The sequence below is a fragment of the Vigna umbellata genome, chromosome 9, assembly GCF_029865625.1.
Source record: "Vigna umbellata cultivar VRB3 chromosome 9, Vumbellata_1.0, whole genome shotgun sequence".
Classification (NCBI taxonomy): Eukaryota; Viridiplantae; Streptophyta; class Magnoliopsida; order Fabales; family Fabaceae; genus Vigna; species Vigna umbellata.
The window spans coordinates 4,546,429-4,618,517 of NC_142173.1; the positions used below are offsets into that span (position 1 = coordinate 4,546,429).

The 72,089-nt window shown below is 34.9% G+C and overlaps 1 protein-coding gene, 1 long non-coding RNA gene and 1 pseudogene across 10 annotated transcripts; all 3 read left to right on the forward strand.

Moving 5' to 3' along the window:
* Window positions 1-19,699: 19,699 nt before the first annotated feature.
* Window positions 19,700-27,981, forward strand: LOC148192366 (uncharacterized). 9 transcript variants are annotated; one of them, XR_015782207.1, is made up of 5 exons: window positions 19,700-20,131; window positions 20,452-20,569; window positions 20,787-20,874; window positions 20,980-21,063; window positions 21,369-27,981. It is a non-coding gene; the product is annotated as an uncharacterized LOC148192366 (long non-coding RNA). The 9 variants fall into 9 exon arrangements; XR_015782214.1 differs by lacking the exon at window positions 20,980-21,063; XR_015782209.1 differs by having other exon boundaries at window positions 20,433-20,569; window positions 20,787-27,981.
* Window positions 27,982-39,394: 11,413 nt separating this feature from the next.
* LOC148192367 (uncharacterized) lies at window positions 39,395-45,631 on the forward strand (annotated as a pseudogene).
* A 7,462-nt stretch (window positions 45,632-53,093) lies between these two features.
* LOC124824350 (MLP-like protein 43) lies at window positions 53,094-54,070 on the forward strand. Its single transcript, XM_047297131.2, has 2 exons — window positions 53,094-53,351; window positions 53,589-54,070. The coding sequence occupies exons 1-2, from the start codon at window positions 53,165-53,167 to the stop codon at window positions 53,858-53,860; spliced, it is 459 nt and encodes a 152-aa protein (XP_047153087.1). The 5' UTR covers window positions 53,094-53,164; the 3' UTR covers window positions 53,861-54,070.
* The last annotated feature ends 18,019 nt before the right edge of the window (window positions 54,071-72,089 follow it).

Here is a 72,089-nt window from a genome sequence, read left to right on the forward strand (position 1 = left end):
ATGATCTATTGCAGATCCTACTGATTACACTTGTCAGTATGAGTTTTTGGTTGATGAGGATCCTCCGCGCGTAGTGACCGTGAGACGACAGATTGTAGAAGGCCAGACCCTTCATGGTGCTCCTTTATTGCCCACTCACGCATAGGTCACGATTGATGAAGTTAGAGACCCTAGGCTCGAGTGTCAGTGCCTACATTTGAAATCCAATTCGTGGGAGAGGCCATAGGCACATTTATAGCTTGGCCTAAGGCTATGATCATGCCATATTTTGGCCCACCAATGGTATTATATTCTTATTTTTGTTATTTTAAATCTTCGAGTTATAATTAAATGATTCCTAACTTTTGTAAATGTTACTTGCAGTTCTATCGTCCTAAGAAACAACAAATGGCTCAACCTGTGAATGAGGCTCATGAGGAAGCAGAAGACGATGATGATCCTCTATCCATATTGATGAAGAGATTACATAAGTTGAATAAAGGACCGATAGAGCTGGAGTGTGAGTTAAGAACATTTGGTGTCGAGTGCCATATTCCATTGTATATTGCTTTCAATGATGTAGTGGAGATCGTTGCTGGAGAAAGAATGTTGAACATTGCATGCATACAACTATGGTGCATGTAAGTTTTTTAATTGCTATTTAACAATTTGTTTTTTAGTATTATTACTTTTTAATAAATATATTTAACTTTATTATTATAGGTACATGCACACCATCATAGTGGATTAAGTTGGGCAACAATGTATGGATTTCTTGAACCTCAGACCATTCAACCATCTGGAAACACACTAGATTCCAGACAATCATATATGAAAACATGGATGAGTGAGTCTAAAAGAGAGTTGTATATCGCGCCATACATTGATGTGTATGTGTTTCTCAATATTGTCAACTTTTATCAAAATTTAATCAATAAACTCACTAATTGTTGGTACATGATAGGGGCCATTGGAAAATGATGGTGATCATTCCTAAAAAAACACAAGTTGTATAATTTTGTTCTCATAGGAAGATGAAATCGAAATTGAAGTCCTTGTTACAAACGTAAGTATTACATTCATTCATATCAATTCATTATGATATTAGTATATTAACTTATGTTTTTAATGTTTCAAATTTGTTTAGAGTTGTGGCTAGGACCAGAGGACAACAAATTGAAATTATATATCCTAAGGTTGGAATTTGTTGATCTTTAACTATTAATTTTCGTAGCCAAATTTAAACCATTACATTTGACTAAGTTCTTTCACATGTTTAGTGTAACAAGCAGAATGCTTGGGCATGTGGCTACTATATCATGTCATGGATGAAGACAATCATCCGAGCAGGAATCAAAGCTGATTGGACTGAGGTAGAAATTTACATTTGAAAATCTTACAAATATCAATAAACTTTTCACATTAAAATGAATATAATAGTAAAGTTTTCTTGATTTTGCAGTGGTTCAACACTACCTCTACATTGTCAGATGCCGTAACAAAGAAGATAAGAGAGTAATGGGCAGAATATTTGAATAAACATTTTAGTTAGCTATAGCTTTAGGTTTTTCCTTAAAGTTTTGCAGCGTTTTGACGATAGCATTTGCTTAGCTTTTAGTTTTACTTGTTCACCTTTTTGATAGGATGAATTGATGATAGCATCGTTTAAATTGTGAATAGATGAATACTGTGAATATATGAATTGGAAAACTGGGTTCTTTATGATTTGATGATAGCATTTGCTTTTAGTCTTTTAGTTTCACTTTTTAATTGGAATTCATGAATTGATGATAGCATGGTTTAAATTAATTAATTTGTGAATATATGAATTAGAAAACTGGTTTCTATATTTCAGGTTTGGTTAAATGAGCAAAAACTAAAAAAATTTAAAAAAACACTAAAAGTGACGTCGAACTATAAACTATTCAACGTTCATATATGTATGTTAACGTCCACCTGTACACTGATCGACGTTCATATAGTACAGTGGATTACCATAAAAATGCAATGCTGGGCGAGCTTCTCTCTAGCTCAGCGAAGGTAACGTCATGTATCTATAAATTCGATGTTAACCTTACGTCCAACCTCTTTCTATTAGACGTCAACTTTACGTGTACGCAAAATCTTTCCAGTGTACAACAAATCTTCCTTTAAATATAACTATTTATTAAGCTAGTAGACGTCGCTCTCTTTACTACTCGACGTGTATATAAAAGAGTAACGTCAACTTGTAGTATGCGACGTCAAATTTACGTCTCCTGATATGATGTCGTTATCGAATTCGACGTTAAAAGGCCAAAATATTCGACGTTGTATGATGATTTTGTACTAGTGACATTGTCAATATTCAGAATCCAATCACAAACAAACTTCTCCCTAACCTGTTGCAGTTCCTTCTTAAAACAAAATAATACACACAAAATGAATAAAATGCCCAATCTTGTATCAATGGTCCAAAACATCAAAGTTTTCATTAAATAATAGTTCACTTCAAATCTAATATTGGAAAATTGTTTTCAAAATTTCAAACAGGAGATTATTTTTATTTCAAGGACAACTCATACATTATTTCCATTAGATAAACTTTAAATATAATTTATCCATCCTAATTAAATAAATAAAAGATTATTACAACATATACTTTATCCCTATAAACTTCTAAAACATTACTATAAATTCCCATCGTAGATCCCATTTCTCGTCAATTAAAGTCTCCAAAATCATCTACATTCCTATCTAAGCTCCCGTATAACATACGTTATACGATCATCGCAAATGTATACACACAAATATACAAACACAAACAAATAGGGTGAGCTAATTCTTACAACATATACATAAATAGTATCTCACATACAACATCCAACAAAGCTTAATAATTAACGTATAATATATAACCTTTAATTAGTTGAGCATGCTTTAATACCACCTTAACAATGTCTTTAATCATTTTTCCACAATATAATCAAATTGAAAGATCATATTTTAAAATCAGTCTAAGAGAAGGAATGACACTTAGATCTCTAAATCAAGAGAGAAAGATAAACGTATAAAAAAAACATATTGTCAACTCTAACCTTTGCTAAATATTTTAAGTACAACTTTTTCCACAGACCTCCAAATGGAATGATTCTTTTCTATTAGAAAATAGACTCAAAAATATTTCCAATGACTACTAATTAGTAATTTTTGAACAACGGGACTAACTTCAGTAAAATTATTAAAATGAACGTTTTAATCACTTCACGCTCATGTATTTTTAGTTTTGACCTTTGCTGACTATTTTGCTCATAACTCTCTACCAAACTCTAAATGAGATGATTCTTGTTTTATTAGTACATAGACTCAAAGAGCTTTCTAAGGACTACTAATTCATAATTTTTAGTCCTCTATGCTAGTCGAAGATAATTTCTCAAGATCAACGTTTTATCTATATCTCCTAGATGGTTACTCTCAATCTCTCTAAGTTTTATGTTGTGCATGGATTAAAGGGTAAAGATTTAGACTGCAGCAAAGGAAATTGTTGAAAAAGAGATACACTAGTACAAAATACACTTTTTATAGCGATATTTTATACCTGCTGTAATCTATCAGGTGTAAAAAGTGATACGATGACATTATCGTAAATAATATAAGTTCTTTTATATCGATTATACATAAAATAGGTATTAAAAATAATAAGGTGGCAAAATTGTAATAAATGACAAAAAATTTTACACCGGTTATCTTCAAAAACAAGAATAAAAAGATATGTTTATACCTATTAAACTTATATCCGGTGTAAAAATAAAGCGGTGGCAAAAATGTAATATTAAACGCCAAAACCTCTTTTCCATTCGTAACCAAACCCCAACACCCATCGCTCTTTCCCTTCCTCTGGCCTCCGCCACCACCATGCCATTTACGCGGGTTGCCAACCTGGTTCAACTGCCGTAGGTCTCTGATGAGCGGGTCGCACCTCTCACAAAAGTTGTGCATAAAAGAATGCAGTATAGTACTAGGAAGTGACTCCTAGGTCGTCTCTCAAGGACCAAATGTGGTTCAGTCTCAGATCAAACACATAGTGGGGGGATTTTGAAAGATTGTTTTTGTGCGGATAAAATTAAATTAAACTGACTGGAAATTAAACACGACTGGATTAAAAACGGCGAAGCAAATTCTAAAACAGTAAAATGAAATTAACACAGTGAAAATGAAATTGGAACAGTAAAAATTCAAATAAAAAAAAATAGAATAGGAAATTGTTTCCCTCCTCCAAAACCGTAGCCTTCCTACATCCATACCACTTGATTTTACAAAGAAAACATTACTTCCACTTCAATTAATATTTCTTAATAAAAGCAAATTAATTTGTATGCACACCATTCTACCCACGGCAATCTTCTTCCAAAAGTACTAAAAGAGACAAATTCAAATGTAAGAAAAGGTCCCACATGTTGACTAAATGCTAATAGATTTTTAGAAGAAAGATGTTTGATTTTTACAAGGAGAAGAAAGCTTTTACGTAACACACACCTAATCTACTTCTTCATTCTCAAACAAAATAAATTTACTGCAGTATTCCAGCTGTGACACATGTCCATAAATCACCATTTACTTTGCTTCTTTTTCACTTCTAACAACATTAAAACACAAGCATGAAACAATACTTCATTATCTATCTCAAAACAGCCATTAACATTAGCATAAACAATAAAAGGATTCAATCAAAACTGGATGAAATAAAACTAAATGAAAGAAGGAGAATAGCTCTTTAAACAAACTGTAACCTTGCACCACAAATCAAAAGAAGAGAAAACACTTCAGGATTAAATTACAAAGCTCTCAAAACAACTTTCACAAACACAGAATTCAAATTACAGTTTATGGAGACAGAGATGAATGAAACAGAAAATGAACAAAAGCTTAAATGAAAAATTTTCAAAACCAGATGAGAAGACATCAAGAACTGAAGCAACATCATCCTCCATTCCAAGTGACAGCTTTCTTTCTTTCTCCAACCATCCCAAGCTCACGGCCCCCTCCTTACATCCCTTCTCCAAACTAATAAAAAAAATGAACTCCTACTCAAGTGGCGGTTGTAACCCTGTGAAGGAATGTTGGACCGTGCCAAGCTGCTGGAATGATGTGCACCCCTGTTTTTTTCTGGACCGTCACCCCCTACTGGATGCTTCTCATGGGCCGTGTTGAAGCTTGGATGGGAGCTGCCCCTTGGATGCTGGACCGCTTCTTTACTGGACCCATACGCTGCCTCTTGCTATTAAAATTAAAAACAAAGTATTCCTCTCCAAAAGGTGCTAGACGTGGCAGCTTTATGCTCTTCATTAATCACCGTATGCTTCCAAGTGGTGGTCCCAACTTTGATTCCAAAATATGTGAGGTTTTGGTGTGTGTGCCAACGTGAGTTGTCCATGGGGCCATGCTATTATTTTCCAATCAATTTTGAGACAGCCGTGAACACTCCACATGATACCAATTCCAATTTTAAAATCCAAAAGCTTTCCATGTGGGCCGTGATGTGCATGTGGCTGCTTTTTTTCTTTTTTTCTTTGCTATTCAATAAAGCCAAGCTGTTGTATGCCTTGTTTAAGAGTGTTGGGAGGTTTTAGCACTGTCCAATTATCAATTCCAGCCACCACAATTACTAAACAGCAAGCAAACAATGCAACAGATTAGAAATCACTCAAACAGCAGTAATCACTGGACTGACATATGAGAGTAAAATAAATACTGGGAACAGCACAGAATGAATTTGAACAAAGTAAAAACTATATGTTAAAATAGACATCCAGACGAAACTATGAAAAAAAATTGCATGGAAAACGGATAAGAATTGAACTCAAACGAAGACACACAAGTTGACACAACATTCACGCGGCAGCCAGCGAAAATAAAAATGGCTAAGATGCATTGGCTCAATTTCCATTTCTCATTTAGCTTTCTAATGTCCCAAAAAGTTATCCAAAATTTTCCCGTAATTAATAATGCAAAATAATAAGCTCAGATAATTCAAATTAGTTAAAATAGGAATTTCCGATCAAATTAAGCACAATTAGGAAAAACAGGAAAATACCGGACGTTTAAGCATAATTCCCCGACTAATTCTAGCACATTAAACTAAGTGAAGTGAGGAAAATATTGGTTCATCAAAATAGACCACACTTAGTCTTTTGCACTCCTGGGCAAAATCAAGACGCAAATCAGGGAATAGTTCAAAGGACTTTTAAGAAGGTGACACAACGTCGACACACAGAAAATAAAGACTCACAAGGAAACAAACAGAATTACACATTCCTCAAGAAATCTGGACAAAGAAAAGAGGTAGACAATATCCAACTCAGAATCAGAGAAAGCAGATACTCATGAAATTATCCAAGCAATTCAAATCATGACAAAATGATCAATCAACTCAAAAGGTGAATCAAAAGTAACAAAACCTCACAGATGCACTATCAGTGTTTCTCTCAAGTGTTTAAGGTAAATCAATGTCAGTCAATGCACTCAAGAAAGCAATCACAAATAGACTTGGCAAGCCTCTAATATCAACACTCAAGCACATACGCATGTTCAAATCAAAAGATCTTTTCATGGTTGTAATGGGGCCAAGGACATGGGAGGATAACATATGGATGAGAAGCTATAAACCAAAAGAAATAGAGGAGCAATGGGGAACAAGTGTAAACACAGTCAAATCACACCCAAAACCTCTAATTCAATCCTCTTCTTGACTCCATTATTCACAAATTTATTTTTTTTTTCTCATTTTTCTCATCATTTTTTCATCCTGTCTCTTTTTTTTTCTTTTCTCACTCTTTAGGACACAACTGGAAGAGACAAGATACACAACATATTTACAAACACAAAACAAAAAAAGGAACCAACCAGCCAATTCATCACAAACCCACAAGAGACCACACTTGTTCCCAAAACACTTCCAAAGCTCCAAAATTCCCTAAGGTTAAGGTAATCATGGTTTGTTCCACTTAGGGCTAGTGTATGAGCTTCAAAACAATGAAATGGGGAAAGTATAGGCTCAAAAGTGTTTATCAAAGGATTAGAACAAGGTGAGCTTATTTGGCTAAAGAGGCTCAAGAACAAAATTGCCTTCATCACTTCCAAACATGCATATCAATCAAGAATTATCAACAAAAGTCAAGCCAAGGCATATGTGCAAGCAATCAAGAGACATATCACACACAAGAAAGAGCATAAAGTGGCTCAAATTCTCACACAGGGCATTTGTGTCACAATCAATTCAACTCTCAAACATCATGATCATCTTCCAAGCAAAGAAAAGCAAGGATTTCAAACAAATCAGAGTATCAATGAAGTGAAAGACACATCTACAACCTAAACAAAGTCCAGAAATCAAGAGAAACATGTAAAACTGTACACAAGACACGACAAAAATAACCTAGAAAAGAAAAAATTTAACAAAGAAAACAAAAGCTATCAAAGTAAAATCAGAATCTCCCCCAATAAATAGACCACACTTAAACTACACAGTGTCCTCAATGTGTCATAAGCATAAGATCGAAAATCAAAACAGTGAACAGATCATGGACAAGTGCAATAAAAGTAGGGAAAGGGGGAGAAGAGAGAAAGGAAACTCCCCTGATCATGGTGGCAGTTGCCAATTTTGGACTTTCAGGGAGATGTCTTCCACCACAGGATCCAGCAAACGAGTTTTGAGGAGGACCAACTTCATCAGTACTGCCATATCATCCAAAATGAGATGTTTCTTCTTTCTTCTCCCAGCAAACTATTCCATCAGTAGCTTTCCTTCCACTGGCAGTTGTTCAGTGTGTGACATCGGAATGGAGATCTCTGGCTCAATCAAAGAAGTAGCAATACACTCTCCTTCATTGATCATGATTTCCTTAATGTCAGCACCTGTATTCTCATTTAATTTTGCAGCATGGTCATCAAACTCACAATTAGTAGCATCTGTTATACGCTTAGAATCTGTCTGTAACACATAATCAATTTCAATACAGATCAGGCAAGAACCAGATTCACAATCACATTCAAAGTTCTCAGAGAACTGTGTCAGATCAAAGTTCAGTCCTAACTCTATAGAGTTATCAGATTGCACAGTTTCCACCTCAAAATCAATATTGATATATGCATCATCAACAGAATCAAAGGTCAGTTCAAGGCTATTATCATTCAAAATTTCATCACGGCAATCATGTCCATTCAAAACAACCCTTAGACCAATGGGTTCAATGGCTGATACTGAATCAAAAATTTTAGAATGGTCAATCAAATCTGTATCAGTATCAGTCATGAATCCTATAGAATCAGTGTGCATCAAATCACAGGCATTTGAATGCATAAACAAATCAGCTAAAGTGTTTGGAATCTCAAGTTCAGAATAAACCTGTTTTTGCTCATTGAAAATTTTCTTACCAATCTCCAAGTCATCAGCTGCATCCTCAAGGCTATCATTTAAATCAAGGTCAGTGCAAGGATAGTGAACATTAGGTATGTCAATGTGCTCTACAGGGAATAATGAATCCACAACATGAGTGTGCACATGTGTATCAATATCAGAATCCAGAACAGGCTTAAATGGTTCAAGTTTTACCAATTCAAAAGCATTAAAATTTACTTGAACCTCAGATACATGAGTAGGGATTTCAAGTTTACAGTAAACCTGCTCAGGTTTTTCCTTTACTACCTCACTTGGATTTTGACCCGCCAACTTGCAGAGCATCTTCTTTGCCTCTATTGGAGTTCTGTCCATCAAAGATCCACCAGCAGCTACATCCACTAATATCCTTTCATTGTCCAGGAGCCCTTCATAAAAGTAAATCAAGAGCAAATGCTCTGAAATTTGGTGGTTTGGACAGGCTGTGCAGAGCCTGTTAAACCTCTCCCAATAATCTGCCAGGCTTTCTTCTTGAAATTGCTCAATGGTAGTGATCTCCCTCCTAATGTTGATTACCTTTGCTGCTGGAAAGAACTTGTTGAGGAATCTCTGTTGTGTTTCCTGCCAACTATCAAAAGGATACTGGTATAGGAACCAGTCTCTTGCTGCACCTTGAAGGGACATTGGAAACACTTTCATCAACACTGTCTCCTTTGAAACACCAGGAGGCCTCATCGACAAACACACCAAACAAAACTCCTTGAGGTGCCTGTATGGATCTTCATGTGCCAACCCATGGAATTTGGGAAGACTCTGGATCAGATCATATATCCAGTCTTGAGAATCTGTCATCTCCTCTATTGTAGTGCAAAACCTGTCTCCGACCTGGACTTCCACTTCAAACAAAGATTAAACCAAACATATAGAAACATAACATGGGGGAAAACCATTATTTACATAATTTGAAACTTCCAGAAACAACAACTAAATGCACAAAATACAAAAAAAATGATAAAAATCTAAAAACACAAAAATCGATAAAAGAAGTAAACCCAAACAAGACTAACTAAACATCCTAAAACACATCACACAACACAACACTAACACAACAAAAGACACTAACACAACAAAAGACACTAACACAACAAAAGACCTAAGACTGAACCGTTGGTCCCCGGCAAGGGCGCCATTTTGATGAGCGGGTCGCACCTCTCACAAAAGTTGTGCATAAAAGAATGCAGTATAGTACTAGGAAGTGACTCCTAGGTCATCTCTCAAGGACCAAATGTGGTTCAGTCTCAGATCAAACACATAGTGGGGGGATTTTGAAAGATTGTTTTTGTGCGGATAAAATTAAATTAAACTGACTGGAAATTAAACACGACTGGATTAAAAACGGCGAAGCAAATTCTAAAACAGTAAAATGAAATTAACACAGTGAAAATGAAATTGGAACAGTAAAAATTCAAATTAAAAAAAAATAGAATAGGAAATTGTTTCCCTCCTCCAAAACCGTAGCCTTCCTACATCCATACCACTTGATTTTACAAAGAAAACATTACTTCCACTTCAATTAATATTTCTTAATGAAAAGCAAATTAATTTGTATGCACACCATTCTACCCACGGCAATCTTCTTCCAAAAGTACTAAAAGAGACAAATTCAAATGTAAGAAAAGGTCCCACATGTTGACTAAATGCTAATAGATTTTTAGAAGAAAGATGTTTGATTTTTACAAGGAGAAGAAAGCTTTTACGTAACACACACCTAATCTACTTCTTCATTCTCAAACAAAATAAATTTACTGCAGTATTCCAGCCGTGACACATGTCCATAAATCACCATTTACTTTGCTTCTTTTTCACTTCTAACAACATTAAAACACAAGCATGAAACAATACTTCATTATCTATCTCAAAACAGCCATTAACATTAGCATAAACAATAAAAGGATTCAATCAAAACTGGATGAAATAAAACTAAATGAAAGAAGGAGAATAGCTCTTTAAACAAACCGTAACCTTGCACCACAAATCTAAAGAAGAGAAAACACCTCAGGATTAAATTACAAAGCTCTCAAAACAATTTTCACAAACACAGAATTCAAATTACAGTTTATGGAGACAGAGATGAATGAAACAGAAAATGAACAAAAGCTTAAATGAAAAATTTTCAAAACCAGATGAGAAGACATCAAGAACTGAAGCAACATCATCCTCCATTCCAAGTGACAGCTTTCTTTCTTTCTCCAACCATCCCAAGCTCACGGCACCCTCCTCACATCCCTTCTCCAAACTAATAAAAAAAATGAACTCCTACTCAAGTGGCGGCTGTAACCCTGTGAAGGAATGTTGGACCGTGCCAAGCTGCTAGAATGATGTGCACCCCTGTTTTTTTCTGGACCGTCACCCCCTGCTGGATGCTTCTCATGGGCCGTGTTGAAGCTTGGATGGGAGCTGCCCCTTGGATGCTAGACCGCTTCTTTGCTGGACCCATACGCTGCCTCTTGCTATTAAAATTAAAAACAAAGTATTCCTCTCCAAAAGGTGCTAGATGTGGCAGCTTTATGCTCTTCATTAATCACCGTATGCTTCCAAGTGGTGGTCCCAACTTTGATTCCAAAATATGTGAGGTTTTGGTGTGTGTGCCAACGTGAGTTGTCCATGGGGCCATGCTATTATTTTCCAATCAATTTTGAGACAGCCGTGAACACTCCACATGATACCAATTCCAATTTTAAAATCCAAAAGCTTTCCATGTGGGCCGTGATGTGCATGTGGCTGCTTTTTTCTTTTTTTCTTTGCTATTCAATAAAGCCAAGCTGTTGTATGCCTTGTTTAAGAGTGTTGGGAGGTTTTAGTACTGTCCAATTATCAATTCCAGCCACCACAATTACTAAACAGCAAGCAAACAATGCAACAGATTAGAAATCACTCAAACAACAGTAATCACTGGACTGACATATGAGAGTAAAATAAATACTGGGAACAACACAGAATGAATTTGAACAAAGTAAAAACTATATGTTAAAATAGACATCCAGACGAAACTATGAAAAAAAATTGCATGGAAAACGGATAAGAATTGAACTCAAACGAAGACACACAAGTTGACACAACATTCACGCGGCAGCCAGCGAAAATAAAAATGGCTAAGATGCATTGGCTCAATTTCCATTTCTCATTTAGCTTTCTAATGTCCCAAAAAGTTATCCAAAATTTTCCCGTAATTAATAATGCAAAATAATAAGCTCAGATAATTCAAATTAGTTAAAATAAGAATTTCCGATCAAATTAAGCACAATTAGGAAAAACAGGAAAATACTGGACGTTTAAGCATAATTCCCCGACTAATTCTAGCACATTAAACTAAGTGAAGTGAGGAAAATATTGGTTCATCAGTCTCTCCGGCCTCGATGGCCGCCTCCTCACCGCCCGTCCTAGCCCCAAGGTCGCCGATCTAGGCTTCGTTGGTGAGGTCACCATAGTCGACCCTACAATCCTTTGCTCGCTCATCGACACCAACCACATCCTGGTCGTCACCTCCGTCGCCGTTGCCGTTGAAGATTCTGGACAGCCCTACAGCATTAACGCCGATACTGTTGCTGGAGAACTGGCTGCAGCGCTTGGCGCGAGAAGCTAATTCTGCTGACAGACGTTGCGAGATCTGGAGGATCGGAACGGTTACAACAGCTTGGTGAAGAAGATTGACATAAATTTTACCTTTCATAACATTATGGATTATATTATACTTGCATTTATTTATGTTTCTAATTTTTAATGTTCTTTTCTGTTTATGTTGTTTCATGAAGATATGATCTGTCTAATATTCTTGCACGGTTCTTGATAGTTGGACATGATTATGCTTCTTGGAATAATTGAATTAATTTAATCAGACAATTAAAGTATTGTTTGTGAGTAACACCATGCTTTACAGGCTGCAGATACCTTGTGTTGCATTCATGCTGTGATATTTTTGAGATAAATGAATCAACAAGATGAAGTACTGTTCATATTGTGCAATGTGTGTTAAGTCCAGTAATGCAGCAAAATAGAATTCTCTTTCTAGTTCATTATTGAACAATTGGATGTGTTTTTTTTAAGAGATATCCTATGTTAATTCTCTCTCTCTCTCATCTGAGGTAGGGTGCTTAGATTTTGATCTTATAAATGTTAGTTCCACTTTTACTGATAGTTGATGTCATAATCAAATATGTGGTCTCTTTACAGGTTAAGGAAGAAGTTGAAGCAGTCTTAAAGAGACATTTAACCAGCATGAAACGGTAAGAACTAATCTCCAACTGATTATATAAATTCCCATGACTTGGACGTGGTATTGAGCTAAAGGAATGGACTGGAAAAATACGCTACAACTGAATGAGTTAAAATTGTTTAGCTTGACTGAAATTCATTCTTAGGCATCCTTTTTACTTCTTTTCAGGACTTGTGGAAAGGAATTGCATGCTACTGAATTAAGAAATTTGCACCATTAGTTTACTTGGTAGCTCTCTTTCCTTATTTTTATATCTTTATTTTTCATTCTCTTGCCAACTTCATTTTCAATTTTCTTTATATTATAAATGGTTCGTGGGAAATATAGTTGAGAATACTATTTTCGAAGTGAAAATGGCTGGTTGGAAATTTTGAGTGATGTCACAGGTCTTAAGGTATATGAAGCAATTTCCTGAGCTTGTGATGATACTCTGCCTCCTTTGAAATAGAAAAGAAAAAAAAATGTACTTAACATGTTAGCAACCACTTCAAGTCTTTTCTATTGTTCACTTTTAGTTTTAAATGCAAATATTCAGTTTGTCAAGTTTGCTTGCCATAAAAGATAAAAGGTTATATCCAGTTAAGTTACCGACCAATCTGTTGTCTGCAAAACATGATTTGCTTCCTAAGTTTGCTAAGTATGATGTTGATCTTTTGACCATAGTGGGAGAGATCTTGCTTGTTCCCTCTAAAATCAAGCAATTATGGGAATATCAATCAGGTTTGAAAATGTGATTAATAACAACTTCTACTCATAAAACAACGAACACATAGGAAATTTTGATATTACGCCATAGTTGTGCGGGTAGACAACAGATGAGTAAAGAACCCGATCAACCTAAGTTGTTCAGCTCTTTCGTTAGTGTGTTATTTATGCTTTAGTACAGACAGACAACAATGATAGATGATAATGCTACCCCATTAGAAGAAAGTCTTTCATCTTTTTCAAACACATCAAAGCATATGGAATGGAAGAAGGGGAATGAAAGTATGAAAATCGAAACCACACCTTTATAAGTCCACTTTTCTTGTCCAACTCATACTTGACCTTACTGTCTTTGCAAATTTTAACCACCTGCCATAGGAATTGATTTATTTCTCTAAGAATTCAACCACCTGCCATGGGAATTGATTTATTTCTCTAAGAAAAATCGTTGGGAAACAAGATTCTAAGTTCTAATATGTTGTTGAGATCGCCTTATTTAATCACAACCTTATTTAATCTGTTGTTGGGAAATTTCCTTCACTTTGGCCTTTTCTGCTTCCTCAGTTTTTCTGGTTTCTGGATAGACACTCAAAAGTTTTGAAAAAGTTTACTTTCTTTTTTCTGTCTCAAAAGTACTTAAAAAGAAGTGTATCTACACTTTCACTATGCTTATTCCACTTACGTATGATAATATGACTTCAGGCAGATAGAGAATCAAATGACAACAGTCAACAAGCTGGTTCTTGGCTCAACATTATGGAATGCCTTAATAAATATCTCAAGATTATGAAAGAAAACTATGTATGTGAAGGTTTGACAGTACAGTGAATTGGTATCTGTACAACCCTTGACTTTCAAGTCCTTTTTAATGTTATAGAGCAAACTGATTTTATGTTTTGCCCCAGGTCCCTACTGTTTTAGTTCAAAAGCTATTTAATCAATTTTTTCAATACATCAATGTGGAACTCTTTAATAAGTAAACATGTTTTGTTTCATTCAATCCTTTTTACAGTAATGGACTAATTATAGGCATTGCATCTGGGTTGACTTGTTAATTGGAAATGTTATGTTCTCCAGCATTCTTTTGCATGGAGAATGCTGCACATTCAAACATGGAGAATGTATAAAATCAGGTTTGGCAGAACTAGAAGGATATCTACAAAAGTAGCATTTGACAATAAGATATTCTTTGCTATTAGAAAATTTTCAAGTCTAATAAAAAAAATATTCTTTTGATCTTTCAACTTTGTATGCCTTTGAAGTTGCCACATCTTTATTAATATATAGTGTTTAATAAGTAAATAAAAGTTAGAAATTATATGAAGAATAATACTTGAATATTTGGCTTAGTTTCAAAGTGTATATTTCTCTATTGTTGCAAAGAGGTTGCAAATAAAATGTTCTACATATATTATAAGTAGAATTATCTTGATAAGTTAGAAACTAGATTCTGTTTGAAATTATAAAATGTTCTACAAATATAGTTCATTTGAATTACTTAAGATAAAAATTAGCTTGAATTCTCACCTATAAGGTATTAGCCATAGAGTTCCTAAAATAATGAAAAGAAAATATTCATATAAAAATTACAAATATAAATTAAAATATTATATTATTTACATATAAATTAAAAAATAATTCACTCCCGCATATCCAAATTTAAAAGGTAACTAAAATTTAGTTAAACCTTAAATATAATTTAAAAAACAATCTATAAGCGAATCATTATTATTAAATTTTATATTAGAAATAATATTGATTATTTTCATACAAATCAAATATTAAAAAGAAAAAAAAAACTTTTTACACCGGTTATAAAATCACTAGTTATAAAAGTGAAATTCTTTTATACCTATTTTAGTTGCATTTGGTATAAAAGTGAGTTTTGTTCTATCAGAACTTTTTATACCTGCCCAGAAACATCAGGTGTAAAATATTAAACTTTCGTACCTGTTTTAGATAGAACCGGTGTGAAAGTTAAATTTTTTACACTGGTTCTAGAACCGGTATAAAAGAACGAAAAACTTTTATACCCTTGCTTCTATACCTATTCGAAAATCGGTGTAAAAAGCCTTTTTTTAACAGGTATAAAAAGTCATTTTTGACATAGTGATACAAAGTCTAATTCAATAGTTAAAAAAAAATAAAAAGCTATAGCAACCATATATTAAAATAAAGAATTTGCTTGTTGATGTAAACACTAGTGTCCATTCACGTCTGAAAAGAGATAACTATAAAGAAGACTAGGGATGCCCATGAATATGGTAGTGTAGGGTTATCTTATTTTATTTAGAAGACCATCCCTCTTGTTAGTGTAAATAAAAAAGAATAATAATAAAGAAAATGAAAACTCTGTTTTTCCATTTGATTAAAGAAAAGCCAACTTTGATCCAATTTTAGTTAGGCAACATTCTTTGAACTTCACATATTTTATAAGGTAAATTGTACTGAACAAAGAACAATTAAGTAGAACTGCAGCGGATTCTTTTGGGAGAGAAACAGGGCTGTACTGAGAAGTATAATCAATTAAAGAAAACCAAGGACAAGTTTACAAAAGAAAAGACTTGTTCAAATGTTGTGGAGGAGGAAAATTTAGCACACTATATCAAATGGAACAATTTTGGTTTCAAGTCTGAATTGTAGTGTTGACTAAGAGGATCATTCTCACAACAAAACCAACTAATAATAAGTGACCATGGAAGAAGGCTACGATACATCAAAATGCATCAGTCATGGCCAAAGACAAGTTGTCCAAAATAGTAGCTAAATTCTAACCAACATATTTAAAATCCCTTGTTTTCAATTGTACAATTTACGTGAAATAAAATCTTAAGGGGGAAGAATAGATGGAAAGAGTAACTATTGGAAAAAAAATTCAGAAGTTTGTCCCACCAACAACCAACTAACGTATGAATTATTTTAAAGGTTAATCACTCAACCGTTTATCGTGGTTTTGGAATAATATAACAGACACTAGTAAAAAAAAGGCTTTCTAACGCGGCTAATAGGTCTCGGTTTGCACAAACCCGAAGCAAATATAAATGCGGTGGCAGTATTGCAATTTGAGCGAACTTATAGGCCTCGGTTCAACAGGAACCGAGGCATAATAGCCATATTAATTCAGTTAGAAACTACCCGAAGCGTATAATCTGTGTATAGGCACCGGTTGGAGGAAGGAATCGAGGCAGTAGAAGTCAATTACTTCGGTTAAAGGAATAACCGAGGCAATTTACCCTACCTACTACTGCACGCTTACCCTACCTACTGCTCTTCTCTCTACTGCATCCAAAAAATACTTCTCCACTTTTCTTCTCTCTCACTGCCATCCAACCACTGCCTACTGTCGCACCTCCCCGTTGTTGCCTCGCTGCTGCTCCCTCCCCGCTATGTCCACAACGTAACCGCCACGGCCTCCCCGTTGCTGCCTCGTCATCGCATGGTCAAGACAGTGTTGCCGCCGTCCGTCGAGCTCCCTCTCGTCATTGGCGGCCTGCTTTATCCGGGCAAGCCTCTTCGTCACCAGCTTCGTCCATTGGGTAGCCACGGAGCCCACAGTCGAGTGAGGGTGGAGGGCGGAGGGATGACAACGCCGAAGGATTCATGGAAGGCGGGGGAGTAGAGGAAACCGGTGACGGTGGCGAGGGTTTTCTTCTTCCCCTGGAGCGATCTTCTTCTTCCCCTAGAGCGATCTTTTTCTTCCCCTGTGACCTTCACCACCACTGGGCGAAACCCTAGCCACCTTGCCGTCAACCACCTTGTCGTAGCTAGAATCGCGTCCTCACCAGAATCGCGCCACCAGAATCGCGCCACCAGAATTGCGCCGACGTTATCTTCCATGGCGATCTTCACGAATCTCCGGTGTTAGCCTTGCAACCTCCATCTACACGCCACCATTCATCTTCATCACCTACAAACCCATAAATCAAAAAATCCCAAATTCCCTTCACGTCTCTGTCTACGGTTCAACCAAGTTGCCGCAAGTTCCTGTGGCACAGTAAGACACTGCTGCTATATTTTACATCTATTGATTTTACACTGCCGCAAGTTCCTGTGGCACAGTGAGACACTGCTGCTATATTTTACATCTATTGATTTTACACTGCCGCAAGTTCCCTTGGCCTTCATTCCAATGTTTCACATATATTTATTTGCATTCTTTGGATTAGGATTGTATTGTGCTGGTATAACAATAGTTTTGATGTAGAAGTTTGACTTCCAAGATATGCTTGATGCAATCCAAAAGCATAAGGTTAACAATGTGCCAGTAATGCCACCGGTGATACTTGCGCTAGTGAAGTATTCAAGTAAAGCTAGGTGTGACTTGTCCAAGAAGAATGTTTCCAATGGGTTGAACTAAGGCAAGGTTATGGACTAACAGAAAGTAGTGGTTTGAGTAGCTTAATTCTTGATTGCTGGAAGATCTACAAGCAGAGAAATTGTTCTTAATGTGGATTGGGAGATACTGCCTCGATTCAATAGGAACCGAGGGGAAACGTTCTTCGAAAAAAAATATAAAAGAAAGTTGTACTGCTTCGGTTACCGATGAACCGAGGCAAAAAACTTATCCCTTTTTACCTCGTCTGTATATGCCTCGGTTGTAGAACCGATGCCTATAAGCGAAAATAACCGATACCATATCCCTTGACTGCACTAGTGAGAAGATGAATAGATGGTCATGGTCCAGTTCTTGTATATCAAAGTATAATTGAAGACATTAGCAAGTGAGTGTTGTAAATAACTCATTCATTCAGTAGGTGTAAGCACTTGAAGCCATAAAATACTTTATATACTAAAGTTGTCCCACGTATACACATATATTAGTCAACTAACATAAAATCTTCTTCTGACAAAGAATGCATCAGATCAAATCATAAATAATTGAGAAAGCATGGGACATCTATATTTCATAACCATGAATTAAGTTTAAAAGGTTTAGACGTATTACACTCAAGGCGAGATTTCTAACAAAAGATGCATAACTAATAAGTAATAAAATATGAGAAAGACAATTCTCTCCACTTCTCTTTGGGGCTAGCCGAGAAGTATCACAACAACACAACAATTTTAGAGAAGAACTTGCAGCATAACATATATTAGAAATCAAAATCTCTCTTCTTTCACAAATTTCAGATCAATAATTGATTATTCAACATAATCAAGCTCATATTCACAAGGTCAAGAAGCAAGACAATGACGTAAGTCAAGCAACAAAGACAACATAAATCAACCATATATCACAACATCAAATAGTAATTCAATGCAGGGTTATAATGTTCAAGACCCATTAATGAATGAACAACCTCAATAACCAAGTTGTTAGAAATGACGAGCTTTGTTTCTCAAAAGGGACGGGTGAATTGGTGTTTTATAAAAATACCTATTTTTCAAATCTTTTTCGCAAATAACGTGAATCTTTAAACCTTTATTGAACAACAAGAAATGTGTATGCAATATAACAATATGCATATTCCAATCATGACAGTAAGCAATCGATTAATGTAGAGAGTTAGGGAGAAGAAAAATCAAACTCTGAGTTTTATACTGGTTAGGCCTCAATACCTTCATCTAATGTCCTTTCAATCAACCTGAGATTGAAAGCTAATTTGCACTATAGAGGTGTGAGTTTTTACAAGAAGGGCTTTACAACGACCACACTGTCAAAATGTAAATCACCTCTCTAACTCACTAATCTAATATAGCCAAATACAAAAACCCTGCAGCTAGAACAATCCTCTCCTGTAGTCAGCCGTTTAAGAACCCTCTCAAAGTACAATAACTCCTCGTTCTTCTTCCTGGAAACACGCACAGGGAACATCAACATACAGATTGCGAAACTTCTCCTTATCACACAGCAAACACCTCAGTTGTGCAGAAAGATCAAACTCTTCAAATTAGTCAAGCTTGTCTCTCAAGAAATCTTCAAGAATAACCCACCACTTCAATTCCTTGTTTCTTGGAGCGTTTGATCACCTCTGCAAAACTTTTTACATTACTATAAAATTGACTATAGATAATGCTCAATAGATAGCACTTTTTTAAATAAGCGCTATATATGAATATGCGGAACAATAGATAGAGCTTCTTTAAAAAAATGCTATATATACCTATAACAATAGATAACACTTTTTTAAATAAACACTATCTATAGGTAATTAATTTTACTTTTTTTAATTTATAATTTGAAATAAATCAATAGATAACGTTTTTTGCAAAAAGCGCTATCCATTTAGACACCATATATTTAAATAAACACTATCTATATTTTATTTATATTATTATTTTTAATTAAAATTTTAAAATAAACCAAAAAGAACTCTTATTTAAAAAAGGTGTATCTATTTATTATAAAAAAAAATTAAAAGCTTTTCGTCCTATTTTGTTTCTTCCCTTCTCTTCTTTCCTTGTTTTTCATTCATAAACTCTGAAAACGTGGTTGTTTCCTTCGAGCACCTTTGCATCCCGCGTTTTTGTTCGTCACTGGTTTTAAAAGGTTAGTTCAATTCTCCTCTTTTTCTCCCTTCACTCTTTCTTCTCTTTTTCTTTTTGCCCAAAATCGAGAAAAACCTAGGGTTGGCCAAATGGGGGAAATAGCGGCGTGAGCACGAGAGAAAGGAGGAGAGAGCCTTCAATGCCAAATCCATAACAGGCGTGACTCGTTGAGATGAACAACGGTGATTGGGGGCCAAAATGGGAAGGAGCGAGAGACGAAGGCGAGACTGTGAGAAGTAGTAGATAGTCGTTTTTGGAGAGGTTTGGGCATCAGACCTCCAAGGGAGGATCGAAAGAGAGAACCAAACCAGGTATGGGGAGCAAATTTTTGTTGTTTAACTTGGTTTATGCCATCTGTTATGTTCTGTGTCAATCCTGCTTCTGTTTTAAAGATATGAATTGCTATTATTGATACGTGTATCATGTTGTTTCGTAAATTATGAAACTGTTGTCTGATTAGTGAGGAAAAAACTTCCCATTATGTGGTTTCTATTATGTCCTATCTGTTCTTTAAATTTCAACCAAAAATAATTATAAATATAAAAATTTATAATTGATTATGTCTAAGCATTTTCTATGATAATGATTATGGTTAAGGGTTTATTCTTTTAGATTATTTGATGCCTTCCAGAACAGGGGTGCTATTCAAATCTAGTAGATTGGTCGGCCTAAAAAATGCTGAGTTGAGCCAATAATGAGAACATGGTTTTCCCAGTCAGTGGAAAAGTTTTTTTGATGGTATCCACGAGGTTTGTCTTAAATGTATTACTTAAGTCGGTAAATTATGTGAATGTTGGTATCAGTGCTTGTAATGCTTTTCATTAAGTGGTAGAGAAGTTAGAGATCACTATCTAAATTGTGAGTTCTTATAGTTGTATGGCTAACTTCTAGAGCTTTAATTTAATGTGTTGGAATGTTATGTCAAAGATTCTGATTGCAACTCTTAATTGGTTTTGCATTGAACAGTTGTTGTACATGCATTGTTTGGGTGCCTAGAGGTGGTGGTGCTTTTGTTGTTTCTCATTATGATGGTAATTTGTACGTGTATGAGAAGGTAAGTATCAATTATCAATAGAGAGTCTTATTTTATGGTTCACTTAGAATGTGATATTTCTTGTTGTAAGTTACGAAGATATATAGCTTTTCTTTCCCATTTTAGAAAAAAGATGGTACGGGTGATTCTTCTTTCCCAGTTGTAAAAGATCAAACTCAATTTTCTGTTGCCCATGCACGTTACAGCAAGGTATTGAGTTTAATGAATTTTTTTATTTCTAAACAACTTACCGATACAAAACGTACTTTAACCCCCCTTTGATATAACTGTCTATATATTTTAATTTTTCTGTAGTAAATTCAGCTTATATCACTTGTTATTGTTGACTGCTTAGTTCATGTAGAACTTTGCAGCTTTCTCGCTCAATACTTTATTCGCAATACTACTAATACATCCAAGGCATAGTTAGTTTTTGGATGATATGAACTCTACAGCTTGTAGTTCTGGAGAATATGTTATCTATCATTTTTTTTAAATGTTGACTTTTGCAATAGAGCATAGGGACAAAGAGTGACAACAATTGTTGAAAGTTAAACTGATGGACGAACGCTCGAGGAGATGACGAAGGTGCGTGTCGCGATGTCCTTCGAAGCTTCCTCCAGAGATGAACGCAGCGGAAAACGATGACGAAGCTCTAAATCGAGAGACAGACTCAAGAAAAACCTAAGATCTAAGGTTTAAACGGTGGAAAACCTAGATTGTTCGGCGGAAGGTGGATTAAACGGTAGAAAGGGGAAAACAATCGGTGAAATCGAAAGGCAAAATGAGAATGATGAAGGAACCCTAAGTTTGGATGAAGATGTTTGGTGGAGAGGTTTGTAAGGGCTGAAACGAAGCAAAGAAATGAAGGACGAAGGAGATGTGGTTCTGCGAGACGGAGAAATACTCTCACGAGAGAGAGAATGTGAATGTGCGGGTATGATGTGCGTGAAGAAAGAAATGAGAGGCGCGGTCTGAAGACGTGGATGAGACGTTGGAGCGGTGATGTAAGGAGGAGCTGACGCGTGCACGAGATGTGGCGGTGAGAAGTCAGCGTGGAGGATGAGAGAGAAAGCACCGTGGAATGTTGGAGAAATGGAAGAATGAGAGTGTGCTTGGAAGGTGGCTAGAAGGAGTCTTTGGACTCTCTAGCCTATGACTTTCAAGAGAGAATAGTTCCTGATTCAGAAAACTCAATTCTCATTAATCTCAAAGTACCAATACAAGAGAGGAGCTGGGTATTTATAGTAACCCATGCTCCTTAAGAGCTAAACTATGAAAGGTAAAAATACAAAAAGAGGACTACGTCAAGTACGATTCCATCATACCCTCCCTCTTAAAAAAAAGATTTGTCCTCAAATCTGGCAATCGCCTTATGAAGAAGCTCCACACAATCTTTGGGAGCATGGCCATCTTAGAATGGCCTTATTCTTTTAGATCTAGTTTTCTTCCTCCTGGATCAAACACGAATCTGCAATACACATCAAATATATCTTCGGTTAATATCAATCCAAGAAAGAATTTTTCTTTAAAAACAAGAGAATAAGAACTTCTAATACTTTGATTAGTAATCTTTGAAAATCTTAGAAGTCCAAATTCAATTTTATCTTGAGTTAATTGTTTTCTTAAAGATAACAATAACTCAAGATTTGAATTGTCATATTTTGAAAATGTTTTCATGACAATTGGTTTGAAAGAGAAGTCAAAAATTGAAAAGTAATCAATTATTGAAAAAGAAGTAAAGATTTGGAAACCTTCCCTTTTAGGTTCCACAGTTTTTGAAAGAATAGGATTTGTCATCAGTAACAATTTCTCCTTTTCTTTCTTCTCTTTTTCTTGCCTTTCTCTCTTTTCTTCTTTTCTCTCTTCTTCTCTTCTTAATTCCTCTCTTCTTCTCTCTTCTCTTTTCTCTATTTGTTCTCTCTCTCTCTCTCTTCTCTTCTTCTTTCTTTTCTTCCTTTTCTTTTCTCTCAATCTCTCGTTCTCTTTTCTTATCCCTGATCTCCTTAAGTCTTGCCCCAAATTCTAATTCTCTACGAAGAAACCCATGATCATTTAAACTCTCAAGAAATAATTTTCCATTATTAATGCAATCCCTAATTAGTTCTAGGTTTCTTTTAATGCGTGAAGGCACAAACTTTCTTCTCATGCAAGCTTTTAAATCATGCCAATCACGTATGGAGGACTTTCTACCTTTCCTAACATGATATTGTCTTTCATTCCACCACTGTCTTGCATGCACTTCTAACTTAGAGAGATATATACTAAGAACATAATATTCACTTCCTTCACAAAACCAAGGATTTATTTTATCAATTTCTTTTTCCCAAGCTAGGTATGTTAATGCACCTATGTCTTTACCAAAAGATGGAAGATTCCTAGCTTGTTTGAACATTTCATCAACATTATCTAACCTAGAAGACCTATATGAACCATAAGAAGACATCTTTGTTTTTAAAAGTTTTCTTAATCTAAAGGGTTCAAAACTTTCACTTAGACAAGTCCCAGGTAAGAGAGGTGAGCTAAGGAGCTGCTTAAGTACCAAGTCTTGCCTTGCCAGAAATGTCTTAGGCTACTAACTAATTACCCCTTAAACTAAAATCACCTTTAGAAACAAAGTACACAACTCAAAAACAAACACATACAATTAAGCACAAATAAAAGACTAGACTCTCGGACTCTAATGTGATAAGGCTTAGAGTTTAATCCCTTTTAGCCTAAATCACCCCTAAACGTAAAACATAAAGCAAATCAATATTTAAAGTCTACTCCTATGGTGAGGCTTAACAAGACACACTCACCTGTCTAGCTATACTAAAATGAAAGCAAGTAAAGTTGCCAAGAGTTTGAAAGAGCACCAAGGACTCTTCCAAATAACTTGGACTTTATAAAAGGCCCTTTTACAAAACTAAAGCTAAAGCTAACAGTAGGCTAACACAAGCCTATTACAAACAAATTGAAGAAAACAATTACAAAGAAAACAAGCTATGCTACTAGTCTTGTTCTTGAATATTCTGGGTACGGTTCACTACTGCAGGGCTTCACTTAATCAAAATGTAGCCTTCAACTACCTCTCTCAGCCTAATCCAGAAATTAACTTGTCCAATCCTGCAACACAAATGAATCAAGGCTGCTGTCACTTACACCCTTAGTAAAACTAGTTTGCACAAAAATATAGGGCAGTAAGAACTTCCCTTTCTCTTGGCTGCACAAACTTTCTAGTGAGATTCTGCAGCTGCTCAATTAAACTCTTGGACAATTTGAATTCCAATGAAAACAACTCTGCACAGATAATTCACACCAATTCAGCAGATCATGTAATTCAACAATGAACAATTTAAATCCAAAAGAGTTTAAACAGTCAGAAGCAATTAAACTAGATAACTCCCTTTAGTTCAAAGCTTCCAAATTAAATGCTTAGGTTGCTGTTTTCTCAGTAATTTCCTGCTCAAGCTAAACTCTCAAACAAATCAGTTCTACACACACCAAAATCAAACCAGATTCTATTAGACACATGCAAATGGTCATTATACTAGATTCAAAGAAATGTAAAATCTAAGCTGAAACCAAACGGATTAAACAACCACCCAGTCTAATCAAAATCAGATTAATCCAATGCAATGCAGAAACAATTCCAATTCAGAATTCAGATTGGCTAATCCTAGTGTACAAAAACTGTCATACCAGATTCAACATTATAGCAAGAATAGTTCAACCAAAACAAAAGCAATTTAAGGTGAAAGAAACTCCCTTCAGTTCAGATGACTGCTTGTAGCTTGCTCCAGACTCTATACTGAGATTTTGCTACTGCTTAAAATTCTTCTATTGTACACTTTCTCCCTGCACTGTTTTAGTTCAGATCTGCACCACAAAGCAACATATACTCCCAATGGTAGTATATATAAGAGAAAATGAAATGGGAGTCATACGCAGAAGTACCAAAAGTAATTGAATCAGAATTTTACAAACATAAGGAGGCAGGAATTAAGATACTGGCAGAAGTAGATTTCTCTTGGTGATCAAATAGTTATATTCCAGCTTAACCAAACTTACTTTGCTGCACAAGTAAACAATTAGCACACAATTCAAGTTCAAAACTTATTGCAGCCTTAAAATTACAACACACTCTCAACAAGAATATTTGGCTTTTAGATGCAGCCACACAAAGCTCACAAACTTAGGTTTCTTTCTTAAAGCTTAAAGCACTCAAAATGGAAAGGTTTGGAAGGGAGATTCTCCCTTGGCAGTACACAGTTGGAGAGTCTTTCAGACCACCACCACCTAAGATGCTACCAAGCACACAAACCTTCTTTCAAATTCCAGAAACCAAAGTGTAAAAGCTTCTCATTTCAGAAAAGGCTAGGCTAAACAGAGTAATGGACAATACAGGACAACCACCAACAATGTAAGCCAGATAATGAAAATGATAGCACAGTAGAGAAACTGACTCAAGATCAACTCTTGATCAGATTATGAAAGCAACAAAAACTTCAATTAGGAACAGCAGATCAGAGTTTACACGTGCACTGAGACAAAACCAGAACATTCAACAATGACAAGCAAGAAATAAAGCTTTTGATCAAAGTAAGCACAACAAATAGAACCTAAGGAATAGAACTAGAACAGATTTTAAAAACAATAAAAAAAAAGGACTTAAGTTGAACCAGTTATGATTGAAGAAAGTTATATCTTATTTGATTTTGGCAGAGATAGTTTACTGAAACAGTGAACAATATTGTGAATTGCACCAGCTCTCTTTGCTTTTTTTTTTTTTTTTTTTCACAATTTGATAGCCAAATCTGAGTTGGATAACACTTTAGAACTTGCTGTTTTTAGTCACAGTTCACAACAGATCACCTAATCAGTTTTGCAACTTAATCAGATTTTTGCCAAAGGAAAGTGAACATGGTTCAACTCAAAGAAAAAAAATCCAAAGGAAAATAAGAGGTTAATCACTCTCAGCCACATTTATAGTTTCAGATACCACTGGTTTAGGCTTCTTTGAGTGACCAAAAATTTATTCTCAATTGCAGAATTGATAGCAAAGTGAAAACAGTGAATGCACACTATGGATCACAAACTCAGAAGTTCAAACTAAGTTCAATCACTGTTGTAAACAATTTTAATGCAATTCTGCAGATTCATATACCTCAATAGATGCCAATGAAACAAAGTCAATACTGGAAAAATTTGAATCAGAACTTGGCAAAGAATTTAAAACCAAGTATGAATGACTCACAGACTCTGCAAAGAAAAACCAGTTCGGTGTAGCTGGCCAAATAACAAATCTGCTAATTAATCAATGTGCAACTGAGCTAGGCTAAGCCTTTCATTGCTCACTTGGTATGCACTTGTTAATGATTAGGCAGAAACCAAGCAAAGCTATCATTAAACAGATTCAAGAACATGAGATTCATTATCTCCACCATTGAAATCTGTCACCAAGCTCATTTATCCAAATATCATAGCTTATTTAAGGTGAACAGAACTTACTCAGTGCAAACAACTCAAATGAATCACAAAACATAAGCAACAACTAGTTAAGCTCGAATTCAAATGACAATTAAAACAAACCACAAGACTAGAACATGACAGAATAAGATTCAGAAAATAAAAGACTCAAACAAATTGGATTCACCGAATAAAATGATATAAGACTCAAAGCACAAATTTAAGCACAGAATCAGAAATTGGAAACCTAAACACATGAAAACAAATATCACTGAATAAGATGCACAATAGTTCAACTTCAAACCAGAACAAACATATGGAATTGATTCAATGACGAACAAAAGTTAAACACAAGACAGTACAGGAAAATGATGAACAACTCAGAAATTGACGGAACAAAACGCAAAGAATCAAAATCAAACCGAGACAAAATAAGATGAATGAATAGAGACGCGAAACAACGCAAGAACAACAGAAAACTCAAAACAGAGACGCGAAACACTTAACTCAGAATTAAACCGAACAACTCAGAATCAAAACAAAGCGAAAAGACACAAGGAAATCGATACTTATCTTCGAAGCGTGTTCGACCTTGCTCTGATACCACTTGATGGACGAACGCCCGAGGAGACGACGAAGGTGCGTGTCGCGATGTCCTTCGAAGCTTCCTCCAGAGATGAACGCAGCGGAAAATGATGACGAAGCTCTAAATCGAGAGACAGACTCAAGAAAAACCTAAGATCTAAGGTTTAAACGGTGGAAAACCTAGATTGTTCGGCGGAAGGTGGATTAAACGGTAGAAAGGGGAAAACAATCGGTGAAATTGAAAGGCAAAATGAGAATGATGAAGGAACCCTAAGTTTGGATGAAGATGTTTGGTGGAGAGGTTTGTAAGGGCTGAAACGAAGCAAAGAAATGAAGGAAGAAGGAGATGTGGTTCTGCGAGACGGAGAAGTACTCTCACGAGAGAGAGAATGTGAATGTGCGGGTATGATGTGCGTGAAGAAAGAAATGAGAGGCGCGGTTTGAAGACGTGGATGAGACGTTGGAGCGGTGATGTAAGGAGGAGCTGACGCGTGCACGAGATGTGGCAGTGAGAAGTCAGCGTGGAGGATGAGAGAGAAAGCACCGTGGAATGTTGGAGAAATGGAAGAATGAGAGTGTGCTTGGAAGGTGGCTAGAAGGAGTCTTTGGACTCTCTAGCCTATGACTTTCAAGGGAGAATAGTTCCTGATTCAGAAAACTCAATGCTCATTAATCTCAAAGTACCAATACAAGAGAGGAGCTGGGTATTTATAGTAACCCATGCTCCTTAAGAGCTAAACTATGAAAGGTAAAAATACAAAAAGAGGACTACGTCAAGTACGATTCCATCATAAACCCATGAAGGAATGAGACTAAAGTAGGGGCTATGGGGCTGTCAAGTGTTTGTGTATCTTTGGAATTTTTGGGGTGAGCGGAAATGATATGGTGAGGATGCATGATCTTGAACTTCGTTTTACTTTGATAATGAATTGAAGCACCTTCTAATGTTTTTTTTCCATGCTTTTATTTTTCTCGTCTAGTCCTTCAAATTCATTGTTCATCGTGTCCCTAATTGTCATTGGCTTTTAATTTTCAGCATACTTCTGTTGTTACCTTTCTTGAATGATAATGCTATTGTTCTTAATTTTCCTATTCGGTGACTTGCACTTTTGGCCATGTATATGCTGTGATATGTTGAATACTGTCATGTAGGTATCTGGTAGTTTCATTACAATATGATCTCAATGCTGGAATTATGAATTCCTATGGTTGTATTAATTATTTGTGCCCTAATGATGTCCAAATTGATTACATAGACTTAGTGTGAGGGTATGTTTGTATTTTTGTTAATGATTGGCTGTTGTGGATCACTTAGTTGGTAGTAGTGTTAGCACAATCTAAATAAGATATGAAATTTGTTTTAGTCAATTTAGACGTAATTTAATCGATTACTCTTTTAATCTAATCGGTTACATTAAATACTTGTGACATATTTATAACCAATTAAGCTCCTTAATTGAATACGCAATTAATGCAATCGATTTCTATTTAATGCTTAGTCAACACATTTAAAAATATAACCGTTGAAACATTTATAACAAGCATGAAACAGTTTTCAAATTAATAATTGATTAAGTTTCAACACTTAACACATTTTTCAAAACTTTTTCTTTTTAATTCACAACACAACACATTTGAAAAGGATATGTGCAAACACACGTGTTTTAATCGATTCACCAACTAATGTAATCGATTCAAAACAAGTTGTTTTGCCTTAGTTTAAAAACACAAGCTATCTAATGACTTGAATTGATTATCACACCTCTATAATTGATTTGGTCATTCAAATATGCTTTTGTGCATATGATTTCCATATCACCAAAACATACATTATGCATACACAGGTATGATCACTTTACTAACACAGTATGCAACAATGAACATATTATATGTTCAACACATGTAACAATCACAATATGTGCATATTTCACAATAATCATAAACACATACAACATATGACATATACCACAGTACATATTCATGTGTTTCTATTATCAATGTGTTGTCATCATCAAAAAACACTATCATAGGGATTTGGTTCAACTATCACAGTGTTCCTGCGATCAACACAAGTCAACATGCTTGCTTGCATTCTTTGGTTTGAAATCATTGAAGAGAACCTAGTAATCAAATGAAATGTTAAGTAATATTTCAAGGACATTACTAAATGAAATTTTAACCATCATCAAAATTGAGGTAGGCGTATAGATTCATGTAGTCAAATTATTCCAAAAGAATAATTTCACAAAAATAACTTACACAACAAAAACCTTAATTTTATGAAAATATAATATAATCTCACGTACCTTCTTCCTGCCATGACAAACTTGACTCTCTTGACCAACTTCCTCCATTGGAACTACCTACACTACACCAAATAAGCTCCAGAAAAATCAGAATAAGATCCATCAAATAAAACAACCCTTAAATGGTAAATTTTTTTTTAAAAACAACTCAAACCCACCGACCAATATCAAAGGATTGGCCAAAGAAACGACGAAAACCTTCAAAAACCACGTTAATGGTGGTTTCGACGTTCGTTGGTGCTTTGAAATGTGAAATAAATATAATGAGTAAAATGTGAAAAAGAACGTATCAATGAAAAACTTTAACGATAATTAAATATATATAAGGAAAAGTCCACCTACAAAAGCATATAAACTCAAATACGAATCATTTATTTAGAAACCATGGAACAATTATATTATGTAAATAAATACCCAGGCATGCAAAGAAATAAAAGACATTAAACAAGTACACACTAAAACCTTACCCAAAAGCATTGCCATTTGACACTAAAAAACAAAATATAATAGAGAAAGGAACGAATACCTTATAAAGATTTCAGATTATAAAGGAAAACCTAAATGGGTAATTGTTTTAACCCTATGGTGCCTGTGCTTCTTAGGTTAAAACCATGTCCTTTTTCTTTTATTAAACTACTAAAAAAAGAATGCATAGATAGCGCCTTTTTTAACATAGACAGTTCTTTTTAAGCGCTATTTATTAATAGATAACGCTTCTAAAAATAGTGCAATCTATTGTCAAACACCAACAAATAGCGCTAATTTAAATACACGTTATCTATTGGTGTATGACAATAAAAAACGCTTTTTAAAGAAAGCATTACCTATTGTCAGACACTTATAGATAATGCTTGTTTAAAAAAACACTATCAATTGTCGACCACCAGTAGATAGCGCTTATTTAAATAAGCGCTATCTATTGGGGTTTGACAATAGATAGCGCTTTTTAAAAAAGCGCTGTCTATTGGTCTAAATTTTTTTTTTAAAAAAATAATTAATTTTTGAATATGTACAAACTTGCACTATCTTTCGGTTCCATTATATACAAAAAAATATAAAATATTAAAAAAAAATATGACAAACACAAATATGTCAAAAAGAATGTTCATTCGTATGAATAAAAACTATTGGTACAATAATATAACCGTTAAGTTGTCTAGTACGTGTCATTACATAACATTGTTTTATAAGATAATATATAAGCATGTACTAATTGCATGTAAACACCATTTTTTTCTAACTTCAATTTTTGACTATAATTATATTGTCACTAGTAAATAAAGAGTTTTTTCACTCGCACATTACACTTCGGTTTCAAAAAACCCGAAGCATATAAAAACGCAGTGGCAATTTCATAATTTTGGCCACACTATATGCCTCGGTTTAGTGAGAACTGATGTCTAAAGGTATACATTGTCTCGGTTCTCTGACCAACTGAGGCAAAAAACCCTGCTAACCCTATGCAAATCAAACTTTTTACCTAACAACTTTTTCAAAATAGGCCTATTGCCTCGGTTCTCTGACCAACCGGGAAAAAAACTCTGACAACTTTTCCGAAATAGGCCTACTGCCTTGGTTCTTTGTCCAATTAAGGAAAAAACCCTAACACCTTTTTCGAAATAGGCCTACTGCCTCAGTTCTCTCACCAACTGAGGCAAAAACCCTAACACCTTTTTCGTTGCCGCCTTCGACTGTTCCTCGCCGCCTTCGACTGTTCCTCGTCGCCTTCGACTGTTCCTCGTCGCCTTCGACTGTTCGTCGCCGCCTTCATCTATTTTGTTGCCGTCTCCATTGTCCATTGCAGATAAAAAACTAATTTTGAATAGGCAAAAGATCCCATTTTCTGAAGAAAAAAAAAGGCATCTACCGCCTTGGTTCGAAACCAACCAAGGCAAAAAAAACCCATTTTCTAAAGAAGAAAAACAGCCATCTACTGCCTCGAATCGAAACCAACCGAGGCAAAAGACCCCCACATACTGCCTTGGTTTTGAATCAAGGCAAAAGGGCTACCCCTTTTTACCTCGCCTGTATATACCTCGGTTTATGAACCATTGCGTATAACTGAAAATAACTGGTGTCGTTTCCTTTTACTACACTAGTGTGTTGACATCTACAACTAGAAAAATACTGCTACAAAGAAAAATAATATAAAATTATTTAATTAAATTTTGACTACAAATTAATTATGATAATGAAGATAACTTACATCGGTTGAAATTGTCCTCATTCACAGTATGTGAAAATTTTCTTCATATATCAACACACATAATACCCACAATAATTGCCGTTAGGTTGTTTTGGACACTAGAAAACCAAAAGTAAAAAACATCTTTATAATTTGAACATAACAACACACCAAAACTCCAGTAAACTCCAAACAAATTTAGTGCATAGTAACAAACAACTATATACCATATACAAGTTTAAACTCTTAATAGTAAGTCATGTTTTCATTACAATTGTATACTCCTCTAACCAGTTTCAGAATAATACAAGTTATTCACCTAACCAGGAAATAACTCTTCAAAAAGGAAATAAGTAACAGGGAAATAAGGAAATAAGTCTTAAACCATTCAAGAATACAAGTTATGCACCTAAAAAGTACAATGCAAGCATCCAGAACGTGAACCATAGGTCAAATAAGGGCATTTAGCAATTAAATTATCACAATCAAGACTATACTACACATAAAATATACTAGAGTAATATACCTTAATTATTGTCCACTTTATATTGTTTGACTTAGACTTTGAAACCATGTATCCTGTTTGAGCTCGATAGGTTTGTCTAGCCCTAGTAAATAAATAAAATTAAAGCATGTATAAGTAAAAACAATACAACTAAAAGTATACATATATGTGAGCTAAAAGTATACCACACATATATTCTTACATGTCAAACAATTTCTTCAAATCTTGCCTCATTCTAATGTCTACCGCCACTAGGTCAAGACAATGAATTATCAACAATTTAAGATTGATTCCTAGCAAGACCCAATGTTGGCTACAATTTCAAATGAATCAAAAAAATTAGAACTTGTTCATCTAACTTTGAAAATAATACATTATTTTTAAAGTTGTAAAGTAAGGTATTACCTCATATTAATAGGTGCAAGAACAAACTTATCACAAGGGTTTTTTCATGCTCAGTTTGGGTGGAGTGAGCAAGCCAGGGCTGCCATGGCACGTTTGAAGGAGGCTGATGGAATCGTACTTGATGTAGTCCTCCTTTTGTATTTTTATCTTTTATAGTTTAGCTCTTAAGGAGCATGGGTTACTATAAATACTCAGCTCCTCTATTGTATTGTTACTTTTGAGATTAATGAGAATTAAGTTTTCTGAAATAGAAACAATTCTCTCTTGAAAGTCAGGTTAGAGAGTCCAAAGACTCCCTCTAGCCACCTTCCAAGCACCTCTCTCACTTTCATTTTCTATACCACCGTGCTTCTCTCATCACGCAACAGCACCATTGCTCCAATCCGCGTCAGTGGCTTCAGCACACGCGTCCTCTTTTCCCTCGCGCCTCAGACACGCACATCCACATTCTCTTTCTCGTTCCTTCACTCTCGCACATCCATCCACGTTTCAGAGCGTCTCACTCTCGCTCTCGAGAGTTCCATTGTCTCCAACCTCAGATCTGTCGTTTTCCCCATTTTCACCGATTGTAAGCCACATTCTACCTCGTCTTCCCTCTCACTTCATCCTTTTCGGCCATAGAACCTCATCTTCACCGAACAGTTCTTCGATCTATGGCCTTCGCTAGGGTTTCCTCGACCTTTTCTATTTTCCTTCATCTCCACCGTTTAAACCTTAGATATTAGGGTTTTCTTGAGTCTCTTCATAGTTTAGTAGTTTTCCTTCGAGTCAGCTCTCAATCTAGAGCTTCGTCATCATTTTCCGCTGCGTTCATCTTTGGAGGAAGCTTCGAAGGACATCGCGACACGCACCTTCGTCCTCTCCTCAGCCGTTCGTCCATCAAGTGGTATTCAGAGCAAGGTCGAACACGCTTCGAAGGTAAGTATCTCGGTTCGTCTCTATTCTGAGTTGTTCGGTTTAATTCTGAGTTAAGTGTTTCGCGTCTCTGTTTCGATTCTACTGTTCTTGCGTTTGATTCGCGTCTCTGTCTTTGTTTCTAGTTATGTCTTGATTCTGTCTTGATTCTGAGTTTGTTCTTCAATTTCTCGCATTGTTCATTATCTTCATTGAATGTCTTGTGTTGATTTATTGCAATCTGTGTTTGTCTCTATGTTCTGGTTTAACGCTGTGCGTTTAACTTCTTTTATTTTCGCATTTCTGTTTCGTTCATTGTTTCTCTTTTGAGTTTTGTTTCATTTGATTCAGTGTTGCTTTTTGTTTTGTCTCGCGTCTTTGATTCAAATCGTGTTGATCTGTTTAGCTTATGCGTTGTTCATCATTTCTTTTACTGTCTTGTTTTGAGTTTTATATTCTGATTAGGTGCATCTGTGCATTTTTCTGTGTTTGAGTCAGTGTTTCATCATTTTAAATCGGTGCATTCTATTTTGAGTCAATTTTCTTTTGAAATCCAAGTTCAGTTTTGTCTAAAAGTCATGTGCATTGGTTGAAACTGATGTAGTTTTTGAATGTCCTAAAACTGATTTCAGTTGTGCATTTGATCGTCAAATTGTGTTTGAGCCTTGGTATAAACTCTATCACACCGCAAAAGCAATGAAACATTTAAATGAATGAGCTGGTTGATAGATATCCATTGGCCAGTCCAATTGATTCTTTAAAGTTGAAAAATGTTTTAGTCAAGATTCTTTTGATAAATTCATTTCTGGATTTTGAGCTGCTGTTAAAAAGCAAGTGCATACTGCAAAGATCAATGAAAGGCATAGCCTAGATTAGTAGCACTTGTGAACACAGTTTAACCTTGTTGCAGCAGTTGGCCGATCTGCATTATCTTTGTTTGAGTCCATTTATGTTTTAAATTTGTTTGGCATTTAGATCATGGCTGAACATCTTTCATCTATTTCATAGTGTTTTGTTCAACTTTTGTTTGCTGTTTTTGAGTCCTGTGACTTGTTCACATGTTGTTTCAACATTTGAGTCAATTCTTTGTTGGTTGAGTTGCTTATTTTGAGTTAGCTGGTGGCTGAACAGTTGAAATTTTGAAAGACTTTGTTTCTGCATCTTTAAGCTATTTAAACCAGTTTGAATTCATGCTCTAAACTTGTTGATGCAAAAGTATTATGAGTTCTAGCTGCCATACATATTTAGACTCTTGAGACCACCAAGTTTTGACCATTTTTCCTTCACAAGTTGCTGCATAAATTGTGTGCTAAATTCTGATTTCTGGAATCTTGTATCTGGACTGTAGCAACAGGTTTGACCATAAAAAAAAAACTTTTTTGAGAACAATCAATAAAAATAGTCATTGAACAGTTTTAAAAACCAATTAGGTCAGTGCAGTCTAGTGTGTGTAAATTTTTGAAATACCAAAATCAGAAATTGTTGATAGAAACTGGATTTCTCTTAAACATTTCAGCAGCTTCTTGTTTGGTTTTTAATTGCTTTTAAAATCTTTTCTAGAGCTATTGTTAGGTTCAGTTTGAGTGCTCACTTTGATCAAAAGTTTTGTTTCTTGCTTGTCATTGTTGAATGTCTTGGTTTTGTCTTTCACATGTAAAATCTGTTCAGCTGTTCTAATTTGAGCTTTGTTTGTTTTCATAATCTGATCTTGAGTCAGTTTCATTATCTGATGTGCTGTCATTGTCTTGTGGCTGTCCTGTTCTGTTCTGGTTTCTGATTTTGACCTTAGCCTAGCCATTCTTGATTGAGAAGTTTGTACACTCTGGATTTCTGGAATTTGAAAGGAGGTTTGTGTGCTTGGTAGCATCTTAGGTGGTGGTGGTCTAAAAGACTCTCAAGCCTTGAACTGCCAAGGGAGAATCTCCCTTCCAAACCTTTTCATTTATGTGCTTTAAATTTCAAAAGAGAAGCCTTGAGTGTTGTGAGTTTTGTGAGGCTGACTTAGCCTAATTCCTTGGCATATTTGTATGAGAGAATCAGTTTTTACATAACTGTGCTTTAACTGTTTACTTCTGCAGAATCAATAATGTGTTTGGGATTCTTTTAAATAGTTGCAACAGACCAGAACCTCCACTGATACAGTTGTAGAACTTCAACAGAGTTTAGCTTAAGCAACCAGAAGCAGAAGCAATTCACGTGGGAGTGTTAAACTGAAGGGAGTTTCTTTCACCTTAAATTACTTCTATTTTGGCTGAACTATTCCTGTTATAGCTTGTTATTGCTTAGCATTATTTGAAGGTTGACCTGGTATGATAGTTTTTGTAGACTAGGATTAGCCATTCTGAATTGGAATTGTTTTTGCATTGCATTGGATTGGTCAGGTTTTGATTAGTCTGGATGGTTGTTTAATCAGTTTGGTTTCAGCCTTGAATTACACCCATTTGCATCTGGTTTAATATCCATGTTTATGTGTATTTTGCTGGAATTGGTGTAATTTCATTGTGCAAATTTGAACTAAATCAGTGCAGGGATAAAGTGCAGACTAGGAGTGTTGTGTGCAGAGTTGATAAACATTTGGAGTCAAGAATTTTAAGCAGCAGCAGAATCTCAGTAGAGTTTACAGCAAGATAGACCAACCATTTAATTAGGGGATTTGTCATTTGAGAGCAAAAGCAATTTTATTAGCTGCCAGGATCAACAAGTGCACACGTGAAGGCCAGAGAATAAAAGGGAAGTTCTTACTGTTATGTGTTTTCATTGTGCAATTTGTTCTAGCTAAGGAAATTTTGATTGCAGCTCTGCATTTACTTTGTAGGAAACTGATCAGGAGAGACCAAGAGAATTGATTCCAGAAGCAATAACAAAGTTGAGCAACAAAGCTGAATGAAGTGGACCAGGACCAGGACCGTAGCAGCCTAGTATAGTTTTTCTTTTGTAATTATTTTCTTCAATTTGTTTGTAATAGGCTTGTGTTAGCCTACTGATAGCTTTAGCTTTTGTTTTGTAAAAGGGCCTTTTATAAAGTCCAAGTGCTTTGGAAGAGTCCTTGGTGCTCTTTCAAACTCTTGGCAACTTTAACTTGCTTTAATTTTAGCATAGTTAGACAGGTGAGTGTGTCTTGTTAGCCAAAGCAACAAGCCTCACCATAGGAGTAGACTTTAATATTGATTTGTTTTGTGTTTTACATTTAGGGGTGATTTAGGCTAAAAGGGATTAAACTCTAAGCCTTTTCACATTAGAGTCCGAAGAGTTTAGTCTTTTAGTGTTTAATTGTTTGTGATTGCTTGAGTTGTGTACTTTGTTTCTAAAGGTGATTTTAGTTTAAGGGGTAATTAGTTAGTAGCCTAATTAAGACATTTCTGGCAAGGCAAGAATTGGTACTTAAGCAGCTCTTTAGCTCACCTCTCTTACCTAGGACTTGTCTAAGTGAAAGTTTTGAACCCTTTAGATTAAGAAAACTTTTAAAAACAAAGATGTCTTCTTATAGTTCATATAGGTCTTCTAGGTTAGATAATGTTGATGAAATGTTCAAACAAGCTAGGAATCTTCCATCATTTGGTAAAGACATAGGTGCATTAACATACCTAGCTTGGGAAAAAGAAATTGATAAAATAAATCCTTGGTTTTGTGAAGAGAGTGAATATTATGTTCTTAATATATATCTCTCTAAGTTAGAAGTGCATGCAAGAGAGTGGTGGAATGAAAGACAATATCATGTTAGGAAAGGTAGAAAGTCCTCCATACGTGATTGACATGATTTAAAAGCTTGCATGAGAAGAAAGTTTGTACCTTCAAGCATTAAAAGAAACCTAGAACTAATTAGGGATTGCATTAATGATGGAAAATTATTTCTTGAGAGTTTAAATGATCATGGGTTTCTTCGTAGAGAATTAGAATTTGGGGCAAGACTTAAGGAGATCAAGGATAAGAAAAGAGAACGAGAGATTGAGAGAAAAGAAAAGGAAGAAAAGAAAGAAGAAGAGAAGAGAGAGAGAGAACAAATAGAGAAAAGAGAAGAGAGAAGAAGAGAGGAATTAAGAAGAGAAGAAGAGAGAAAAGAAGAAAAGAGAGAAAGGCAAGAAAGAGAGAAGAAAGAAAAGGAGAAATTGTTACTGATGACAAATCCTATTCTTTCAAAGACTGTGGAACCTAAAAGGGAAGGTTTCCAAATCTTTACTTCTTTTTCAATAATTGATTACTTTTCAATTTTTGACTTCTCTTTCAAACCAATTGTCATGAAAGCATTTTCAAAATATGACAATTCAAATCTTGAGTTATTGTTATCTTTAAGAAAACAATTAACTCAAGATAAAATTGAATTTGGACTTCTAAGCTTTTCAAAGATTACTAATCAAAGTATTAGAAGTTCTTATTCTCTTGTTTTTAAAGAAGAATTATTTCTTGGATTGATATTAACCGAAGATATATTTGATGTGTATTGCAGATTGTGTTGATCCAGGAGGAAGAAAATTAGATCTAAAAGAATAAGGCCATTCTAAGATGGCCATGCTCCCAAAGATTGTGTGGAGCTTCTTGATAAGGCGATTGCCAGATTTGAGGACAAATCTTTTTTTAAGAGGGAGGGTATGATGGAATCGTACTTGATGTAGTCCTCCTTTTGTATTTTTATCTTTTATAGTTTAGCTCTTAAGGAGCATGGGTTACTATAAATACTCAGCTCCTCTATTGTATTGTTACTTTTTCGATTAATGAGAATTAAGTTTTCTGAAATAGAAACAATTCTCTCTTGAAAGTCAGGTTAGAGAGTCCAAAGACTCCCTCTAGCCACCTTCCAAGCACCTCTCTCACTTTCATTTTCTATACCACCGTGCTTCTCTCATCACGCAACAACACCATTGCTCCAATCCGCGTCAGTGGCTTCAGCACACGCGTCCTCTTTTCCCTCGCGCCTCAGACACGCACATCCACATTCTCTTTCTCGTTCCTTCACTCTCGCACATCCATCCACGTTTCAGAGCGTCTCACTCTCGCTCTCGAGAGTTCCATTGTCTCCAACCTTAGATCTGCCGTTTTCCCCATTTTCACCGATTGTAAGCCACATTCTACCTCGTCTTCCCTCTCACTTCATCCTTTTCGGCCATAGAACCTCATCTTCACCGAACAGTTCTTCGATCTATGGCCTTCGCTAGGGTTTCCTCGACCTTTTCTATTTTCCTTCATCTCCACCGTTTAAACCTTAGATATTAGGGTTTTCTTGAATCTCTTCATAGTTTAATAGTTTTCCTTCGAGTCAGCTCTCAATCTAGAGCTTCGTCATCATTTTCCGCTGCGTTCATCTCTGGAGGAAGCTTCGAAGGACATCGCGACACGCACCTTCATCCTCTCCTCAAGCGTTCGTCCATCAGAGGCTGTAACCTCTACCCTAGTTCTGATGCTCCCAGAGTTTGGCCAAACCTTCCATATTGAGTATGATGCTTTAGGAGGAGGTGTTGAGGCGGTTTTGATATAGGGGAAGAAGCCTGTTGCTTATTTCAGTAAGGCGTTGTCTGAAGGGTCCTTAAACAAATCCATTTATGAAAAGGAATTGATGGCTTTAGTTTTGGCAATTCAGCACTGGATGCCATATTTGTTGGGGCAGAAATTTATTGTGCATACGGATTAGAGGAGTTTGAAGTACCTGCTAGAACAGAGGATAACCAACCAATATCAACAAAACTGGATGGCAAAACTCTTGGGCTATGACTTTGAGATCTTATATAAGGCTGGGAAAACTAACTGGGTGGCGGATGCTCTGTCCCGCAAAGGAGAAGGGGGTGAGGAGGAAAGGGAGTTGAGAATGATAGCTAGACCATACTGGCAGGACTTCCAAGAGGTGTTGAAGGAGGTAGAGGAGGATGAGGTGTTGAAGAAGGTGATTGATGATATCTGGAGAGATCACAATACTCATTCGGCCTATACACCAGAGTAGGATCGATTGCATTATAAAGGAATGTTGGTGTTATCTATGAAGTCGGTGTGGATTCCCAAGCTCCTGGCTGAATTTCATTCAACAAACACAAGAGGCCATTCGGGAGTGTATAGAACATACCGAAAAATAGCCCAATCATTGTTTTGGATAGGGATGAAAAAGTGTGTGCAGATTTTGTGGCAAGTTGCTTGGTGCGCCAACAACACAAATATTTGGCAGCTTCCCCTCAAGGGCTATTACAACCACTACCCATTCCTCACGGAGCTTGGGAGGAAGTGAGTATGGACTTTATAGTAAAGCTGCCAAAATCCCGAGGCTATGATGCAGTGTTGGTAGTAGTTGATCGACTGAGCAAGTATGGCCATTTTGTGTTGCTCAAGCATCTGTATTCAACTCAGACAGTAACGGGGGTGTTTGTGAAGGAGATAGTAAGGCTACATGAGATTCCAGTTTCAATTGTTAGTGATAGGGATCCTTTGTTCTTGAGCTTTTTTTGGAAAGAGTTGTTTAAGCTGCAGGGAACCCAACTCAAGATGAGTACAACATATCATCCTGAGTCAGATGGCCAAACCAAGCTAATGAACAAAATTTTGGAGGGGTATTTACGGTGCTTTTGTTCTGAACAGCCAAGAAGCTAGAGTGCAATGCTGCCTTGGGCTGAATATTGGTACAATACCAGTTATCAGGGTCAGGCAGATGCACCCCGTTTGAGACGATATATGGAAGGGCTCCACCTTCACTCAACAGGTTCGTACCTAGGGAGACCCTAGTAGAGGCGGTTGTCCAAGAATAAATATATATGCGTGTCAACTAAAGAAAGTTCTACTTAATCTAAAAAACAATCCAATACCAAAACTATTAAAATATAAACTTAAACTAAACCTAAGTAATGTTCAACAACAAATATAAGTGTTCCTAGCTCCATATTTGCAGAAGATAAGTTGTCCACTCCTGCCTTATCTGCCTAATTGTGTCCTCTGGTATAGGAGATGTACTCTTGAAGCGTTGCAAAATGAAGAAAGATTCATTATGGTTTCATATATGTTCAAAGATGAATTTGATTTCTAATGTATTGAAGGTATGCATCATTACCTCATTCTAGTCATCTGTAATGGGAGCTCGAATGATGGTCTTAATCCAAGACATGACATAGAAGCCACATTCCCATGAATCTAGTTGCTTGTTACACTAAAATGAAAACTAAATAGTCAAGAATTTAGATCATTCAATAACATAGAAAATGAATTAGAACTATAAATGATTTACAACCTTTGGATACAAAACTTGAACTAGTTGACCTCGTGATTTACCCATAACTCTATTTAGATTAAAAACACAAAGTAAAATTAATATAACTATATTTATCATAAAAATTTAAGGTCAACATGAAATTCAAAGTCACTTTTGGAGAAACACTTACCCTTGAAGAATGCTTCTTAAGTCATTTTTCATCTTCCTGTGCAGCAAACAAAACCATATAATTCTACACTGTCTGGGAATGATGACCATCAGCTGCCAGTGAGACCTATCATGAATCATGAATAGTTAGTAAACTAATTAAGTAAACTTTAATGAACTTTTACATAAAACAACACATACCCATCAATGTATGGCATAAGGTATACGTCTTTATTTGACTCAGCCATCCATGTTTGCAAATAATATTGTTTGCTTTCAAGTGTCTTACTATAAGGTTAAATGGTTCGAGGTTCAACAAATTCGTACATGGAAGACCGACCTTGGTCTACAATGATTGTGTCCATGTACCTAAAACAACAAAGTTAAGTTGTTACAAACTAGGAATCTAAATAAAACTAATATGGAAGACAAAATTAACTATCTTACATGCACCATAGTTGAACGATAGAAATATTCAACGTCCTGTCTTTGCTCTTCCTTATCATGTTTAATAAAGTTCCGATGACACTATCACAAACATCTTTTCAACATGCATCACATCAGTACAATGTCTAACATCAAGTTTACACCAGTATGGAAGATTAAAAAATATTGATCGTTTCTTCCAAATGTTTTTTACACCTCTTCACCATTCCGGGCTCTGCACACAACCTCATCCTAAGCACTTCCATTAAATGCTCTTTTCAATCTACGATAAGGGTGATTACGAGGAAGGAATTTTCGATGTCTTGTATATATCGTCTTCTGACCATGCTTCAATTGAAGGTAACTAGTGTTTTCTTCACAAATGGGACATGTAAAATGACCTTTAACACTATAACCGCTCAAGTTTCCATAGGATGGGAAATCATTTATAGTGCAAAACAACATTGCACGCAAACGGAAATTTTCTTGAACATGTGAATCGAACACTTCGACCCCTTCTTCCCACAACAATTTCAAATCATCAATTAAAGGTTTCAAGTAAACATCAATGTTATTTCCAGGTTGTTTAGGACCCGATATCATCATAGACAACATCGGCTAGGCATATAGACGTCGGTTAGGAGGGAAAAATGACTATATGCCCAACTCAAACATCTATATGGCGAAAAAAACTGAATTTTCACCTACCTGTCAAGCATATAGACGTCGGTTATGAGGGGCCCCAACGTTTGCACGGTTATGTTTTTAACGGCGTGAGCGGAAAGGACCAGATGGAACATTTTTTAACGAAATATGGGGTCTTAGTGAACTTTTTTAAAAGGTAGAATTACTTTGAACCAAACAACTAAAAGTAGGGACCAAATGATGTATTAAACCAAATGCGAAATAGTGATCGGTTCCATGTTGTTTCTTGTTCTATATTTAAATAGAAATTTCCACAACAAAATTCAACACAAGACTCAAAAGTTTGTAGGCAAAGTTTAATAAGTTTAATAACCCAATGTTAAGGCCTAACTTTCTTCGTATTTTGAGTCCTATAGCAAGCTTGATGTGCTCAACAATTCTTCCTTGCACCCTTTGTTATCTTTCTGAATAAATTCTTCCATTGTTTTCATCAGTTCATCAATGCTATCATCTCTTTTCACTTCTGCCTTCCATTGTTAACTTTCCCCATGATTGGATTATACTTTTTTGATTATATAATTCCATTTGGAAACATGTAACCAGCTCTTGCTAACCCAGAATTGAAATTTAAAGAATGTACAAAATCAAACAACACTAAAAATGAAAACTGCATGATGTTGATGCATGATTCTTGAGGAATTATATTTGAACATGAAATTCAACCCTAATGAACCTAAACTTGACTGTTTTTACCACTTTGTATATCTGAATTTTAATCTGTATTGTGTAGAAAAATACTTTTAATAATCATATTTGATGCTAAATTAGTAAACTTTCACAATTAGCGAACCAAACAAATCTCTTGGGAAACAATATTCGGAATTACTGGTTTATTACTTGAACGATTCGGTACGCTTGTTGAGGTCTCAACAAGTTTTTGGCGTCGTTGCCGGGTATTTGTTTTTGTTTTTGCCGATTGTGTTTTGTTTATTTGATTTAGTTAATTTTAATTATCTTTTGTTTACTTGTTTATTGTGATTGTATTTGAACTTTTGTGCATAATTATTGTCATCTATAGAAATTGTGCTTTTCTAGCTTTTGTGTTGTGTGAGAAGTAGAGAACAGGTTGAAAATCTACTTTTTGATCTGGAAATTGAAAGAACTGCTCGAAGGAATAACAGTATAAGGAGGAGACAAAGCAGAGAAGCCAAAGAAGCCTTTGTTATTTCTGAAGAAATTTTGGACTCATCATCTGATCACGAAAAAGAAACAATGGAGGGTATTCACAGTGAAGAAGGTTCTAGGCAAGGAAGAGGTACTCTTGTAGATTACAACACTTTCTCAGGGCCTCTACACTTTAATAGTATTGCAAGACCAGTGGTGAATGCTTCCAACATGGAGATGAAGCCAACTCTTATTCATCTGGTGCAGAACAATCAGTTTCATGGATTATCCCACGAGAATCCATACACTCACTTGGCTACTTTTATGGAGATCTGTAATATAGTAAGGATTCACCAAGTTCCAGATGAAGCTATTTGTCTCAGTTTATTTATGTTCTCATTGGCTGGTAATGCAAAGATGTGGCTAAATTCATTTCTAGAGAATAGTCTGACAGTGTAGGATGATGTGGTTGCCAAGTTTCTGAATAAGTTTTTCCCTCAATCAAAAGTAAATAAAGGGAAGTAGGAAATTTCTTCTTTTCAGCAAGATATTGATGAAACTCTGGGTCAAGCATGGGATAAATTCCAAGGTCTACTAAGAAAAACCCCTACTCATGGATTTGATGAACCAATAGTCCTAAATTTGTTTCTTGGAGGGTTCAAGTCTCAAACTAAATTGATGTTAGATGCCTCAACTGAAGGTAATATCAGATGGAAGACACCCGATGAAGCACATGAACTGATCGAAAATATGGCTGCAAATGACAATGAAGTGCAAAGTGAAAGAGCTCAATTTCAACAGAAAGGTGTTCTTCAACTTCAATCTCAAGATGCCTTGCTAGCTCAGAACAAGATTATGACTCAGCAACTTGAGACATGAACGAAGAAGTTATCTCAGCTACCTAAAGAACTGTAGAATGTTTCTCAAGCCCAACATCAGATTATTCAAAGTTGTGAACTATTTGGTGGAAATCACAACAATGGTCAATGTGTAGTGCAGAGCATGTCTCATGAAGAAGTGAACTATTTGGGAAATCAAGGTCGCCAAATGGATTTTAATCAAGGTCAAAATTTTAATCAAGGCTGGAGACCTCATCCGAGTATGGGACAAGCTGGTCCGTCCAATAGACCACCTCCACAAAACTTCCAGCAATATCCTACTCTGACAGAAAGAACTTCAAAACTGGAAGAAACTCTTCAGGAGTTTATGCAGGTATCAATCTCCAACCACAAAAGTACTGAAGCTTCAATTCATAACTTAGAGATTCAATTGGGCCAACTAGCTAAGAAGTTGGAAGAAAAACCTGAGAAGAAGTTTGTGGCTAACACTAAATTTAATCCAAAGGAAGAGTGTAAAGTCATCACTACAAGGTCAAGAAGGGTGTTAGAAGAAAGATGGCATGAGAGAGAAGAGCAAGAAAGATATGAGGGGAGTGTTGAGAAGAGAGAAAATAAGAGAGATGAGACGAGTGAAGAAAAAGATGAGAAGAGTGAAAGGGAGGAAAAAGAAAAAGAGAGAAAGGAAGATAAAATGAAAGCAAAGGTGTTTGAGAAACCTCTTCCTTATCCAAAGGTTTTCTCTAGGAAGGAAAAGGAAAGGTAGTTCAAAAGCTTCATTGACATTTTCAAAAAGTTGGAAATCAAGATGCCATTCTCAAAAGTACTGCAACAGATACCCTCTAATTCTAAATTCATGAAAGAATTGGTTACCAAGAAGAGGAAGTACATTGAAGAAGAAACTATTGAAGTACAGGGTCAGTGCAATGCAATCATCCAGAAGTTGCTTCCACCAAAGTTTAAAGATCCTGGCAGCTTTACAATTCCATGCAATATAGGAAAGCTAGCTATTGGAAAGGCTTTAATTGATCTGGGAGCCAGCATAAATCTGTTGCCCCTTTCTATGTTTGAGAAAATTGGGGATCTAGAGATGAAGTCTACACGCATGACTCTACAATTGGTAGACCGATCAATCAAGTATCCTTATGGAGTAGTAGAGGATGTGCTTATAAAGGTAGACAAATTGATATTCCTTGTAGATTTTGTCATCATGGAAATGGAGGAAGACAAAGAAGTACCTCTCATCCTGGGACGACCTTTCATGAAAATAGTAAAGGTCGTTATTAATATGGATGATGGAACGCTGAAATTGAAAGACAAAGATGAGGAGGTAATTTTTAATGCATTTGAAGATATGCAGCAGTCTAATGATGAAAAGACAATTCCTGAAGCTGCCATTGAAATCCTGTTTGTAAGTGATAAACCAGGGGGAGTTGCCCAATTGTTTGACATTAAACCCAACTGTGTTTTGGAAAAAGCTGATAAAGATGATAATCTGGATCACCACCAATTGTTAATGCAAAGAAGGGAACCCAGATCAAGCAAGCCAATTATACTCAAAAATAAGTTGTGGGTTTTCAAAAGCAAAATCAAAGACGGAAGATTTGAAGTTGAAGCTGTTTATTCCAGGATAACCAGAAAGGTATCTAGAAAACAGTGGAAGAGTTGTTGGTGGAACAGAGGGAAGAAGCTCACCAAAATCAAAAATCAACCATGAGCTTAACAGGTGTCGAGCTAAAGACAGTAAACAAGCGCTTACTAGGAGGCAACCCAGCTTTCTAACCCTTCCTTTTATGTGATGTTGTTGTTTAGTTGTATTTTCATTGATTGAATTTGTGTTAATATGTTTTAGTTCAATTTAGTCATTTTAGAGTATGTGATTTTTATTGGGACTTAATGTGTTTTGATTAGTTCTATTAGTGTAATTGTTGAGTTTGGCTGTGTTTTTAATGTGTTTTGGAGATGTTATTTTAGTGTTTCTGCGTTTGTAAGGAGCATATACATCAACCTGAGGACATGCCTTCATCTATGTGGGGGAGGGATTCTTAAGTACATGATGAGCAACAACTAGAGGCATCTTCACTTTGGAGATTATGGAGTCGCAACCAAGACCTCTCAGGAGTTTTAGTTTCTTTTTAATTTTAGTTATTTAATTTCTTTAAGTTTTCTATGACTTATTTTTAGTATTTTATTTGATTGAGTTGTGTTAAATAATTTTGCTTTTATTGGTAAAAAAAAATGTGTTAGTTTGTCTAAAATAAGGAGCTTTCAATTCTTTCCATGATAACTGACATGATTGTGAGATTGTTATTGCAAATCTGAGTTTTAGAACTTGTGTTATGATTATATATGACTAGTTCTTGAATCTGATTGATTTTGACCGAGAAGTTGAATAACTGGGAGTAGTGAGAAAGCTTTGAGAGCAAGTGAGACGTTGTTATTGCTATGAATTTGGTTTTTGCACAATTCTTATTAATGCATATACACTCTGGTTTAGAAATGAGAAAGACAATTTTTTGTTGTGAAATTTAACTACTTGGCCAGATGAGTACCAATGTGTGAGTATTCATCCTTTGTTACCCTGTTTGAGCCTTGTATATATTTTTGTGAACCCTAAGCCTATTACAGAACAATCTACCTTATCGAACACTCTAGAAGAAGAGAATAAGTAATATATTTGTCAGGATATAGGTAGAAAATAAGTTTGGGAAAAATTATAATCAGTTCAGTGTTAAACTGATAAAAGAAAAAAGAAAAATATATATATTATTGTATGAAAAGTGTTCTTGTTATAGGAAAATTGATAACATATGTTATGTGATAAATGAAGAGGTTGTTGATAAATAGAGTTCAGTGTTGTTATGTTCTTGTTCTCCTCTTCTTCAGTGTTGTTTTGTTTCCTTGTAAAACCATGTTTCTTCTAGCCAAGCCAAGTTGTAACCTGAGAAAGACCTTTTGATTTAAACCAGAATGTGTGAATTGTGTATGAGATGACTTGCAAAAGTTGATGAAGTAATTGATGACAATCTGAGTGTGAATTGGAGTTGTAAACACTTGCAAGATGAAATAAACACTAATTGAGCATATTTGTAGTATTCCTTTTCTGGTTGTCTTATCATTCTGGGTTTAAGAACTTGTTTAATAGATAAATCATAGCAATCGTTCTAATTATTTAGAGACAATGCTCACTTCTGCGACAAGGATTATGTGATAGAATGTCAATTGCTCCTATTTGTTTTGTTATGTTGTTATTGTTGCTTTTCATGAGAACATGAAAATGTTCAAGTCTGGGGGTGTGATAACTGTCAAAAATGACATATATTGAGCACTTATTTTAATCTTCTTTTATGTGTTATGGAGTAAAATCTTATGAAAAGTTGTACAAAATGTATATATAATTGATTTTATATCAATATGAGTGTTTTTGTGTGTTTATTTTGCAGATGTATAAGGATTGGAGAAGATAAAAAAGTCCCAGAAATTTCACTATTCACACCTTGATTTTTTTTACTATTCATGCGTTGACTTCTCGTTCAACGTGCAGGAGGAGCTCACCCAATGAGCCAGTCACCCAGCGACTAGGACTTGCTTGCCCAACGAGTGGTGACATTTTACCACTTGCCTAGTGACTCACACAAGCTCCCCCAAGCGAGCCACACTTTTGGCCACTCGCCTAGCGAGTTGGCCTTACTTGTAACACCCAAATAATTTTTAGGGTATTACTGGTAGTAGAGACTAAATTAATTTGATATCTCATATAAACAATCAAACTTTATTTCAATTCCTCCAAAGTACAATACCAAACTTACAAACTTTAAACAATATAGTCTTCACCATTTAACATAAATTTGAAATTTAACTTATAAGTCTTACACAACATAATTTTCCCAATACAAATTTATTCTTTTTACAAAAATCCCTGAAAGTTTTTCCCTGCATCTCTCTCATCTCTAAGCTTTTTGAACCGCATCTGCAACATTATCTATTCACATATAACATGAGTTATATGATCATAGCACAAACAAATAAGGGTAAGCCAACCATATCATAAAATCATTAAGCTTGTAATAAAAATATTTCAATCATGTATTTCTGCAATTGATAAAATACCATTATCCCGATGTCATTAATTCATCATTTTCAAAATCATCTTTCTCATTTTCATAAACCTTACAAGTGTACCATGCTTACTCACGAAGCCTTATGGTCAGACCGCTCTCTACTTGCTTCCTTAAGCCTCACCTGTATACTATGTCTTACTTTCTGAAGCCTTATGGTCAGACCTCTCTCTGCCTGCTTCTATAAAACTTACGAACCATATATTTATGTCAAAGCCTTATGGTCAGACCACTTTTCTGCCTGCTTTCATAAACCTCGGTGTTACTTTGCTCATATCAAGCTCTCATGGTATAAACCGAACATACTACTCCAAGTAGTAAACATCATTTCATAAGTAATAATTTCTTATATCCACTCCCACATTTCATAAAAATTAACAAATCATACTCTCTTATCTACCTAACTCAATCATGTTCATTCTTTACTCCTAAATTGACAATAACTCGTTTTGGTGTCAACAAATTAAACACATTGCCAGATATCATTCTTCATATTATAAACTCATTTTCCCATAACGAGTATAACCTAACGTATTTTCACAAATCAAAGGTCATATATCAGCCAAATTACATCAACATATCTTAGGAACTAAATATTAAAGTTTGGGCTTAATGTAACGGTAATTGAAATATATACGAAGTTCTTACCATAATAACTTAAGAACAAAAATATAGTGTTCATCATACTTTTCAAAATTTCAAAATTTATTTCTCAACATATAGACTTCTAATTACAAATCCTAACAGGTCAAATTATAGTATTATATCTTAGGAATCATATATCAAATTGTCAAGTTAATCCAACGGTAAGAACAATTAAAAGAAACGTTTTACCACGGTAACTCGAACATAGAAAAATTATAATCATGAAAACTAAATTTACACAAGTGAACAGATAACTACCATTACCAAAATTTTAACATGATCATAACTCATATTCATGATCATAATATGTATAAATATCATATGTAAGAAAGGATTAGCTCCTCTACAATCAAAATAATCTTAATATAAAAACTCAGGGGAAATAAGAAGTTGAATCTGGCAGAGCCGGTTAGACAACTTCTAATCCTTCCAAAAATACAATGTAATTAAATAATAAGAACAATAACAGGTCTGGGGAAATAAGAAGTTGAATCTGGCAGAGCCGGTTAGACAACTTCTAATCCTTCCAAAAATACAATGTAATTAAATAATAAGAACAATCACAGGTCTGGGGAAATAAGAAGTTGAATCTGGCAGAGCCGGTTAGACAACTTCTAATCCTTCCAAAACTACAATGTAATTAAATAATAAGAACAATAACAGGTCTGGGGAAATAAGAAGTTAAATCTGGCAGAGCTGGTTAGACAACTTCTAATCCTTCCAAAAATAAAACGAATAAGGAAAACAATAAATAGTATGGGGAAACAAGAAGTTGAATCTGGCGGAGCCGGTTAGACAACTTCTAATCCATCCAAAAATACAAAAATAAACAACTAATAACATACAAATGGCATAACATAATCAACATCACATTTTACAACTATCACACTTGGATCTAAACACAGAAGCATATTCTCATTCCAAAATTCAAGATCATACACAAACAAAATACTTCATATTCAAGATTTAGGATCAAACAAAAGCAACATATGCAAGACTCAAGATAATACAAAACAAAAATGTAACTCCCCTTACCTCTATTCCAGACTTAATTTCATCCTCTGAAACCGTTCTCCGAAAACTTCCAGAATTTCCCTTCTAGAATTTCCTCCAACTCTCTTCTCTCACAAATTTTTCTAGAATTTTGGTGTAAGTTTCAGCCTTCCCTCCCTTGCTATTTATAGCCAAAAAATTTACTATTCATTTTTACTATTCATTTTTACTATTCATTTTTTTACTATTTATTTTTACTATTCATTTACTATTACAACAATATTATTTTAATCACCAATTGCTAAATTCTTATCTCTGATGATTCAATTCTACGTGGAGTGTTTATCTCTTCCACAAATAATTCTTTTTTTTTACTATTCACTTTTTACTATTCACAATTTACTATTCAGTTTTTACTTTTTTTTAATATAGTATCTAAATTACAAATATTTTGAAGGATCTTACATTACTCGCCCAACGAGTTGGCCTTGCTTGCCCAGCGAGCTGGTGCTGCTCGCCCAACGAGATGTTGTTGCTCGCCTAGCAAAAGTTCACTTATGTTGGCTTCTTTAAATTGACGCGAAACTGAACCAGAGAGGGCAATTCTGGACAGTCGAGATGCTGTAGAGGGTCCCAGCTTGAGTTTGGAGGGTTCAAGGGTGCAAGAACACCATTTCTTACCATCCAATCCATTCATTTTTTTTCCATCTTGCTTCTATGATGTCTAGGAGTAGCTAAAACTCCATTTCATTGGGTTGAAAGTAATGCATCAAAACTCTATGTAAACTTTGTTGTTTTATGTTAATCTTTGATGAATCTTTCGTTTTATCCTTGCTATTCATGCTTAATGATGGAAATCTGAGCCATTAGAGTGATTTGAATAATTAGGAAATGCTAGAATCACAATCCTAGGTAGAACAACCAGCAGAACTTAATTCTAGACATAGATTGAGAACTTTTGGCCATCAATTACATTGGTCATAATGCAAATCTAAATGCTAAGGGATTAGAGTTTCTTTAAATAGATTTAGAGCTTGTCATCTGAGGAATTGGAGACTTGTCTGCTGATGATGTTGATGCATGATTCTTGAGGAATTATATCTTGTTAGCATAAAGATAAAGAGCAGAAATTTTGATGATGTCTCAAAGTCAAGTCTCAAATGCTCTTATTGCACGAAGATATTCATGAAGACTTGTTTTTATACTAAAACTTTTACGATTTAGTAGATTTATGTATAGGAGGTGGTTTATATTTGATTCTATGTATTGTTTGCCTTAGGTTGCATTAAAATTTATTTTGAATAAAAAAAAACCTCATTTTATACTCAAGATATTTGATTATCAATTTATAATAATCGATTATCAGTAATCAATTATGAGAATTTTTAAGCTAGCGTTTTTACCGTTGTGCATTCATTAAATGCATAATTAATTACCATAATTGGATAATTGCTTATCACACGTTAATTAGTTGACCACAGATTTTTGGAGGTATCCTTGAGTGAGATCTCTATAAATTATATTGGGACTCTCATTCAAAAACACGAAATACAAAATATGAAATAAGTGTATTTTGAAAAATCTTATCTACAGTGTGCGGTGATAAGTGTTATAGGGTTTGCTGAACCCTTGTGCTGTTGCTTTGAGAACTTGGCGTGTTGGCATAGAGCGAGAACTTTCGTAGGGAGTGTGATTGAGTGTTGTTGCTATTGTTGAGTTAAAAGCCTATCATCCTTTGTGAAGATTCAGAGGAGGTGTTAATCCCTTGGGGGTTACAGGGGAAGTGACTTTCATCTCTTGAGGTAACAAGAGAGGTGGTTTCTAAACTTTTACAAATTGTTTCTTTGTGATTGTAATTTGTAATTGTTTTGTGAGTAGTGAACTGTTTATCTTGATTTGAGATAAGCAACTGGATGTAGGATTGGTAAGATCCGAACCAGGATAAAATCATCTGTGCAAATTTCTCTCAACCTTACTCTCTTTATTTGTTATTATTATTTCTTTGGTAAGTTTAATTGAGTAGAAATTAAAAGGCACAAGTTCGTATTAAAAACCCTCTTGGTTTATTATTTCACGCCAATCATTCCACTGCAGCCACTCTGACATATCTGATAGTAAAGAACATTGAGTTTTGAACATGAAATTCAATCCCAATGAACCTAAACTCCACTGTTTTTTACCACTTTGTATATCTGAATTTTAATCTGTATTGTGTAGAAAAATACTTTTGATAATCATATTTGACGCTAAATTAGTAAACTTTCACAATTAGTGAACCAAACAAATGTCTTGGGAAACGATACCCGGACTTACCGGTTTATTACTTGAACGATTTGGTACGCTTGCCGAGTTTTCAACAGAGGGACAATTGCAACTGATGTAAGTTATCTTCATTGTCATAATTAATTTGTAGTAAAAAGTTAATTGACTAATTTTATATTATTTTTCTTTCTTGCAGTATTTTTCTAGTTGCAGATGTCGACAATATTGTGACAATCAAATTATTAAAGTTAGGGAAGATTGGTGTTTACATGTAATTAATACATGTTTATAGGTTATGTTATGGTGATGTACATGTTTATAGGTACCTATAGGATATATATGTTATGATTATATATAGTGTTATAAAGCAATGTCATGTCATGGCACATACTAGACAACTCAACGATTATATTTTGAAATACTATTGTACTATTAGTTTTTATTCATACATTAAAGTAATGAACAGTCTTTTTAAGACCTTTGTCTTTGTCATATTTTTCTTAATATTTTATATTTTTTTGTATATAATAGAATCAATAGATAGTGCAGGTTTGTACATAATAGAACCAATATTTTATATTTTCTTTTGAAAAAATATTTTATATATTTTGAAATATTTTATTAAAAATTATTATTATTTTTTTAAAAAAAATTAGACCAATAGATAACGTTTATTTAAAAAAGCGCTATCTATTGTCAAATATCAATAGATAATGCTTATTTAAATAAGTGTTATCTATTGGTGTTTGACAATAGAGAGCGTTTTTTTAAATAACTTCTATCTATTAGACGCCAATAGATAAAAAGCGTTATCTATGATAAAAAAAACATTATCTATGATTTTTTTTAGTAGTTCACTATATGCTATCGTTAATTAAAAATAATTAATTTAACTATTTTTTATTGATTTTAACAAATAAGTTATTTGTTTCTAATAAACAAATGGTAAGGTATATTGACGAAGGTAGTATATTCTAGGTTTAATATATTATTTAATTCTCATGGACGTAGTAGTGACTTGAGCATCAACATAACTCCTGCCAACATTTTGAGAAAGATGAACGAGGTGACTTGTCACACTAATTGAGTGAGCCGAACCTAAATAAAGATTCTAGTATAATGAATTGTTCTCAATTCTATATTTTTATCAGCAAAAATATTCATATATTATAGGAGACACTAAATATACTCAACCCATTTACATAAAGCTACAAAAATTATCCACAAATACATTGAACTTGTGGCTAATCCCCTCATCTGACTTCCAAAAATTACGATGTTTTAAATAGAGAATATTGTAACTCATTTCATGTTAAAAATTCAGGCTAGTTGATAAATAAAAAAAAAAAAATTTAGTAACTAAATTGAATTTATTTCTTAAAGAGAAAATATTGGCCACTTACCCTTGTAGGGTATATATAGAGAGCCCACAATTGAATTATAGTTGTGAGAGGTGGGTAAATTATGTTCTATATAAGTGGGACATGGTCGCATTATACTTCACCATCCCTTATCTTGTTCTTTCCATTTCTTGCTTCTATCACTTGCTTCGTTCTTCATCACCATGACACTTTTTGGTAAAATCAGCACTGAAATTGGAGTTCATGCAACTTCTGAAAAGTGGTTCAACCTCCAGGCAACGCAACTCCATCAAGTTCAAAACTTTGCTGAGAGAGTTCATGGAACCAGTCTGCACCATGGTGAAGATTGGCATCACAATGAGTCCATCAAGAAATGGACTTATGTTATAGGTAATTAAACTTTCGATTAAATATCTGTGATCTTTAAACTTCTAATAACTCTATAGAAATTATTTTCTCCCTGAATTTTAATATACTTCTATACTATCGGTAATTCCCTCCGAGTTTTACTTCTTATATTTTTAAAATTATACATATAAATATATAAAATATAGATAGATTCTTCTTGATCTAATTGCTATATACTATGATTCCTTATAGTGATCTTAATTGTTTGTGAAAGAACAGATGGTAAGGTTACAACATGTTATGAGAGTATTGAATCCGTTGATGAAGCAAACAAAACAATCAACTACAAACTCTTCGGTGAAGAGATCGAGCACAAGTTCAAGGTGTTTAGGCTCATATTTCAAGCAATTGATAAGGAGAATGATGTTGCTATCATCAAATGGACCATTGAATATGAGAGGGTTGGTGAAGACGTTGAACCTCCATACGGCTACATCGAGTACATGCACAAATGCACTGCAGACATTGATGGTCATCTTCTCAAGGCATAGCTCCAAAACTTATGAATAAAAGAAAAGAAAAGAAAAGAAATAAGGAATCTGTTTGAGCAGAAGGATTCTTATATAGGTCCTTCCTTTGTATTGAATAAATGTTTATATTCATGTAATCAGTGATGTTTTCAAGTTTTTTAAATTTCTTATTGTCATCCACATAATGCATATGTATGATTTCAAATAAAATGTATATATTTTTGTGCTCTCTTTTATAGGTTTTTGAATTAACTGAAGTTGATTTACCAAATCGTCACAACAGATGGAAAAGGCGTTAACGATAAGTTATGGATTTTTATTGTACCTTGCTTCCAATTAAAAAGGTAAGCATAGCACATGAAAAAGATATATAAAACGAAGGATTATATGTTTGTTGTTTCTAAATACGATATTAGAATTTATCTTTCTAAAACTTTGATATTTGTTTTAATTTATAAATGTTAAGATTATATATAATTTTAATATTAAAACATTTCTTTTACATATTATACTACATTTTAAATTGAAATTTGAATTAGAACTTATATAAATAATTTAAATAATAACTTAGAAACATTATTTCACACAAAATTAACATAGTTAAATTATAAAGACACTGTATATTCATTATCAGAACATATATATTTAATTCCGAAATAAATAACCATTTATGAGCACCTTTTTTAACTGGACTCATAAGAAGCAATAATGTTGTAAGTAAAATTCTAGTAATTAAAGTTATTTAATTATTTTATAAAACCATTATAGACTTGTGTAGTAAGGCGAATATGAAATGGTGTTATTTTAGTATCTTAATTATCTTCAATTTTAATGGAGGTCTTTTTCATTTTAATATTATGACTAATCGAAATAAAAAATCATAAATAATAAAGCATTTGATAAAATATTTTATTCTGTCTAACTTTTTAATTCGGAATGATGTTTGAAGCATTAGGTTTAGTTTAATTTGAAAGGTTAAGGAAAATAGCATTAGATGAAAAAGATGCATGAATTTCATTTTAATAGGACTACGGTTGAAGATTCACTATTTATATTGATATGGCAATTGCTTTATATGGGTCAATGTCTCTGATTGATGTCAGATATTCAATACATAAAAAAATATTAAAACATAGACATCTTAGGATTGAACTTGATATTAACACAGAGATTTAGTACAATAAATTTAACAAACATCAAATTTTATTACAATAAGTCTGAAATGATTTTAATACAATTTAATACAGTAAGTCTTATACATTTTATATGTAGGTTTGTTTGATTAGATAAGAAATACAAATATGATTTAGTTTTCTTTTGGCTGTTTTTGAGGGATTGTGGCTAATATTAGAATGTGGTTTTTAAGTCTAAGGTTTGTATGGTGAGGTTTGCGCCCCACTTATATATTATAATTTGGCCTTATCTCTAGTCGATGTGGGACTTCCAACACACCCCCTTCACGTTGAGGTATATAGACATCTTGAACGTGAGAGTAGAAATTAATGGTTGATCCAAGAATGGCCCGACAACGGGTGGAACAGAAGAATGCCAACATAGATCTCGCTAGGATAGACTCTAACCTTGGCTCTGATACCATATTAGAAAGTGGTTTTTAAGCCTAACTCAACCCCACAAAACCGGCTTGTATAGTGAGGTTTGCGCCCCACTTATATATTATAATTTGGTCTTATCTCTAGTCAATATGAGACTTCCAACAGCTAATACGCCTCAGTTTGCACAAAACCGAAGCATATGAAAACGCGATTGTAGTTTTACAATTTCAACAAACTTATAGGCCCCAGTTCAACAGGACTCGAGGCATAAAAGCACTATTATAAAATTTACATATTACTATAAATTCATTTTATTTCTAATCCATATAAAATCTTCAACATAATAAAATGAACTTGATTAAAGGTTTAAAATGGATGTGAATTTATGAAATTTGATGAACTTGATTAAGGGTTTAAAATGGATGCACTAGTACAAAATGTGTCTTTAAACTCGGACAATAGACATCTGTCTAAACATAACCGGTGCATATCCAAACGCGGTGGCAGATCCGCAATTATGGAGACCTTATAGGCCTCGATTCATACAGAACCGGTGAATAACGCCGATACAACTTCGGTTGCACAAGGAACCGGTGCCTAAACAACACCTACCATGCCACCTTTTCGTTTGAAACTCGTCTGAAACGGTCAGAAAACTGTGTGAAAAGGTGATACTGTTCAACAGACGTTTAAGAGGCTCTAGCAATTAACTCTTCAACTACCCTGTTAGTCGCTTAAACGTCCGTTGTGGAGGAGCCGCGACATGTATAATATTATAGACGTCGGGGCCCCTCGACAACGGACATTTAAGCGGCTGACAGGGTAGTTCAAGAGTTAATTGCTTCCGCCTCTTAAACGTCCGTTATGGAGGGGCCCCGACGTCTATAATATTATACACGTCGCGGCCCCTCCACAACGGACGTTTAAGCGGCTGACAGGTTAGTTAAAGAGTTAATTGCTTCAGCCTCTTAAACGTTCGTTGTGGAGGGGCCCCGACGTCTATAATGTTATACACGTCGGGGCCCCTCCACAACAGACGTTTAAGCGGCTGACAGGTTAGTTAAAGAGTTAATTGCTTCATCCTCTTAAACGTCCATTGTGGAGGGGCCCCGACGTGTATAATATTATACACGTCGGGGCCCCTCCACAACAGACGTTTAAGCGGCTGATAGGGTAGTTGAAGAGTTAATTGCTTCAACCTCTTAAACGTCCGTTGTGGAGGGGCCCCGACGTCTATAATATTATACACGTCGGGGCCCCTCCACAACAGACGTTTAAGCGGCTGACAGGTTAGTTAAAGAGTTAATTGCTTCAGCCTCTTAAACGTCCGTTGTGGAGGGGCCCCGACGTCTATAATGTTATACACGTCGGGGCCCCTCCACAACAGACGTTTAAGCGGCTGACAGGTTAGTTAAAGAGTTAATTGCTTCATCCTCTTAAACGTCCATTGTGGAGGGGCCCCGACGTGTATAATATTATACACGTCGGGGCCCCTCCACAACAGACGTTTAAGCGGCTGATAGGGTAGTTGAAGAGTTAATTGCTTCAACCTCTTAAACGTCCGTTGGAGGGGCCCCGACGTGTATAATATTATAGACGTCGGGGCCCCTCCACAACGGACGTTTAAGCGGCTGACAGGGTAGTTGAAGAGTTAATTGCTTCAGCCTCTTAAACGTCCGTTGTGGAGGGGCCCCGATGTGTATAATATTATACAAGTCGGGGCCCCTCCAACGGACATCTAACCCCCCTGCGAATATCAATATTTAAATCCAAAACACGTCATATTAGTTATGGCCCCGACTTCTATAATATTATACACGTCGGGGCCTTCCAGTACCGGACGTCTAGTGCCATTTATACTAAAACGCGAACCTGCGAGGAGTTACGCTCACTGTTCAACGTCTTCCCTGCGATTTCACTCTGCGGCATTGCATTTCCAGGTGCGTTTTCTCTATTTTGGACCGTTTAAATTTACTTTTAATCCGATTAAATTGTTCTGTGATGAAATATCTTTGCTTTGAACCGATTAAAAATTGTTTTCGGTGCGTTTTGGTGCAGTTTCTTGCGTGTTCTTGGGCGGCGTTTTGGACTGTTTTTGGCCTACGTTTTAGGTCGTGCACTCCTCGATTTCCCTCCATTTCATTTGGAATTTGCTTTTCAGGTTAGCTTCTTCGGTGATAATTTGTTTGTACGCATGTTATTAGGTTTTGTGTATGCATGTTTTTGACTTTAAGGTCTGCATGTGTTATTGGCTTTTGAATATGCATGTATTAGTTGTGTTATTATAATTGTCATGTTAGATTATAAGTATAAAATCATTGAGTGACACTTAGTTCCCGTTTGAAATTTAACACAAACGATTAATCTTTTAATCGTTTGTGTTAAATTTTGAATTGTCCGATTGGACAGTTTGAGAAAATTAATTTTCATAATTTGCAATAACATGTAAGTTGGAGTTTATGGATAAGATTGATAAAATTTCGGTTCAGTATTTGTGTTGTTCTCCGGATGCATATTTGATTCTGGTCATTGTTGACTACTCTCATTTCGTGTATTTCGGAGACCACTGCGAAATGCTGTCAAAATCTTATCAAATTTATGATGTAGACTTCTTTGCACGTGTCTTAGCAAATTATGAAAAATAATTTTTTTGAATGGGTATGGCCTAACATTGTGAGAGTTAAAAACTTAAACTGATGATTTACGAACATAGAATGGATCGAAGCTGGATGAATGAACGTCGCATCAGTGAAGAATATGATAAGGGTGTTTCGGAGTTCTTGCAATACGTTGAACAAAATGCTAAGTCTGTGAATGGAACATATTTTTGTCCTTGTGTGCGTTGTCTTAATCAAATACGGCAAGACTTAGGCAATGTGCGTGACCATCTATTCATGTTCGGCATCATGAGGACTTATATCGTTTGGACTTGGCATGGAGAAGTATTGGACCAGCCTACCACGTCACGAGGAACGAATTATGTGGAAGAATGGATGAGTGATAATTTAGAGGACATGATACGTGATGTCGGTGAAGATAATTTTGGAAGAGCTAATTTGTATGATTCTCTTATAAATGATTCAGAGCAACTATTGTTCCCCGGATGCTCGAACTTTACACTTCTGTCTGCAACTTTAAAGTTGTTTAGTTTAAAAGCAAGGAATGGATGGACCGATAAAAGTTTCACCGAGTTGTTGGAGTTGTTGAAGGAGATGCTTCCAGAAAATAATACTCTACCTATTTGTAATTACGAGGCAAAATTTTTTTATGTCCAATGGGTCTTGAATATCAAAAGATACATGCTTGTCCTAATGATTATGTTTTGTACAGAAAGGAGTTTGCTTCGCTAAAGTATTGTCCAACATGTGGTTTATCCCGTTTTAAAAAGAAATCTGACAGAAAAACTGTTGATGAAGGTAATGATGGTGCACCTCCTAAGGTGATGTGGTATTTTCCTATAATACCTAGGTTAAAACGTATGTTTTCTGTTAAAGAAGATGAAAAGAACCTTAAATAGCACTTTGACGAAAGAAAGTGCGATGATCTTCTTCGACACCTTGCTGATTCACCCCAATGGAAAAAGATTGATGAAAAATTTCCAGAGATTGGTGCAGATCCAAGAAACTTAAGACTTGCACTTGCAACTGATGGTATGAATCCTTATGGAAACTTAAGTAGCAAACACAGTTCATGGCCAATTTTGGTTATGATTTACAATCTTTCTCCTATGTTGTGCATGAAGAGAAAATATGTGATGTTGTCCATGATGATATCGGGTCCTAGACAACTTGGAAATGACATTGATGTTTACTTAAAACCTTTAATTGATGATTTGAAATTGTTGTGGGAAGAAGGCGTCGACGTGTTTGATTCACATGTTCAGGAATAGTTCCGTTTGCATGCAATGTTGTTTTGCACTATAAATGATTTCCCAGCGTATGGAAACTTGAGCGGTTATAGTGTTAAAGGTCATTTTGCATGTCCTATATGTGAAGAAAACACTAGTTACCTTCAATTAAAGCATGGACAAAAGACGGTATATACAAGACATCAAAAATTCCTTCCTCGTAATCACCCTTATCGTAGATTGAAAAAAGCATTTAATGGAAGTGCTGAGGATGAGGTTGTGTGCAGACCCCGGAATGGTGAAGAGGTGTACAACGAAGTCAAAAACATTGACATTGTGTTTGGAAAACATCATAGAAGTACCCTTGTAAAAACATTTGGAAGAAACGATCAATATTTTTTAAGCTTCCATATTGGTGTCAACTTGATGTTGGACATTGTATTGATGTGATGCACATTGAAAAAGATGTTTGTGACAGTGTCATCGAAACTTTATTAAACGTCAAAGGGAAGAGCAAAGATGGAATAAAAGCACGATAAGATTTGGCTGTCATGTATTGATGCAACAATTGTTACCTATTGTTATTCGAGGCATATTACCTCCTTCTGTTAGGGGTATTCTGACACACCTGAGTTTGTTCTTTAATGCCATTTGCAAGAAAGTTGTTGACCCTCAAGGTTTAGATGAATTGGAAAATGAAGGAATAAGACTACTATGTCAATTGGAGATGTATTTTCCACCTTCTTTTTTTGATATCATGGTACATTTGATTGTTCATCTAGTCAGAGAAATTCGAATATGTGGGCTGGTCTTCTTAAGGTGGATGTACCCAGTTATAAGATACATGAAGATCTTAAAGGGATATGTCAAGAATCAGTATAGACCAGAAGCTTCAATCATAGAGCGATACCTTGCAGAGGAATCCATTGATTTTTGTTCAAGTTATATGCCATCTTGTGAACCAGTGGGTCTTCCCAAGAGCAGACATGAAGGAAAATGAGAAGGTAAGGGTGTTCGAGGTGTGCGAATTCAAAGTGTTAGCAGAAAAGAAGCCTACCAAGCTCATTTGTACATCTTAAACAACACTGTTGATGTGATTCCTTACATTTCTGACCACGTTAATGAAATAAAGGCAGGAAACCCAAGAATGAGTGAAAAATGACATCTTAGTGAACATGTGAAAACCTTCTTACAATGGTTTAAGAAAAAGATTTATGCGACTCCACATGTTTCTGAAAGTTTATTAATGTTATCTCGTGGACCGAACGCAGATGTCATTACATATGGTGGGTACTATATAAACAATATTTCCTTTCAGACAAAGGTAGAAGATGACAAAAGTAGAGTTCAAAATAGTGGCGTCACGCTACAAGCTAAGGTTGTCCACTTTGCTAGTTCTAAAGACAAAAATCCAATCATAGCACCCATGAGTTATTTTGGAATAATACAAGAAATATGGGAAGTTGATTATGACACTTTTAGAGTCCCAGTTTTCAAGTGTAAATGGGTTGATATAAATTCTGGTGTCATGACAGATGACTTTGGTTTCACATTGGTAGACTTGAACAAGATGAATTACATTGATGAACCATTTATCATGGCTAGTCAAGCAAGACAAATATTTTACGTAAATGATCTAGCGAATAAAAAATGGTCAGTGGTTTTAGAAGGAAAAAACATGCATGGACATGATGATGACGATTCTCTTGATATACTTGAGACAACATTTGTTGCATCTAGACCCATTGAAGACCTAGTTGATGACGTTGTCGATGTCATCCAGGCAATTCGTAGTGATCACAATGAAAGGATTTGGGAGGAAACAATATCTTAATAGGTTGTGATATTTTTTGTATTGACTTTATATTTATGTTCATCATAATTGAATTATTACTATCCTTGTATAATTTTTCAGGTATGTCGGCCTCAGACTCAGGATCGGGACAGACCAAACGTGGTCGAGGCGTCACATGATTGGCAGATGTGACATTCGGACGCGTTGATGGGCAGGGCGAAATGCTGATAGGTTTAGGAGTTATCTTGGTATGTTAGCAAAAAGCCATGTCTCTATCCTTCATGCAACTTGGGATGACATCCCAGAAGTCGACAAGAACCTCTTATGGCAAGATATTCAGGTATGTTTACTTACAACACTGTTGATATACTTATTTCTTTCATCGTTTCAAACCAATAACATGTGTTTTGTTTTAAACAGCAACATTATGATATTCCAAACACAATACAAATTAGAAAGAAAGTGCCATCGCATATAGCGATAAGATGGAGGGATTTCAAGACAAGGTTGACACGACTATATGTCTTTGGAGACAGACAACATGAAAATCCATGTCAGTAGTATACCTTCACAGAGGAGGAGTGGATACAGTTTCGTGCAACTAGAGAGTTTGAGGAATGGAAGTTTTGTTCCTTAACATCTGAAAAGTCTTTGATTGAGTTCTTTTGATTTTACACTTATTTATATACATGGTTCCACAGGGTAAAAGGTTAGCCGCCCAAGAAAGACAATGGCTAAACGATGCACCACACTTGTTATCATAAGGTGGTTATGCAAAACTGGAAAAAAAAATTAGAAAGTCTAGAACGGATGCCTTGGGACTTGAGTCGCCGGACCTAGCACCTGCACCTACTAGGTACGAGCTGTGGAAGGCTGCTCGAACTAAATCTGATGGGAACATGACATCTTCCTCAGTTGCCTTGATCTCACAAAGAATTGTAAGTTCAAATTCTAAACATTGTTTGATTGTGTATCTATCACAGCATGTCTTCTAAGTAACTTGGTTTTTTTATGTGCAGGATGAGTTGGTTGAGCAGCAGACTCAGGGAACATTTGTTGGCCAAGGTAGGGACGACATTCTAACAATGGCCATTGGAAAGCCCGAGCACCCAGGACGTGTACGTGGAGTTCCTAGGGCGATTGGTCTTCGTGACTACTTTGGCCCTACACAGAAAACTACTGCATCAATGAGTCAGGAGGCACTGAGGCAGATGGATCTTCAACGGGAGGAAAGACTCAACCAAAGCATGAGATCAATGGAGCAACGATTCATGGAGCAGCTACAAGAACAAAAAGAAATACAAAGAGCGCTTGAAGAGAAGTTGCATTCCATGACGTAGGGCAACACGGGGCCCGCTGAAACTCCCACACCACCTCGTGTCAGCACTAGAGGATCATGCTCTGCTGTAGAGCCTACTCAGTATAGCGGTCAATATGAGCTATTGGTTGATGGGGATCCCCCACGCATTGTGGCTGTCGGACGAGTGCTTGAGGGAGGGGAGACTATTCATGGTGTTCCCATATTAGCCCACCACGTGCATGTGACGATTGAAGAGATTCGGGATCCCCAGGCTCAGGTGCCTGTAGCCACTCCAGAAATTAATTTTGTGGGGGAGGCCATAGGATCATTTATAGCCTGGCCTAGAGCATTGATCATGTCACACATTGCTACTCCACAAGTATAATGTCTTTGTTATTAGTATTTCTATGTTAAGTTTAAAAATATTTGTTGATAACTCTTTGATGAAATTCTTATCTTTAGTTCACACGTCCTCAAAAGTAGTCGATTCATGATAAAGTCATACATAAAGATGATGACATGGATGAAGCGGAGGATGATCCTCTATCAAAGCTAATGACAAGATTACCTAGGTTGAAGAGAGCACCATTAGAACTATACTAGGATTTGAGAGTATTTGGTCTACCCTCACATGTGCCAGTATATATCACATTGCCTGATGCATTGGAGGTGATTGGGGGAGACAGGATGTTGAATATTTCCATCATTCAACTATGGTGCATGTAACATAGTTAATTTTGTCTTCCATATTTCTTTTTGTTTGATTCCTATAGTTTCTAACAACTTAACTTTGTTGTTTTAGGTACATGGACACAATCGTTGTAGACCAAGGTCGGTCTTCCATGTACGAATTTTTTGAACCTCAGACCATTCAACCTTCTGGCAACACACTTGAAAACAAACAACATTATTTGCAAACATGGATGGATGAGTCAAAAAGAGACGTATATCTTGTGCCATACATTGATGGGTAGGTGTTGTTATATGTAAAAGTTCATTATTAAAGTTTTCCTAATTACTTAGTTAAATAACTATTTGTCCTTCGTGATAGGTCGCACTGGCAGCTGATGGTCATCATTCCCAAACAATGTAAAATTATATGGTTTTGTTCATTGCACAGGAAGATGAAAAATGACTTGAGAACCATGCTTCAAGGGTAAGTGTTTCTTCAAAAATGACTTTGAATTTGATGTTCACCTTAAACTTTTATGATAAATATAGTTATGATAATTTTACTTTGTTTTCAATCTGTATAGAGTTATTGGTAAATCTCGAGGTCAACCAGTTCAAATTTTATATCCAAAGGTTGTAAGTCATTTATAGTTGTAATTCATTTTCTATGTTATTGAATGATCTAAATTCTTGACTATTTAGTTTGTCAGTTTAGTGTAACCAGCAGCAGGATTCATGGGAATGTGGCTTCTATGTCATGTGTTGGATTAAGACCATCATTCGAGCTACCATTACAGATGACTGGAATGAGGTAATGATGCATACCTTGAATGCATTACAAAACAAATTCATATTTAAACATATATGAAACCACAATGAATCTTTCTTCAACTTTGCAGCGCTTCAAGAGTACATCTCCTATACCAGAGAACACGATTAAGCAAATAAGGCAGGAGTGGACAACTTATCTTCTCCAAAGATGGAGTTAGGAACAGTTTTATTTGTTGTTGAACATTGATTAATTTTAGTTTTATAAGTTTATATATTGATAGTTTTCGTATTGGATTATTTTGTACATTAAGTAGAACTTTCTTTATATGAAACACACTATACTATACTATATATTATTCTGGGACAATTTTCTGCTTTTCAGATGTGGTTTTAATGCAAAACTAATTCATTTTTTTAAAAAAAAAACCTAGTAGACGTCGGTTAGTGCAGAAACGGAAAACTATAGACGTTTGACAGTGCAGAAATCGACGTCCAAACCCGTAAACCCTAAACAACCCGTTCATCCATATAGACGTATGTTTTGGCACAACCAGACGTCTATATAGATGTCTGTTGTGTCAGAACAGACGTCTATATAGACGTCCAGCCTGACACAACATACGTCTGACTAACGTCACCCACATAGACGTCGGGTGCAGGTCGGACGTCAAAAAGACAAAAGAACAAACGTCTAAAGCCCTTTCTGCACTAGTGAATCTATATGAACCAAAAACACTTGACGTGTGTTAGAGGTTTATCAATCACAACACACTCCCACAATCCTTGTTGTTATCATTGTGTTGCGCTTACTAGGCCATGCGCGTGCCTGGTATTCATGAGTGTTCTAGTGATCATGCCAAGATCTCATGCAAGCGTTCCCACTTGACACTCATATAGGTGATTTCATCAAGTCTACGCTGTAAATCATACACCACCCATAAGAGATATGAAAATCATTAAGTATTTTGTTTAAACTAAAATTCTTTCTCCACATAGAATTTTAATAACAAAGTTTAGCCTCTCAATAATGTAGTCTCTAGCACTTTCACAAACAACATAGGAATGGACATAATTGATTAAAATCAATTTAGTTCTATCAGAACTAACAAGTGACTTGTTTTTACCCATATGAGCCTTATTCATGGGATCTCCAATCACAAAGGTTGGGTTACCATTACTTGTTTGTTTGCAAGTGGCTTAAGTCCCATTCCCCTCGATGTTTCTAATATCAGTTTTCTTCCTAGGGCTTTTGTCAGAGGATCTGCTAGATTTCGTTTTGATTTCACATAATCAATGGAAATAACTCCACTCTTTAGCAGTTGCTTCACCAAATTGTGTCTCAATTATATATGTCTATTCTTTTCGTTGTAATTCTTGTTTTTAGCTATAGCTATTACCAATTGGCAATCACAGTGTATTGACACCGATGGGGTTGGTTTCATTCCTAGTGAAATGCTTGCTAAGAAGTTTTTCAACCACTCAGCCTCACTACCAGCCATCTCAAGAGCGACAAACTCAAATTCCATTGTTGATCTTGCAATATTGTTTGTTTGGCTGATCTCTATGTAATCGCACCACCCCCAAGTGTGAATACGTAACCACTAGTGAATTTTGTTTCATCTGAATCAGAGATCTAGTGAGCATCATTGTACCCTTTTAATACAGCGGGAAATCCACTGTATTCAATGGCATAATCCATTGAACCTCTTAAGTATCTCATAATCCGAGCAAGTGCATCCCAATGTTTCTGATTTGGACATTGAGTGTATCGACTACTGCATAAGCAATATCAGGTCTAGAAAAGCTCATTAAGTGCAGTAAGCTCCCAATTATCTGGGCATACTAAGGCTGAGATAATGATTCTCCTATATTTTTCATTTAGAATTAGCATCATAACGGATACTCACTGGTTTCAGGTCATAAAACTCAAACTTCTTAAGAAGTTTCTCAATGTATTGTTCTTGAGATAGTAATATACTATCTCCATTCCTTATGATTATAATACTTAAAATCACATTAGCTTCACCCATGTCTTTCATTTCAAATTTTGATCCTAGAAACAATTTAGTTCTAGCGACAATCTCATTGCATGTACCAAAGATTAACATGTCATCCACATACAAGCATATAATGACACAATCACCATTTTCAAATTTAGAGTACACACATTTATCAACATCATTAGGTGAAAAACCATCACAAAGCAACACATTATCAAATTTTTCATGCCATTATTTTGGTGCTTGTTTTAACCCATACAAGGATTTTAAGAGTTTACATACTTTATCCTCTTGACCAGGTACAACATACCCTTTAGGTTGAGTCTAATGGAGTAGCTAAGAGAAAAATAGAACTCTTAAGGAAATGATGAATGTTATGCTTTTTAGTTTTGGTGCACCTGATAACCTTTGGGGAGAATCTTGGCTTACTGCATGTTTTTTACAAAATAGAATACCCAAAAAGAAAACCGGTAAAACTCCTTATGAGTTGTGGAAAGGTTACCAACCTAACCTTAAATATCTAAGAGTGTGGGGGTGCTTAGCTAAGGTGATGTTACCTGATCCTAAGAAAAGGAAAATAGGCTCTAAAACCTTTGACTGTTCAAGTAAGGTCGAACCTCTGTACTGCACAAAAGCTCCCAATGATACAACAGGAACTTCTCAGAATTTCTGAGGATCTCAGAACTAGCAAGGATCTCTAAAAAGAGTATAAAATAACCCATAATATTTTTAGAAGAAGAAAACAACTAAAGAATGAGAAAACTGAATTTGGTGTGTTTTGGAATGGGGGAATAGTCCTCTATTTATAGACCTAGGAAAGAAGAAAATAAATAACAAAAATTAAAACTAATAAATGATTTCAACGTTGGAGCATTAACATTTTTTATCGTTGCTCTATAAACATTTTTGAACTTTGCAACCAATAAATCAATTCTGAACGTTGCAGAGAACATTACAAACATACGTTCTTTGCAATAATTATAATATATTATAGGTTTAATACGTATTTTGGTCCCTCTTTTTGTAGGGTCTGTTCAAATTGGTCCTACTTTTTTTCAAAAGTTCACTAAGATCCCACTTTTCGCAAAAACGATGCACGTTAGTCCTTTTTTAGGTTTAATACGTATTTTGGTCCCTCTTTTCGTAGGGTCTGTTCAAATTGGTCCTACTTTTTTTCAAAAGTTTCCTATTTTGATCCCTATTTTGATCCCTCTTAGTGAACTTTTCGTATTTTGGTGAGCTGTACATTTTTCGTTGAGGTGAACTTTTGAGGGATCAAAATGTACAGCTCACCAAAATACGAAAAGTTCACTAAGAGGGATCAAAATAGGGATCAAAATAGGGAACTTTTGAAAAAAAGTAGGACCAATTTGAACAGACCCTACGAAAAGAGGGACCAAAATACGTATTAAACCTAAAAAAGGACTAACGTGCATCGTTTTTGCGAAAAGTGGGATCTTAGTGAACTTTTGAAAAAAAGTAGGACCAATTTGAACAGACCCTACGAAAAGGGGGACCAAAATACGTATTAAACCTATATTATAACACTGTGTTGACCTTTGACATAGATCAATCTATCTTGTACTAGATTCAAATTTACTTTAATCTTAATCTAATTGAAATTGTGTTTTATTGTCATAAACTCTTTTTTTTTCTCCTCAACTGAGAACCCCCTAAAATTATTTTTTTTATTTATTAGAATTGATCAATGACATTGGATAAAGTTGACCCTTATATTCATTTACATTGGATACCATATCGGGAATCAAATTTTAAAAAGCTACTACTCATTATCCTTGAGATGTGATAATTAGGAGGAGTATGTTAAATTATATTAATTTAAGAATTGGTTCATGTAATCTAAAGTATAACTTTGATTTAAAGATTATGATTATTAGAATATAAGGTATTAAAGTTATACGGATTATGAAACGTTCCAGCAAAGACAAAAAGGAAACTATGACTTTGATAGAGAAAAACATCCTTGGCGGTTTCTATATCATCAAGAAAGCATCAAGAAAGCATCCTTGGCGGTTTCTATATCATGGAAATTCAAGATCCTATGTGTTTTTCATTCAATTGAAAATTAAAGAATTGCTTACAGAGTGATGAATTTTAGTGTTCAATTAGTTAACACCATAAGTAAAGCTTTCAAATTTTATACCATATGGACCTTTCAAATTTTGTCTTTACAGAAAAAGTAGAGCTGTCAAAACGGGTAACCCAACCCGACCCAACCCGACCCACGACAAGTTGGCCACTTAGTGAGCCAACCCAACCCGACTCATTTATTAGCGAGCCAAAAAAATTCAAACCCGACCCGACCCACCACGGGTTGGTGGGTTAAACAGGTTGGCTCATTGGCTCACTTAATTAACTTGTTTTTCACTCTCTTCTTCTGAGATTCTTATAACATGTTACTTTGATCAATCAAATTGAAATAGTAATAATTGGATCAATTGATATAAAAGAAAATAAATCAAAAGAAAAATATTGTTATATATATTCTAAGCTATGAAGCATAAAATTTTGCCAATTTAGTTTAATGAGACATACATAACCGTTTGACCAATAAACTACATATAGTTGTTAACAAAAATATATACCACAAGATAAAATTGTCATGCTTGTAGATAGGTCTAAAAACAAGATAAAACAAATGATATATTCCTGAATTATCCAATCTATAATATTATTCATCTATTAAATTGGAGTCCTGAATGAATAAATTCATAGTATTATGCTCTCTTGAAGCATCTTCTTCTTTATCTTCATCTACAATACAATAAAAAGTAGTGTTAACTAATAATATTGAAACACAAAGTAATAAATAAGTAAAGACATATGAGAATAACAATAATGTTACCTGTTAGTTCAAAACCATGCAACCAGTTTTGAGTTAAAATAAGTGCCTCAACATTCTTTGGAAGAATGGATGAATGATATTTGGTTAGCACACGAGAACTAAGACTAAAGGCAGACTCACTAGCAACTGTAGTGATTGGAATGCTAAGAACATCACAAGCCATCTTAGACAAGTTTGGATAACGATCTTGACGATCCCTCCAATAACTTAATACATTCAACTTATAGAAAAACTTTGTATCAAGATTCCTTTCATCTAAATAAAGATCTAAGTAAAACTTTTGGAAAGGTTCTTTGTTGCTAAGTAAAGGTTGTGCGATTTGAATAATTAATTTAATTAATTTGATTTCAATAAAAAAATAGAATTTGAATAATTAATTTAATTAATTTGATTTAATTAAAAAAAAAATAGGGGGGTTGGTGAGCCAACCCGATCCACCACGGGTTCAACCCGTGTGAGCCGAGTTCTTAGTGAGCCGGGTCAAAATTGACTCGCATAAAAAATTTTACATTTTTTTCCAACCCAATCCGGCTCAAACCCGTGATGAGCCGGGTTGACTAACGGGTTTCAACCCATTTTGACGACACTAAGAAAAAATCCTGTACGTTCTAGAGAAAACAATTATTGAGATAGGAAAATCCAAATATGTCTAATTAATCTCTAGTAACAAAAGAAGGAAATGCAATAAGCTGTAATCAAAACAAAAGTAGTAGAAGAAGAAAGCAAGAAACACCATTCAAAATTGGGGACTTCTTATATGCAAACGGTGACATGTTTAACATGAAATTGTCTCCATTATAGCTGAAGTGGATCCACGATATATTACGCAAATCTTTTGGCCAGATTTAAATTTGCCACTCATTTTATTTCCATTAATGTAGCCAAACTTTTCACTCATCAAAATAGACGTTTAACATGACTTAAAGCCGACAATTATTATTATGTAACAAAATTTAGAATCATTAGGTTTTTATATAGCGTCATTGAAGATAACGATAAGTAATGTTAGCTAAACTGATATTATTATGTCACTAGTTATGTTTCTTCAATAAGTAATGTTTTAAACTAATTTTTAATTTATACGACTATTTATATGCCTCTCCATAATTTAATTTTTTTTAAAAGAAGCCAAAGGGTTGTAAACTCAAAAAAATAATAAAAAGAAGGAAGTAAAAAAAAATTACCATGATGAGAAATGTGTCTTAACTAACAATTCTTAATCATACATCTATTGGTTTCATACAAAATATTGGTTTACATATAGGAAAAGAACAAAATAATCTTTGTTACTTCCTCCTCTTGATCCTCTTTTACCATTTGGAGAATACATCATTTTCAAAACATGCAATGTGTAACAAGTAAAGAATATAAGTAAACCCATTATCATAGTCATGTATTTATTGAAACCTTAGTAGTAGATTATATAAAAACTCACTCTAAGTACCACAATACACTATAGGTGATGCTATATTTTCTTTCCAGTTTTATAAACACCTAAAATAATCATTATAGTTAAATAAAGATAGTTTTATAAAATATATGATTAGAAAGAAAAGAAAAAGAACAATATTTTATAAATACACAAGATATAGCAATCATGTTTACGTCTCCAACAACCTTTTTGATTCATCATTTATTAAAAAATTTAACGTTACAGAAATCCCGATGGAATTTCCTTACATAAACTTGAAACGTTAATTATTTTATAAACCATTTCTTACAATATCTGCGATTATATACAAACTTTTTTTATATTATTTTTAACCATGATATTGTTTTCTTCAATGCATCAATTTGAGAAAAAAAGTGTACTGCCAACAACCAAACAAAAAGTAAATAACTACAATTTATACTCCAACAACCGTTCCAAATCAGTGAAGAAACTAGGGTGCCCTGTCATATAACCCCGTTATGTGTTTCAAAATTAAAAACCAAGAGCAAGTCCAAACAAATAACTCTTCTTTCAGAGTTTTTCAGTTAAAAAACCGATGACGCAAATGTTATATAAAAAATTCAGAGATTGGTCCAGATTATTGAAGAAACAAGCAGAAAAGAAGAAAAAAAGAAAGAAAGATAATGTAGTGATCAGAGAAAGGAAAAAAAAAAGAAAAATAGAAAGGTGATGAGTAATGCATATATATACCTGTATATATAGGTGTGAGATGTTTGAGAAATCTCAAAAAAAATCTTCATTTAGACCCTTTAAAGCAAATCTCAAAACAACTTCAGTATAAATATAGTTTTCTTAAATTAATTGTGAAATTATGTATGACAATAAAATTTAATTAAAATATTATTAATACCTGACAATATTTATTTGTATCAAAAAGGATATTTAATGAGTTAACAACTCTTTTTAATAAATCATAAATTCGTTTAGAAATTTATTTTTGTTAAATGTATCAAAAATCAAAACTTTTTGTATTGTTATTCACTAATATAAAGCTTAATATTACTAGAAAAAGAATCCTATTAAAATCATTAATATAAATTTTTCTAAAAGGATAAACATTCTAAACACTTTTTTTCATCAAATTATATATATTTTAAATGTTATCTAAAGGAGAAAAACATGAAATAGAAGATGACTAATTTATTTTAGGTATTTGGATAGAGTTTTCTTTAGTGATGTAAAAAAGGATTGTAATATGTGGGCCAATTCGGTTCACCACGGATTTGAGTCGGGTTAGGTTTGAAAAAAATGTAATTTTTTTATGCGGGCTGGTTTTTAACCCGTCTCACCGGATTAAACCCGTGGTGAGCCGGGTTGTCTCATCAACACACATAATTTAATTTAATTATTTATTATTTTGTGTTTTAATATTATTAGGTAACATATTTTTTATTATATTGTAGATGGTGATAAAGAGGAAGAGGTTTCAAGAGAGAAAACTATTATAGATTTATCTATTCAAGACTCTAATATTATAAATGGCATTAGTGTTGTGAAGGGAAACGACTGCTGTTGTGGCTGAACCGAAGCCATGGACAGGCTTTCTACCTCAGTTTTGGCTACAACCGAGGCTTATTCTCCTGCAATTTTTTTTAATAGCAGGTCCGTTTTTGTGATATCCACTATCAAAAAACATACCTCCATATCAATCAGTATAATAACAACACAAATTCAACACAATATTCAATATTTACATCACATAATGTTTAAAACATAATGTACAAAGTCTAATAACTATAAATCAACATGTTTTAATGTATTTTAAATCTAATAACTATGAACTATTATATAATCTAACTAAATGTTTTACAAGTGCCTTCCTCAGGAATGTAAGTGGCTTCTCAAGAAGTGTAGTAGTAGTCTTGAATCTCTGCACAAGACAACTGATATATGAATTCCAAATGTTGGAGAAAATCAAAATTTATTAAATTTAAATATTAATGTTTCCTAGCCTCTTGTGATATGGGCACAGTGGGTCATCCAATACATTACA

Bases quoted from the DNA above. Each gene is read 5' to 3' on its own strand.
- LOC124824350 (XM_047297131.2), top strand. From the start codon at position 53,165: ATGACACTTTTTGGTAAAATCAGCACTGAAATTGGAGTTCATGCAACT. The intron at 53,352-53,588 runs GTAATTAAACTT...GTGAAAGAACAG, and splicing joins GAAATGGACTTATGTTATAG to ATGGTAAGGTTACAACATGT.